Genomic DNA, 72,089 nt, shown 5'->3' with positions numbered 1-72,089 from the left:
TCTCGAGTTCTAGGAGGTGATACCGTGAACCGTTTCAGATTTATTCCTTTCTGGTGGAGTACTATCTATGTGCAAAATTTGAGCATAATAGCCGACATGCACCTTGGGTGCCTCTTATCTTTAGTACAATTTTAACCAGAGATGGTGTGGGTCAATGAAAATTTGATTCACGATCCACCATGACCCACTATCACGCACCACCCAAATGACCCATTGGCCTACTCTGACCCATCATCCATCGTGATCCACTCTGACCCACCACCAACTATGAACCACTCTGAACCATTGCGACCAACTCCGACCCACCAAAACCCATCGACATCAACTCTGACCCATGATCCACGTCCTCCTCTCCATTGACTAAAGAGGTTACACTTGTAATAAAACAAGACTGTGAAATTATCACTTATCGGAGTTTGAATTTCTAATGCCAGTGGCTCAAGCACCTCTCTGTTACAATACTGGTGGCTCTGACCTTTACGATATATAATGGCAAAGTGTTACTCATCTTCCGAATTTAAATGAATTTAAATTTATCATATATAATTATTTCTTTGTTGCCTTACAGACACATTTCAGTAGAAAATAGGGTGAAATTTCGAAGTCTCAAATCAAGGAAAGTAGACCAACGTAAAAAAAGAAAGAAAAACTAATTTGCTATATAAATAAGTATGCCGTACTAATTGAAAATGCCCATGTAATTAAGTTTAGAATACAAATTTTATTGCAATTTTTTCTTTCAACTTTATGGCTTGATTGTCTTATGCTCTGAACGCTCCATATATTAAACACCAGCTTCAGCAATTATAAATAGAAAGCAGTTTGTATAAAATTCGAAGAACTGTAGTTTGCATTACTCAATAGTTTCTCAACTAATATCAATCGTTTTCGATTATTTTTACAAATCAACCCACTACCAATTTCCAATATATAGAAAATGCACCCCCCGCTCATAAAAGACAATTTTCAAAAATGCCAGGACATATTGGGCTTTATGCAGAGTCGTTTTGATGCGTGATTAGTGCCATACCAAAGCGTTCAACTAACATATGTTTACTGCAGTAGTCAGACCTTTAGTATGACAGTAATCATACGTCAAAACGACTCTGCATAAGGAGGATTCTGTTTATTTTTAATAAAGAGTTATATGCTGAATTTCAGCTCTCAGTTGAACGGCTTGTGAGATACACAATTATTCGCAAAAATCCGGACTTCTACTCCCCCTATGGATATGCATTATAACGAAATTGATACGCGTATGATAACTTCCCAGTTGAGATTGGGGCCTGATTATATAGCAAACGTCATTTCATTTGATTTTGCAGTTTGACCGTGATGGTTACGCAGACATAGTTACTTTCATTTTTTTTATAATACATATCCTTATTTCATATGTTACATGTGATTCAATAATATTTTTTCAAGCAGTTAGCTCCTCTAGAAGCTCACAGGCTGCATCCCAAAATCCAACTCCTACTATCCTATGAAAATTCAAAAGTGACTGAACTTTTTTCATTAGAAACAAATGACAAAAAAAGGAGATCTTGAAAGTAAAATGTAGAAAAGCTCGGCGCCCCCAATAACTATATATTTCTCCGCCCCTTCATCCCTAACTTAAACATAAAACTTAATTCGAATATGCTTAATTAGTGAATTTATTACAGTTAAGTACCACTCACTACATGCTACAGCTACAACTACGTAACAAAAAATAACAAATGTGAAACATGTTCTGAATTACTTTTACATTTCTTACGCTATTATTAAACATATTAGAATAGTAAAAGTGGATTGCTCATGAAATAGTATATTTGCTCTTGATTTTTAACTTTTTCATAGGGGCAAAAATAAAATATTGTTCAAGTTTTAAGCTTTGCACTCTGCAAATATGTTGCCCTCTAGGCAATGGGACTAATGTGAAATGTGGACTACTGTAGACTAATGGGAAATGCGGCACTGTTAGAGCCGCTAAAAACTTAAATATCGGTTGATTTCGATATCTTTATGTCGCTACGTAACCACCCTGGGTGCTAATGGGAGCTTAATTGGACTTGAATTGAAAGTAGAACTATTCACCTAAGCGAATACGAAACTATGGATTCGATACTATTTTCGACCCGTTTCTAGCATTTTTTATATGTATCCCGACAGTACTCTTTTCCGGACTGTAAGAAATATAGTTAAAATTGCTCTAGATATATCAAAATTATTTTGAAACAAACACATATATCCACTTTTATATTCTGTATAAAGAGAGAGTGAGCGAGCGAGCAAGAGAGAGAGATTCAAGGCATCACCACTTCCACATTGCAAAAGCATATATCAGGAATTGAATTGAAAATCTATGTAAAGACTTTCTGCTGTGGCAAGCTTCATAAGGACAATTCTAGTCTGCTCACGTGACCTTTGGGGTTCATGAATCTTTTGCGAGCGTTGCGACTTTGGATTCTCTGTTAATACCCTCTGTTTATGCACCAAATAATTTTTCAAGAACATAAATGACATTCTGTATTATGAATGTTGAGAATTATCCTCTATATGACAAATAGCTGCAAATAAATACACTACATGATATATTTATTGGTATTGAACGAGTTTCCAAACTTGTATTTAACATTCCCATATATAATACCGACCTACTGGGAACACCTACCTATTTCAGATGTTATATTTTAAACATAATAATTACTATGTTCTGCAATGATTATGTTACATATATACAATTTATGTATTTTAATGTAATTATTTTATATAATTTTTCATGCATTGCGGAAAATATAATTAAAAAACATTGACCCAGATGGGAATCGAACTCACAATCTTATGATTTAAAATCCGACAGCTTACCAGTGAACTAACACAAGGACTTCTGGAAAGTTGCTTCTAGCGATGTATAACGGTTCTCAAGAAAATTATGACATTCATATCCACTACAAACTCTGTTTTTGTTCTACTTTGACTTTTATTTTAGTAATCAGGCGATAATTATGTTCTATGTCTTAACTTGGAGCATTCTTTTACATATGGAAAGATTCGTTTACATATCTAATGTTCCATCACGTATGACAAACAAGCATGTGCTGACATTAATACAGGGTTTCGAAATATTGTATCATTAAGTTTTTCATTCAATTTTGCTTTCTTTCAACACTTGACAACAAGTCTTATTATATTTAAAAGAGGAAAAACATATCTGCAAACTTTTTCCCGATTGCAAAGGCTGGCTTGGAGGTTCGAACCTGGTTTACTTTTTTCCGAAGATACCCGAAGTTGGACTTAGAAAATTTTTGCCTCAAAACACCAATAAAGAATGCGCTCAACCTTTTTGAGACAAGGTGTACATTCGGTTCGGCGATTCATATGCCTGGCAACCATGAATTAACCATGTAGGGGTGAGAAGCAAGGTTTTGACGCTCGCACTACAATTGTTGTTTGTAAACAATTTTCCATCCTAGAGTGAACGGACAATAGCAGAAGATGCTTGGGTGGGGGTGAGAACGAAAATACATTGTTTTTGTTATTATGTAAACAAAAGGAATAGTAGAAGATGGTTGGGGTGGGGGTGAGAACGCGTATAGAGTGCTTTTGGAGGGGGACGGTTTATTACTGCATAAATTGCTGCTTTTGAGATGACTGAGATATTAACGTTATGACAAATCGAGTTAGTTATTATGTAATACAATCTTACATATAATGCACACTCAATTTTGTACAAGTGTTCTTGTTCGAAAGTGTGCGAAAACCTTGTACGCCTGGCAATATTGGAAGCATGCAGTTTGTATTGTAAACAATAAACAGAGATCGCAAAGACCGTTAGGTTCGCTGGACAACGTTGTTTTCATGATAAGGCGACAGAAACATATTATACTGATTATAAACGAGGGCTGGGAATTTCGTTGCGTGTATAGGTGGAAATATTCTCGCCACATATTGCCTGTTGGTGAAGGTTTGCAATGTTACAAACTGCTAAGTCTAGAATTTAATACTAATTGAACGAGCTTTAAGAAGGATTAGTATGATGCAATAATTATAAATACAGTGAAACCTGTCTTCAGCGGAATCGAGCGGGACCCGCAAAAAATTCCGTTAAAGTCAGGTTTCCGCCTAATGGAGGTAGACCTTTCCTTCAAAAAAATTTGCTTATAACGGACATACTGAGAATATATATGGGTGTACGTAACTTGTTCAATTACAGTACTTCTTCTTTCTACGGATTAATACACAAAAAAACGTCTTGTTTATTTGTCCCAGTAGTCAAGCAGGATTTTCTGTATATATTGCTGCTTGGCTGCGGTATAGTTCAGGATACAGAAAAGCTTTCTCTGAAATTTTGAAAGTCCTCTGAACTCTTTCCTACTTGCTTTTACGACACGTGATAGGGATATGTAATTCCTGCTTTGTTGCGTCAATTCCTATTTTCCAGAACCTTGTTTTATCAATTTTCTCCTCGTTTTTGTTGGCTGTCGCTAGTCGCTACACAAGCGGAACTCAAGTACGCTGACACAAAGAAGACTGACAGCTGACATGCTCCGAAGGACCAGCCGAAACTTGTGGGGGGTGAAATCTCGGTGAATATAAGTAGTGGTTGACAAAGGTCAACATTGTCCATAAAGATTTAAGAAAAGAACGAAGAATTTATCGCAGACAGTTTAATGTATATGTTAGCCCTCTCACATGATGTCTAAAAATTTTTCTAATCCGTGTAGTCTGAAACTCAGAATTTTCCGTTAAAGTTTTATTTTGCTTTCCGTTGTCCGCATAACACAGTTTCCGCTTAATGAAGGGCCTTTTACACGTTTTTTACTCCAAAATTCATGGGACCGTGAAATATTTCCGTTTAAGACAGTTTTCCGTTTAATAAAGTGTCTGTTGAAGGCAGGTTTTACTGTATTAACAACCATAGACTTAAAGTATTAGGAAATAAACCATGCTGATGTAAGAAGAATATAATACACATTGAATTACGTGTTAAAAGTACATCGAGCGTGGGTATGAATCCGGCTCTGGCCTTTATTCCTTATTAAGGTTTTTCTCAGTCCCACGAGGTGAATGCCTGGATGGTAGCTTCTGCAAGGCTGGGGCGGATCCAGGACGGACTTCTAGGGCGGCAGTGGGTTTTAATACTTCTACTTAGAGCTACTTTTAAGAGCTCCAAACTCTGGAATTGGGTTTTACTTAAATGTATAAAATAAGAAAGTTTCCTTTCCTGGGGGTAGGGGGCAATCGCCACGGTCGCTCCCTGGATCCGCCACTGCTGTAAGGCCAGAATTGGGCCAAACACTGAGGCCCCAGAATTGGCGGGAAATATATTCCTTCAATATATTATGTTGCCAACACTTCCACAAATATTATGGTGGTGGGTTCCGATATCCCTTTTTCGTTTATATGTGCTTAAATTCATTATGAAGTAAATGTAGAAGTGTTTCTTACATTCTCTTTCTTTATTTCTTCTTATCTTTCTCATCCTCGCTCTCCTTTCCCCACCTTCTTAAAATTTGAATACTGTTCTCCTGTAAGATTGTTTCTCTCCACGGTCCAAAGTTTAAAGAGACCAACCTGATATAGCTAACTATTGGCAGAACTGAACCAATAAATTCACATTAGAGTAGAGATGCAAGGGCTCGAAAAAAAAAAAAAAACGGCTTTTTTGAAAAAAAACTCGGTTTTTTCTGCTTTGCTTTTTTGCTTCGGAAATTTTGGGCTTTTTTCAAAATACTGCTTTAAATTGATAAAACAGACTTTGTATCGCTTCTCTATATCACAAAAAATCATTTAATTAGTGTTTGATGCTGATAATAATATAAAACATCGAAAATAAACTATGAATTTCGAAAAAATATTTCAAACAATTTTTCTTCAACATATTTACATTATGAATTCCACAGGATTAACCAATGTATATAATAAGAATTTTTTAACCTCCTATATACAAAAGTAAGCAGAGTTGGCAAGAACCGTGGTTGTTTTTGAATATGCCAAAAACCCGTTTTTTGGGGGATGTTTAAACCAGGCTTTTTTGGTTTAAACCAGGCTTTTTTGACTTAGATTTTTTGCTTTATGTATTTATATTACATATTCACAGAAATAGCCTAAGTTTGTTTCGCCTTGATGTTATTATGCAACAGCGGGGTTATGACGGAAGAACTCCCATAAGCTTAAAGAAGTGCGGTCAGTAAATTTCTTAAGTTGAGAATCTCCCGCCCTAGCCATTGGGAAAATCCCGTCATTACTTGAAATGTAAGACAATAACGGGAAAATCCTGTTATTGCTTTGCATGTAAAATTTAAAGGTCAACGTACCATAATCAGTACGCTAAAACTGAGGTATTAAATTACAAATTTAGTACCGGTACGTAGATATCATTGAAAGTCCAATCCAAGCTAATGTTGGAAGCTACGTAGGCAATCGATAAATTTTACCAATTTCTATCAATATATTTAAGCAATATTGGCTTCTTTATAAAACAACACGCATTTAGGCATGTAGAAATATACAATTTGGTTTGTTTCGTATATTTAGGCTTAACATCCTTACGAAATACCGAGGTTATCAAGAAGAAGACTTTCGCTTAAACTGACATCCGAACCGCTACTTGGGTTACGCATGAAAAAAGGATTGTGGCTCGACCGAGAATTGAACATGGGACACCTTGATTAAAAGGTGAAAGGGAAATAAAACTATTGCAGGTGGTTTGATATCTGGAAACGTTACCATGAAGTTCACACGATTCGCATTTTTCATTCTTTTTATTTTTGTGGTTTAAACCAGTTATTAAAAAAAAGTTGGTGTAAATCAGCCAACCCTAAAAGTAAACACTTCTTTTTAAAGAATACACAAATAACTAGCAAAATAGTATGTAGTATTTTTACTTCAAAATATTCCATACCCTCTTTTTGAAACAAAATAAAATTAAAATAAAACATAAGAGAAATACTTAGATTTATATGATACACTTAAAGGCTGCACATCTAGAGCTTTTGGTTCTGTATATTCTTGAAATTCTACATTTAAGTTTTATAGAACCACCATCACAGTTTACCCAATCCTCAAGTTTTCTGAATTTTTAACAAGAGGGATTCAACATATCATTACGGAACTCCCCCCCCCAAAAAAAAAGACTACGGAATATATTTAAGTTAAGCTAAATACAACTGCACAACAAACATGACTGAGTGATTAGCTTTTGCGCTTCTATGGGGAAGTCCGGGATTCAACCAGCATTCGACCATTCTGACAAAGCTTTTCTTCATTCCATCTGTGAATGTAGAAATAGTGCGTGTACTGTGAGTTGGGCGACTTCCTTTTTTATTGTTTTTAAATCGTTATTATTACTAATTACCAGCAGTGACGGTTTTGCGAAGGTTAGGGGAGCGGTCTTTCGGACTAAAGCCCGTTCCCCAAAGTTACGGAATGTCTGCATTAAACGAAATATCTATTATTTATGCCTTTACTCATAAACTTTAAGCTCCCGTCAAATAAAAATTACGAATGTTTAAAAAAACTAAATATTAGTAAGAAACCCTTCCCAAAATACTTTTCTAAATCCGCTACTGATTATTTGTATAAATTAGTATTCAAGGTTGTGTCCGGAAAATTATTGCTAAATCACTTCACAGCTACAGTATAACAGAAATGTGGAAGTACGGTTTGACGGATATATTGAAAAACGTACGCTTTGACGGATAAATAGAAAAACGGGCAAGTTTAACTTTTGCGCTAGAAGCTAGAGTACTAAAAGCTCTTATAAATGAAACACGGATGACAAACTAGAGAAGAAAAAAGATGTCGATAACTCAAAAGTTAAAATAAAGTTAAATAGCCTCTAAAATTACCCTCAAATACTACATTCTTCATGTTAGCTTTAATTCGTAAAACATGTGCTCCATCCATCTTGATGGTGAATTTCAGAGCGAAATATCACATTCAGGTCATGGAATTTTTATCTAATTATAGAATATACTATAAGAAAGCTATTTAGATAGAAAAATCATGAAGTTGATAAAAGCCAAAATTTCCAAAATTCTCGTTTTTTTCCCAAAAAAGCCGGCTTTTTATGTGCAAAAAACCATCGATTCAAAAAAGCCGGCTTTTTTGCATCTCTACATTAGAGACAGCGCCGTAACTTAGATTTTTTGTGGGTGCAAGCATTAATACGTGCATTTGGGCCTCCTAGAAAAAGTTGTTTTTTTTTCATTCTTGCCCCCCCTTTTCCATCTTTCTCTTAGTATTTATGCCCCCGGAGCCTGTGGGTCCTCCCTCACGGCAAGATCTGCGGGGCCGTTACTTACGCCTCTGGGCCCGTTCCATACATGACAAATTAATTAAGATTACAATATTGACAAATCTCAAAGCCATACGAATAAATGTTATTTCTAGGGCCCCTAATAATAGACGTTTCTTACTGAAGTGGGCCCATGGTTCACTTTTGTTTTATTTACCTTTTGTGCGCGCTTTATGTAATGTAGTGAAACTGTTTGATGCTTCATTTATAATTTCATGTTCGTATTGTATATGGATTAAGAAAATTTTGTCCCCAAATGGGCCCCTTCGAACGGCGGGGAACCTCCCTGGGGGGCAGTTGCCCCTCCCCTGCCCAACACAAGTGACGGTCCTGATTAGAGAAAAAGTAAACTCTTTCGAAATTTACGCAACTTGTAAATACCAAAGCCTACTAGTGCTAAAATTGATGAGTTAGTGCCACCGTTACTACTGTTATAAGGGGAAAGTAGGGGAAGGACTGCTAAGATTCGCTGGCTAGGTTTAGTGTCAAAACACAGCGCCAAGCTACAGTAAACGGACAATACTATTCTTTTGTTTACATTCCGATAGGAACAATGTATATCCGTTCTCACCCCCACCCAATCATCTTCTACTACTATTCTTTTGTTTACATTCCGACAGAAACAATGTATATCCGTTCTCACCCCCACCCCATCTTCTACTACTATTCCTTTCGTTTACATACCGACAAAGGATATCATCTCTCCATTAACAATAGGATTTATGATACCCTATTATTCTACACGAAAGAAAACAATGCCTCTGGTATGCCCATTAGGATTACATTAGTTTACATCATTAGTCTAAGTTACTCTGTACTCAAGGTAAAAACGTGTTACAAAGTGGTGTATTTACCAACACATGTAGGTAATTATACCAAGTCTAGTATACCACTAGAAACAATAATAAATCTTGCTACTGCTTTCATCGTCTTTATTATACGAACTCAAAGATTACTACACAACATGGTTGAAGTAAAAAATAGAATAAGTAAAGTGCAAGATGAAGATAGCAAAAATAAAATGTAAAAAGATAATCTCCAAATTTGAAGTGAAGTTCCAAACTGAAAACGTTTAGTCCATAAGAAGATAAACAAACAGTGTTACCGTACTATGAATTAAAAAAAGCTACACCGATATTAAATGGAATATGCGGGACAAATGAAAACATCTTTGTCTTCTGCAGTCAGTCCTGTACAAGCCCTGGCGTATTTCGCAGCACTATGCTTGGTATTGATTTAGTAGCCATGGAATCACAAATACTGAAGTTACACTTACAAAAGAAAATATTCCTAGACGGACACGAAATAAGGCATAAATTGCTGTAATCAATCGGCAATGTTCTGAGTTAGTGTGGTACGAATAACGGATTCTTACCTCTATTGAAATAATAACGTCCTTCCACAGAATCTTCCCGAAACAAAAACAAAAACAAAAACAAAACAAAAAAAAACTGCACGGTGTGGCGGTCTCAGCGCTGTCTACCGGAGTATTCGTCAAATCGGACTTGTTCAAGTCCGTGGCACATATTGGAAGCGCATTATACCGAATTTCGTAGGAAACGTCCCAGCACTGAACACTTGGATATTTAGCTGCACTGGCGTATATACCTGCAATTACCTTATATTTGGACGACATGGAGGTACTTGTTTCTCTTGATTTGGTATCGTTGAATAGTGTAATTTGGGTGGTGGCTAAAATTATTTAATATTTTTGATATTTTTTCGTGATAAGGATATATTACAAATCATTATAGTGATATGAGTTTTGATATATATGTCGAAAACATAGAGGGGCCTATTTCGGTTGAATTTTGTGTGGTTTGCCGTTTTTATTTCGCTGATGGCGAAATTTTGTATAATTTGTAATACTTTCTCCTAATACACATTTATTAAATATCATGATATTGATATAATTTTCGGTATATGTCTCTATTTCATGGAGTTTCTTATTTGTCTTGAATTTGATTTTAGTACTCATCACAATTTTGGTGTAGGCAAATTTAAATTATATTATCGATAGTTTCTCGTGATAAAAATATATTAAATATCATGATATTGATATTACTAGGGTAAAATCTCTCACAAACAAGGCTTCAAAAAGCAATCCGTAGGCTTTTCGTTGCTACAAGTGGTAACTATTATTTTTCTATTCTTCACAACCTATGTAAGTAGAAAATCATGTTTGCCACCCATAAATTTCATGGAGTCACCAAAAATCCAAGACGGCGGACAATATGGCGGTCCGAAAACAAAAACAAATTTAGTTGTCATGTAGTATCAAGTTTACCAGCGATTTCTATGTTTTCATAGTCGTAGAATTATAAAATAATATCAGAAATAGCGCCAGATGCACACAGAAATAGGGATGCACGCGAGGCGAGACGAGACGAGAAATGGAAAAGTCTCGTGTCGTCTCGCAGCCTCAAATGTTGGTCTCGTCTCGCGTCTCGCATAAAATTTGGGTCTCATCTCGCGTCTCGCGCGAGACTTTCTCGCATGGTCTCGCAGTCTCACATATATTCTGAGTCAAAATTTTGCAATGTGTTATTCTATGGCTGTTAATGAATAATGATGTGATATTCTGTCCGAAGGCAGGTATTTGACCTAAAAGTCCCTTGGCAAGGTGAATCCATGGTGGTTTGCCATTGCTTTCCATGGAATGAATATTCATAACATCCTAAGGAGACGGAACCTAGAGTTCAACATGGTATCCGAACTTGTATCCCCTCCGCTTCAAATTAAAAGAAAAGTTGTGCTGGAATTTGATTGCTGGACCATTAATTTTCGTCAAATTAATAGCATAATTTACAGCAAAACCGGCATAAATTGTTGCTGGATCCAACATTGTTTTCCAGCTTAGAGGTCTCCAAGCAATATTTGGCTCTTCTAAAATATCGTCGCCACTATCAACATTTACAAGTTTTGGTCGTTTCCTTAAAGGGTGATTTTCCATTATAAAGATGTTTTTATACCACCAAAAGCGCTCGTAGACAACAAAAGAACTCCTCACAACACAATACGACCCAATTCTTTCGGTTCGTTCGCGCTTGTAGCAATGTTGCATTATCGCATTTTATCAACTTTTGCTTTCAACTTATATAGTGTTGCCAGATCTAGAAAATAAAATTACCGACAGATATAGGGCCATTCCTACCATCTCCCACCAAACCTATAGGGCCATCCTACCAAACCAGTGTTTGAATTAAACTTCCGAACTAGAGGAAGATGTTTTTTTATAAATATATAGAAAGAAAATACTTATTCCATGTAAAATATCATGTTATTTCTGCGAGCCGGGCAAGGGATAAACTTTGACGAGAGGAGATTTCCCCGCCATCCCCCAATATTACTCGCTAGTAGTAATGTGAAAAGACAGAAACAACAGAAATATCACATTTCGCAGCAATGTCTTATTCGCTTTTCAGACCAAAAACAGAAGTTCATGTATTCGTGCGCACGCGCTTGTGTGTGTTTGTGTCGCAAAATAAAGTCCTAAATCGATGCTGTAATAAATTTCCAATTTACAAAGATTTTCTTTTTTAGAAACTAAAGAAGACTTTAATTCTGAAAATCAACCTTGAATAATAATAAATCTCACAAAATGTCTATTGCCCCAATCACTTTTTTGTTCCTGGAGGCATTAACGCTCAACTTAGAAAACTCAATAAATGTAAAATCACTAAATATACAATTAAATGTAATTCGTAAATGTTGCGAGACTGCGAGAAGTCTCGCGAGACTTCTCGTGCGAGACTTAACCGAGTCTCGTCTAGCGTCTCGTCTCGCGTCTCGCATAAAATTTTTACTCTCGTCTCGCAAATGTGAGACGAGACAAGACTTCTCGCGTCTCGCGTGCATCCCTACACAGAAAGACATACAGAAATTTGACAAACAATAAAATTACTGTAAGCTTAAGGAACATTAAGTTTAAATTGTATATTGCCATTTAAGATGGCTGGAGTTCTGTTTGTGGAAAAGTTCACATTTATATATAGATTTATGTTAAAAAGTATCAGTTCCCCATAATTTAAAATTTCTAACTCTTTCTTATATTTTTAAAAATAGGTTTTGAATTTTCTTAGGATGGTAATTAGATTGGAACTATTATAAAACCTACATAATGGAGTCTGTGGTAACAATTCATCATCCTTCCAAGAAACTTCGTTTTGAAGAAGATATTCCTGTATTGTGCCTTATATGTGACAGTAGTGACAACAAATGAGTTAATGAAAGCAACGTTAAATGGTGTAAATAGAGTGAAGAAATGTTTAGAGAAAAGAAAAATGTTATCCGTCATCTGTTGACACTGAATTTAAAGACTGTATTGTGCACCTAGAAAGATGCATTGTTCGATTGCCTTGATATGAGAACACATTTTGGCATAAAAAAATGCTACAGTCAGTTCACATACCAAGGCCATATTCATCGGTTGATGAAAAAACAAGAAAGATGAACACAAGAAAGGCGGAAGTAGTGAATCAAGATAATAGTGTTCCAACTACAGGTGAAAAGTTTTTCAGCCTTCGAAAGCTTCTATGCGGTCATTAGTCCGTAACGTTAATTGCAGCTTTGTATTTTCTGTCAAAAAAGAGAAGGTGGCAAAAGACTATCTCAAGATGTAACATTTGAATGTGCTTCTACTCTTCGCAGAAATAAAGACTCCAATTAAACACTTTGATATCGAATAGGTACAGAAGACCTGATTGCAGTGGAGGCACACTATCATTCAACTTCTCGAAGAAATGAAGAGAGGGCATTTAAATTGAAAAGTACTGTTGAAACCACTGATACTTCACAGATGGTACTCACTGGTACTCCTACAAACCTTATATTATCTGATGTAGCTACTGAGCTGAAATGAGGACTTTATGTTTGAAACATTTACAGAATAAAAGAAATATCATAACGACATAACAAAAGAAAAAAAAACACTGGAGTTTATGTGACAGTTAGTAACAAAGATATGAAGAAAAATGCTTTCCGAATATTATGGAAACAATATGCAATTTCAAAAACAAATATGCAGAAATCTTCTTTGCTTGTATCCCCAATAAAATTAAGTACAGTCGAAGCTGTAGAAGGTGGCATGGCACAAGATGGATCAAGCATAAATTTTCAAGAGATTATTTCTGATACTAAGAACATATCCTATACTGCAAAGAAAATCATTTCTACATTAAAACGAAACTTCTGCAAAGAATATCATGTATATATTTCTCCGGATTCTTCTATCTAATAAAGATTACGATGAGGATAAAATTCTTGAAGATGAACCTCCCACAACCAAAATTAAGAGACAGATTGCTTAACTAGATCAAGGTATTCTTTATGCATCTTCGAAAAAGTAAAAATTAACTGCAGAACATATTAGAACATGCCTACTTGTTCATCAAGCAAGCAGATCAAAGAAGATAATTGACACATTACATGCTGCTGAAAGTTGTGTTACTTATGATGTGATTCGTCGTATTGACACTACTATTCCAGAAAAAAACTGTGAACAGGCTTTTAGAAAATAATGTAGGGGTTCTTCAAAATCTTGTACCAAATCGGTTTATCTATTATGCAGCAGATAATATTGACATTTTAGAGGACACATTAGATGGAAGAGAAACATTTCATGCCACACAAATTGTTGCATATCAAGAAGGTTCACCTAATGTTGTCTCTTTGTCTTTGCCATTGGGAAAAAGGAGCACTTTGAAAAGTGTGTCTGGAGACATTAACAAACATTTTCAAAATCAAAGCACACAATTCCGAAGAAAAAAAAAAAAAACTTTTCTGTTAAAGACTATGGGCTTATGCAGAGTCGTTTTGACGCGTGATTAGTGCCATAATAAAGAGTTCGACTAACATATGTTTCCTGCTGTAGTCAGGCCTTTAGTATGACTATAATCATACGTCAAAACGACTCTGCATAAGGCGGTGTATATCAGTGTTTCCACCAAATCAGGATTTGGTTTGGCTATTTAGTCAATCACGCAGAGAAAATGATGTAAAGGATGTAATGCCATCATGGACAGTATTTAACCAGTGTATTGCAGAAGCTGAACATCCCAGAATTATTATAGGGTAGTACCCAATAATTTCTAATCAAGCTCACAATATGACACATTATGGACTGTCGTTACCAGGTCGATGATCTCTAAGAAACTAAACCAAAATGAAGTGATAACCTTTGATGAAGCTCTTTACTCAAAATTAAAAATGTTGATGTGGCTCCGACCAGAAGAAACAAAAATGTTATTCCTTTATTAGGTAGCTTTCATTCGATACTGGATTATTTGACCGCCCTTAAGGAACACTATGCCAGCTCAGGTTTTGAAGACTGCTGGGTAGAGGATGGTATAGTGTCAGAAACAACATCTGCTTCTGAATTGATGGGAAAGCATTACAATCGTTGATTGCAACTGCATAAAATAACTTTTGAAGCTGTATTAGGACCTTTAATGACATCATTCAAAAATTGGCTTTCCTTTAAAAATCACGAAGATAGGCAGTATATAATTGATGACAATGTAAAACATAACTATAAAGACTTTGAGAGTACTATATATTTTATGCAAGCTCGAATTGATGTTGAGAGATTCCCTTCCTTTCTACAAGATATTAAGCACTTGCTCCTTGAATTCATTCAGGAAAAGTCTTCAAATTATACTTTCAACTATTGGATTTTTTTTTACATAGAGCTCGTTGGCATCCTACTCGTTAAGATTGACATTCAGACGATTTGAATACAATTATATTGTCAAAATAACTGAAGTGAAGTAAACCTTTCCTTTCTTTTAAATAAAGGAAATTATATTATTAAGTTCGTTATGATTCAGGAATACCGGAGCTCGACGGTCTAATTATATAGGCAGATTGTGTTATCGTATTGAATAAATATTTTTGTGGATACGTATTCTTATGTATAATCTGTTGGATCTTAGAGTTAATGACTTGCTTACTTACATAACTATTCATGCGATTGAGAGTCAGAAGTCGGATGCTCTTCAATAACTGCACAGCACATAACTGCATTTAAAGTATGAACCCAAGAACTCAAAATGTAACAAAACACTTATTACATCAGTTCGTATAATATATGTATATACAGAATGTTTCAAAACAACACCGACAACATGTAGAAGGTGATTCCTGACACCAAAATAAGACAAAAAGTTTAGACCAACCTGGGTGCACAAATGCTTCCTTTCGGAGTTATAGGCCGCCGAAAATATAAAAAAAAAAGAACTTTAAAGATCCACAGCTCCAAAAAAATGAGATCTACTGAAGTCGGCTCAAGACTTCACTTAGGAACTAACATTTGCACTATCCAAAAGTACATGTTTCAGAATCCTGCTGTAGTCACACAACAATTTTTATAGAGGGAGTTTGCCAACGGGCATATAATTTGAAATACAAACTACCTCTATAAAAATTTTTGTGGAAGTACCGCAAAATTCTGAAACATGGATATTTGGATAGAGCACATACTAGTTCCTAAATAAAGTCTTGACCCGACTACGGTAGGTCCCACAGTATTTGAGCTATGGACTTTTAAAGTTTTTTTTTTATGTTTTCGGCAGCCTACAACTCCGAAAGGAAGCATTTGTGCACCCCAGGTTGGTCATACCTTTTGTATTATCTTGATTTAAGGAATCACCTCCCAAACGTTGTCAGTGTTGTTTTGAAACACACTGTATATTGGAAATTTAAAACTGAAACATTGTTAAGATTAAACAACATAGTTATAATATTTCTTGTACTAAAAAAAAATTGTAATACTGTATTTGGATTACATGCTATTGCCGAGATTTCATGTTTTTAAATACATTAAACTTACTTTACTGAAATGTAATCACATTTTTCGCTTGTTTATATGTTAATTTCCTTGATGTCCTTTCCAATCATGTAAATACCTTACATTGTGTATGCCTCATAACCATGGGCGGCGATTAGGGGGGGCAAGAGGGGGCAGTTGCCTCCCCAGTTTTTTGAAGTGACGCCCTAATTTATATAGTTTCATTTGGAAATCTAAACAGGGTGTCCACACCATTCAATTTGGAGAAAAAAATCTCCGATTTTTTCATGACGAAAGTTTCAGATTTCCCTGACCCCTGAATAACTTTAACATATAGAAAAAAGAAAGAAACCCCAGCCTCCACATTCCCCATAGTTGGCCTTGTTTTCTGCCGCGTCTGTTTCTTTCTTTTTTCAATTTTCTTCCCAAAGGTAAGTACATTTATAAACATGTGCATTAGGCCAATATTGATTAGGCCTACATGTTGCACAAAATGTAAAGTTACAAACGAAAGTATGCAGTATACAGAGTACTTAAGATATGAAAAAAATACACATTATATGCTTACACATTATAATACCAATTACACAGCATTATAATATTGCCTATAGTAATAAACAGTTCATACATGATTTTACTGATTATAAAAACACATCCACACACACTATGTGACACATACTTTTGCTGGTTCAGTTGTTAAATGCAACCCATTTAGAAATTTGTTTTCATCCTTTCTCGCATAGTTTTCTTCTCATTGATCTGAATATCGTTCCTGTTGTCTCCGCAGTTTAATTTTATTATCTTCTTCCTCCAGCTCCTTTAGTTGTTGCTGAATCTTCCGTTTCTCCCTCCTCCTCTTTTTCTCCAGCATTTATTTCTCTTTTCTTTTCCAAATACACCTGATACTGTCTGATTGAACTCCTCACTGAATTTATCGTAACTCTTGTAATTATTAATCCTGATGATCCACCTATTATCATCACAGAATCATATATGATCCGTTGAGCCACCAGAGATTCTTCTTGTAAAGTCTCAACAGTGAGAATTTTATTTATTGTGAAACCACTTTCCAAAAATGCGTTTCCGTGAAAGAAGATAAAACACAATTTCATAACTGACCATTTCATAACTTCCCATTTCCTAAGACTAAATAAAAAAAAATCATCAAGTCCAATACCATCTCTGTCATTGGCTATGAATTCATTCGAGTGTTCCTTAAATTCTTCAGCCTGAGCTTTCACTGTGTGCTGGAGATACTATTTCTTCGCGTTCTCAGCCACTTGTCCAGATATCCTCTTGGCACCATGCAATTCTTCTAGAACAGCGTCTATCCTTTTGAGCAGATATGCCAGGATGCAGCTAGATATGCTTCTAACAGAAAATTAATTTCAACAACTATATCAGAGAACACTGACTCCCTCAATATCATCATTGAGAACACCACATTTTGTGTCCAGTAATAGTAAAGAAATCAACCCTATTTCATAAATTCAGTAATTGAACAATGGACCTAAGTCGATTTTTCCCTGACTTTCCCTGACCAATCCGCCATTTCCGTTACTTCACCTGATACACTTTTACTTCCCTGACCTTTTCCCAACTTTCACTTATTTTCCAGAATGTGGACACCCTGGTAAAGATTTTGTATGTGTTACTTTTTCATAGAAAACATGGTGCCATACGATATTTGCCGTTGCGTGAGTACGTATTGGTTATTTTTCTTTCCGTGAAGAAAAGAAAGCTACAGGAATTGCGTTTTATTTGCAATTCAAAGCAATTAATATTGCAATTGCATATTTCTTTAAATGTCATAGCATATGCTTGCAGTATTTACTGTGTATAAGTTGTTCATGAATTCCCAGTTTCAATATAACTTCTGCAAAACAACCGTCATTATTCATTACTATGATTAATATTATCCCTTCTATTTATTTGTTTTGCAAATTTATTAACTAATCTGATCACACAAGTTTAAGAATTTTAAGATGTTCATGAGCAGGAACTCAAATATCTTCTTGCACTTTCGTTGTTTAAGAGTATAAAGGGCTAGTACCTACCTGTATTGCTCTTATGAATCTGCTTAGTAAAATAGAAATACGATATACGGTATTTTTAGTGAGAAAAGATAGTATCCTCTTAGTTATACAACCTTTCATCAAACAGTGTTAGAAACAACCAGGAAATCTAACATTGATATACAATTGTTCAGATCATGTCTTGCCCCCCCACTTTTAACGTCCAACCGTCGCCACTGCTCATAACATTTTCAACATATTTTTTTGAAATTCAAAAGCCATAAAAGTATGAAAATCGACACCACGTTTGATGCCATATGCCACTTTTGACTTACTTCCCTTTTGGGCGGCCATCTTGAATTTCTGGTGACTCTAAGGAATTGGCGGGTGACAAACGCAATTTTCTGTTAAAATCAGTTTTTAAAATCATTAAAACAATGATTGGCACTTGTAGCAAAGAAAAACCTACGGGTTGCAACTTCTCACTTATTCATTCCTCTACTATATAACTTGCAGCATATATGTTGAAGACGTGAAGGTTCTTATTTATGTAGATTTTGCTGTTGGTGATCATTAGTTTTTTTTTTTTTTTTTTGGTAGTGGCCAATTCATGTGATATTTTAAGTAGTTTTTAGTGTTAGAATGTATTAAATTGCATGATATTGATATGGTTTCGAAATATTTCAGTGTCCTAGAAGTTCTTATCTGTGTTAATTTTGCTGTCGTTGGTCATTACAATTTCGGTAATTGCCAAATTTATGTAATGTTTTTGACAAATTTTCTGGATGCAGAGGGAACAAGGTGGCTCAGTGGTAGAGCGCCTACCTCTGGTGTGTAGGCTCCCAAGTGAGATCTTTGGCCAAGTAAGTTTGTGGTGGACATAATCATGTCCGTGGATTTTCTCAAGATACTATCGTTTCCTTCCATCCACATTCTCATTTCAATAACGATTCTACCATCATTCACTCACCATTCATTATCCGTCCCCCTTAGCTTAATGACCATAATCGTTAGACGTTAAAGTGGCATATTTGATTTTACTTAATTTCATTTATGTGATAAGGATATATTAAACACCATGGTATTGATATTAGTTTTGGCATACTTATCGACGTCATTGAGGTTCTTGTTGGTGTTAGCTTCTTGTCTACGCCGTATATAGTTTCAGAGCTGGCTAAATTTAAAATATTTTTATAGTTTCTCCTCATAAGATATAATATCACGGTATTGATTATTCTTATATAAGTTGGCGTCTTGGATGATTTTTTTGTGTTGAGTCTGATTACGACAGTCAACAAAATTACGGGGGTAGCCAAATGTATATCAATTTTGATAGTATTTCGTGATAGTCTTTCATATTTCTATTTTTTTGCGATACACATTCATTAAATATCACGATATTCATGTGATGGTTGACATGTGTGTCTGGACCAAACAGACTCTTATTTGCGTTGCGTTTGATTTAGTTGGCCATTATAGTTTCGGTGGTGGTCGAATTTATATAATATTTTTTACAAAGTTTTCGTGATAGAGATATTTTAAATATCATGATATGCGGATAAATTTTTGTCATATATACAGGTATACTGACTACGTAAAGATTCTTTTTTGTGTTGTGTGTTTTGTCTGTGGACATTATAGTTTCGATTGTATGAAAATTTTTATATTTTGATAGTTTTTCATGAAGAAGATATATTAAATATAACGATGATATGAAATTTAGCATATGTGTTTACTACATATCAATTCTTATTTGTGTTGAATTTAGTGAAGGTGGACATTATGCTTACGGTGGTGACCAAAACTATATAATGTTTTAATAGTTTCTCGTGATAAACTTATATTAAAAATTTTGATATTCATATATTCTTTAGCTTAAGAGTCCCTATCCAAATAGTATGTGCCGTATACAAATATCTAAGCTTCAGAATACTGTGGTACTTCCGCAACAGTTTTTATAGACGTAGCTGGAGAATGCTTCAAATTATATGCTCGTAGCCCTCTATAAGAATTGCTTCGTGAGTATCTTAGGATTCTGAAACATTTATTTATAGATAGCCCACGTATTAGTTCCTAAGTGAAGTATTGACCTGATTACGGTAGTCCCATAGTTTTATAGCTGTGGACTTGTAAAGTTCATTTTTTCATGTTTTCGACAACCTTTAACTCCGAAAGAAAGCATTTGTTCACCCAAATTGGTCTATACTTGTTTCTTATCTCGGTGTCAGGAATCACCTCTCAAACGTTGTTGTTGGTGTTGTTTTGAAACACCTTGTATAATGTTTTGACAGTTTTTGTTTTACATATATATATATATATATATATATATATATATATATATATATATATATATATATATATATATATATATATATATATATATATATATAACTGATATATATCAGTTTTTGTTATATAATTATATAATATCAATATATTAATACTTGATACTTTTAATTTAGTTCGATATCATTGAAGATTTTATGCCTATTGAAACCCATGGCGGTGACAATTATAGTTCCTGTGGTGCTAAAACTTATATTTTATTCTGGATAGTTTTCAGTCATAAAGTTGTAATAAATATCATGATATTCGTATTATTTTTGCACACTTTTTTTGAAAACAGTCGAAGATAACGATATTCTAGATTTCGGTAAAAATGACTGAGACCATGATACGTTGTGGATATTGTGATCCTGAGAAAATGTTTTTATGTGCATAATCACCAATCACTGATCGTTTGACCATTACGATACCACTTTTTTTTAAAGCAGTCGAACATAGTGATATTCTGGATTTCGATGAAAATAACTGAAACTGTGATATACATTGCAGATATTGTGATCCTGAGAAAAAGTCGAAATAGGCACAACCAGCAATCACTGACCATTTGGCCACTACAAGGCCACTTTTTGAAAACAGTTGAAGGTAACGGTATACTGGATTTGAGTGTAATTGCTTGAAACCGCGATATGTGGTAGATATTGAAATCCTGAGAAAATTCTCAATTTGCACAACAATTCATCAGTGATCGTTTGGCCACTACAGGACCATTTTTTAAAAGAAGAGCTGAAGGTAACGGCATTCAAAATTTCGGTGAAATTGCTTGAAACCGTGATATCTTGTATATATTGTCACCCTGAGAAAGAGTCTCAACAGGCACAGTCACCAATCAATGACCGTTTGACCAGTACAGGAACACTTTTTCTGAAAAGAGCAGAAGGTAATGATATTCTGGATTTCGGTCTAATTACTTGAAACCGTGAAGTTGTAGATATTGTCACCCTGAGAAAATGTCCCGATGGACACAACCACAAATCAGTAATCGTTTGGTCACTACAAGGCTACTTTCTTGAAAACAGACGAGTATAACGATGTTCTGGATTTCGATGAGAACGAGTAAAACTGTGAATGTTGTAGATCTCATCGTTAAGAAAAGTCTTGATGGACACAAACGACAATTACTGATCGTTTGGCCACCATGCGTATGTCGTGATCCTGAGGAAAATTGTCTAGGACTTTCCAGGATTTTCCTTTGTCCCGCAAGAAGAACATCATAATGTTATCTATGCTTAAATGATGTTGGACGCTACTGTCTCAACTCTTTTCCATCTGTGGGATAGGACTTTTCAATGTTTCATATAATTCCACTAAATTTCCAGAATATCCTTAAATTATGCTTTTTTTATTAAAAAATGTGGCCCCGTAGTTGCCAAATGGTGTAATTGGTGGTTGTGCCTACTTCCACTTTTTTTCAGGATCACAATATCTACAACATATCACAGTTTCAGTTATTTTCATCGAAATCCAGAATATTATCATGTTCGACTACTTTCAAAAAAATGGTCTCGTAGTGGCCAAACGATCAGTGATTGGTGATTATGCCTACTAAGACTTTTTCTCAGGATCGCAATATCTACAACGTTTTACGGTTTCAGTCACTTTTACCGAAATCCAGAATATCGTTATCTTCGGCTGTTTTCAAAAAAGTGGCCCTGTAGTGGCCAAAAGGTCAGTGATTTGTGGTTGTGCCGATTGAGAATTTTTCTAAGCAACACAATATCTACCACATTTCACGGTTTCAATTAATTCCACCGAAATCCAATTTCAGTAAGGATTGTGCGTGGTCCTTTGTTATTTCGAAGGGGCATTGCCCCCTGCAACTCGTTTCTCGCAAAAACGACAAAACACTTATTTCCTACGATGAAGTCATATTTGCATCGGCAGAGTTTCGCTTCTTAAATGTGGCCCTTTTAATCAAGGAGACCCTTTTTGGAAGAGGGTCCCTTTGCCCCCTCAACCTATTTTCAGAAGGAAACAAAAAATACGTGTCGACTTATTTTCGGAGTAGTATATATGTGCCAAGTTTGAGGAAAATCGGATGACGAGAAAACTTTGGACTTGACGGGTTTTTGCCCCAAAGTCTTCAATTGCTGTGTTGGTAAAATTTCTATGGTATCTTTGATAATTTTTCGTGAAAAATGTATATTAAATATATTAATATGAGTTTTGACATATATCCTAACTATCTTTTGATTACTTCGACAGTGGCAATTATTATTTCGGTGGTGGCCGAATTTATATAATATTTTCGATAGTTTTTATTGGTAAAATTATGTTAAGTATTATTATATTGATATTCTTGGCATGTATATCGACGATTTGTATAAACTCCTTTCTATTTTATTTGGTATCGGTTACCCTTATAACTTCAATTGTGGTCTAATTTACGTCATATTTTTCATAGTTTCAACTTATAAATTTATATTAAATGTAATAATTTTGATATTTGTTTTGTCATATATATCGACAACCTTCAGTTCCTTTTTTCTTTTTTTGCTTAATCCTGTCACTGACTGTGAAGGTTTCAGTTGTGGTCGAATTTATATACAAGTTAACCAAAAAGTTCCTGCCGTTTTAGACGTTCTATTAATCATGCGGTCACAGCGAGGAAACGAAATGACGCACGTGTCTGCCAAGCGATCGGGAATTATTCTGATTATCGACTATCAGTAATACAGACACGTTGCGCACATTAGCTCCTCTTCTAACCTGACTAGGAGACAATGTGCCCCGTATCGTATTCACCTAACCTTGTGCCAAAAGATTACCACCTGTTTTATTCCGTCGACAACCACCTCCGTGGTAGATCCTTTGCAAATGAGGAAAGCCTACGAAATGCATCTACGGACTTCTTTGCATCCACGACTGCCGAATTTTATCACAAGTGCATTGCGAAGTTGCAGGAACGTTGGCAAAAGATTTTGGATGCTGATGGAGGTTACCTCGATACCTAAAAGTACATACCTTCCACTCTATTGATTTTCGTTTATCACCGGTCTAGAACGGCAATAAGTTTTTTTTATTACCTTGTAATATTTTTGATAGTTCTTGTTATAGAAATATTTTAAATATCATGATATTGATATAATTTTTGACATGCATATCCACGACATAGGTATTTTTATTTCTGTTAAGTTTGTTTCGGTGGCAATTATAGGTTTGTTAATCACCAAATCTGTATCAGGTTTTTGACAGTTTTTCTTGATAAAGATGTAATCAATGTCATGGCATTTATAGAGGGTTTGTAATACATTTCGACTGTTTTTACTTATTATTTTATTTGAATTTGGAGTAAGTGGCCATTATCTTTTCCGTGGTGGACGATTTCATGTATTTTTGAAAGGTTTTCGTGATAAACGTATATTAAATTTCAGGATATTCATACGATTTCTTGCATATATATCACTGACATTAAAATTCTTCCTTTAGTTGAAACTTGTGTTAAAGGGCATTTTGGATGCGGTGGTACCCAAATTTATATATTTTTTTATAGTTTTTCGTGACAAAGGTATATAAAATGTCACGATATCGAAAAAAAAATCTCGTTTTGTTCACGACACGGAGATTCTTATTTCTGCTGAGTTTGGTATTGGCGACCATTATAGTTTCGGTGTTTGCCAAATTTTATTGTATGCTTGTTAGTTCTTCGTCAGAAAGTTACGTTAACTATAATATTGATGTGATTTCTACCATATGACGACATGAAAATTATTAATTTTGTTGAATTCGGCGTCATTGCAAGTTATAGTATCGGCCAAATTTATACAATATTTTCATAGTTGTGCGTGATAAACTAAATATCTTTATTTTATATGATTTTTGACATATGTGTCAATGAAGTAAAGGATCCTGTTTATTGTAAAGCTGACGCTGGCAAATATAATTTCGGTTGTGGCAATATTTGTCATATATTTGATAATTTTTCGTGATAAAGGTATATTAAATATCATTATGTTGAGTAAATTTTTGACATATATATTTCGACAAAAAGGAAGTTTTGATTTATTTTGTCAGTATTATGTATTTAAGTCAATATCAATTTTTGTTATTTCAGTATTAGGGGTTTATATAATACTTTTGATAGTTTTTCGTGAACATGATATATTACATACGTATTACGGTACTGATATAATCTTTTCGTAAAATTGATGCAAAATGATTTGATATGATTTTTTGGCATATATGGAGAAAGCATTGTGGTTCTTATTTCTTTGAATTTGAATTTGGTTGCCATTGTTGTTTAAGTGGTGATCAAATTTATGTCAATTTTTACAGTATTTCGTTAAACTTAAACTCCTCATACGTTAACCTCACCAGTATGACCTGTGATCCACGCTGATCCTAGACAATTTTAGTTAGCTGCAGTTTTGTGCATATTGTACTCCCGGTGTTCACGCTCATTGACTTCTCAAATAAAAATGCCTGTAATACACGACGTGCTTTTCGCTGTATTCATGTCAACGAGTGTTATGATTTTTTACCTTAAAATTTCCATGTCATATCTATGTGACCCATTGTACGAGCAGATTCCAGATATATTCAAGGTATAATTTAATTTGTAAAAGTTTTTTTGTGCATGTGCTGAACTTCTAAAATCTTGCTATTTTAATAACAGTTGGCGAGGCAATCTAGGTACACATAATTGCAACATCTGGACCATTGTTAAGGATTGAATACCTTTCCTGCAGTGCTCCTGAGGTGATTTTATTGTTACCGCACATATATTCAAAAAAGAAGAAGAAGAAATTGATTGTTTGTGGTATTTTTCGACTGCAAAATGTCAGAACGCTGCTATAATACAAGTAGCTAGGCGTATATTAGATGAAAAGTGAGGACGATGTAGATTTTGGTAGCTGGGTCAAATCCTCCAAATATGAAAAGAGTGTAAGAGATGAAACTAAAGATTTGAACTATGACTGTGATAGTGAATCTAATAGTGGTAATGAATCTGATAGTGACTTGTCTCTGGACCAACTTTCTACTAGACGTAAACAGACTAGACACGATAACGTTTTGAATCAAGATCATATTTTTGAATCGCTGTCAGGATACAAGTGAACTGCTAAAGAACCTCATTCAACACAAACTGTAACCTAAAAATATTCTGTGGCAAACAAGAGGATTACTAGGTAACATAAAGAATGATTCTGATAAATGTAGTGCACTGAAACTGCTCATAACGCCTGAAATGATCAATCTCATTGTTGAGGAGAAAAATAGAAGGGCTAAATGAGTAAAAACAAAGTGGAATAAATTGCATCTTGCAAATGAGAAGAAATGAAACGAAACAGATGAAACGGAACTGTATGTTTTCATTGTAATATTGCTACTTAGTGGAGTTTATAAATCTGCAAATAAAAGTGTTGAAGAAATGTGGTCAATGGAGAGTAGAAGACCAGTGTTTTGTGTTACAATGTCAATGGAATGTTTGGCTTCATTTCTTTAATTTCGACAATAAAACGACAACAAAACAGAGACTAGAGACAGACAAGCAGGCTGCATGCAGCGATTTCTAAAAAATGTTTCCGGATTATCTGGCGAAATTTTATAGGCCCGAGAGTGACCTGACCATTGACGAACACTTGGTAGCATTTCGAGGACCGTCTACGTTTAGACAATACATTCCTATTAAACCAGTAAAATACGGGATAAAAATATTATTTTGCTGTGATGCCGTTAACCCCTTACCGCATGCCGTGTGCATATATGGCACATACCTTTTTCACTTTAGCTTTTTTGTGATTTATCAAAGGCACCAAATGACTGTTTTGTCTGCTGTATGAGATATTGACGTGTATGAATAAGAGATCTTGGTGTCATCTGGCATGTTCTTTGTGAGTTGTAAGTGTGTCACATATGGCACTTACACGTTTCTCGTCGGAATTAAGAGAAAAATCTAAAATTCAAGTTTTAATTCATTTTTCAAGTTCCCATATGATGATTTCCAATACTGATTATTTTTTTCGCTAAAAGAAAAAAATCATGAAGAAAGGGGTTAATTCATTTCCTTTGACTGCAGCGGACAACCTGGTGCTGCAGTTTGAAGAAACAATAATTCGGATTTTTTTAAAATCGATTGGTTGATCCTTCGAGAAACAATGTCACAGTGGATGAATTCTTCACCAGTGTTGAAGTAGCTTAAGATCTATTGGATGTAAAAACTACAACAGCTGGAACAATTGGGCATAATCGAAAATAAGTTCCAAGAGAGTTCTTGTAAGATCATCAACCTAAAGTATGAAATCTTTTATTTGATCGTGAACTCACCATGCTTAGTTATGTCCCTGAGGAAGGAAAGGAAAGAGTCGTTCTGCTCTTTTCCATGCACCACAACAAAGCGAAAAATCAAGAGAAAAAGAAAAGAAACGAGATTATTATTCATTACAATGCCACGAAATTAGATGTAGAAAGCCTTGACCATTTATTCAGGTTTTATTCATGTAAGTGATACGTCTTATGGTTCAACATGTTGGATTGTAAGCGGTAGACGCATATACAATTTTGATTTTCAAATTACCAGATTAGGAATTTGAAACGGCCGCAAGCATCACTTATTTCTCTAAGAACTTGGAAGGAACTTGGTCAATGACCAGATTCATAGAAGACGAAGAAATATCAAGCCCTGCAGTCAGAAGTTCGTCTATGACTTAAATCTCTGTGAGTGAAATTCCAACACCACAAGCTACATCTGCTGGAGCTGGAAGTCAAGACAGACAGGAAACGTTGCGTTACTGTGTTCACATTTCTGGGATAAGAATGTGAAGCCTAGAATCAAGTGATACCTCATTCCTTGCTGTTCGAAACACCAGCAGACAATATGTGGTAATTGTGCAGGGCACATTTAAAACATATTAACTAAATGATAATGAACTTTGTGAATATTGGTAGTCAATGGGTTAGATTAAGATATGACACATTTAGAACATGCCACCATAAAACTTACATATTAATAATGTTACGAACATCAATTTAATACAATTTGTTATATTTATATGTGTTTTTGTATGTAAATAACAGTAAAATAAACATAAAATGATAAAAGTAAAAATAAATATCAGTAGCAAAAACTTAATAATAACAGAGTACTAGAACAATAAATATAATTAAAGTTTAACGTCTCAAACATGGAATTCATTTGAAATGTGCTCATTGACAAATAGAGTTCGCCCAGGTCATGCTGGGACGTTATAAGAAGACATAGTGATAGGGTTAAATATCATGATAGTGGTAAAATGTTTGGTGTATATTCGGACAATATTGAGATTCTTTGTGTTAAATTTCTTGTCGCAGACATTTACAATTTCGGTGGTGTCCAAATTTAAATCATGTTTTTGATGGTTTTTCGGAATATATATATTACCTAGGTAGATATCATGATACTGATATGCATTTTGTCTTATATGTACGTTGTTTGATGTATTTGGTGTCGCTGATGATTAAAGTTTCAGTAGTGGCAAAACGTATATATGAGATTTTAATACTTTTTATGATAAAGATATATATCATGGTATATAATGATTTTTATCACACATGTCAAAGTAACGACGATCCCTATTTCTGTTGAATTCGTTGTCGGCTGCCACTATACTTTCGATGGTTGCCAATTTTATATTATGCTGTTTGATAGTTTTCGCGATAAGTTTGTATAAAAGATAATGGCATTGATATGATTTTTGTCATTTATGTAGACGACATAGAGGTTCTTACTTAATTCGTATTTTAATTTTAATGACTATTATACATTCGATAGTGGCCAATTTTATATTTTTCATAGTTTTGGTGATCATGATAATGATACGTTTCTAGGCGTATATGTCGATGACACTGAGGTTCCTTTTGATGTATTTCGGGTCGTTAGTGATTTTAGTTTCCGTGGTTACCAAATTTATATACCGTATTTTCATAATTTTCCGTGAAAAAGTTAAAATAAATATCACAATATTGACAAGGTTATCGATATATAGAGATGCAAGGGCTCGGAAAAAAACCGGCTTTTTTGAAAAAAAAAAACTCGGTTTTTTCTGCTTTGCTTTTTTGCTTCGGAAATTTTGGGCTTTTTTCAAAATACTGCTTTAAATTGATAAAACAGACTTTGTATCGCTTCTCTATATCACAAAAAATCATTTAATTAGTGGTTGATGCTGATAATAATATAAAACATCGAAAATAAACTATGAATTTCGAAAAAATATTTCAAACAATTTTTCTTCAACATATTTACATTATGAATTCCACAGGATTAACCAATGTATATAATAAGAATTTTTTAACCTCCTATATACAAAAGTAAGCAGAGTTGGCAAGAACCGTGGTTGTTTTTGAAAATGCCAAAAACCCGTTTTGGGGGGGATGTTTAAACCAGGCTTTTTTGGTTTAAACCAGGCTTTTTGGTTTAAACCAGGCTTTTTTGACTTAGATTTTTTGCTTTATGTATTTTTATTACATATTTACAGAAATAGCCTAAGTTTGTTTCGCCTTGATGTTATTATGCAACAGCGGGGTTATGCCGGAAGAACTCCCATAAGCTTAAAGAAGTGCGGTCAGTAAATTTCTTAAGTTGGGAATCTCCCGCCCTAGCCATTGGGAAAATCCCGTCATTACTTGAAATGTAAGACAATAACGGGAAAATCCTGTTATTGCTTTGCATGTAAAATTTAAAGGTCAACGTACCATAATCAGTACGCTAAAACTGAGGTATTAAATTACAAATTTAGTACCGGTACGTAGATATCATTGAAAGTCCAATCCAAGCTAATGTTGGAAGCTACGTAGGCAATCGATAAATTTTGCCAATTTCTATCAATATATTTAAGCAATATTGGCTTCTTTATAAAACAACATTTAGGCATGTAGAAATATACAATTTGGTTTGTTTCGTATATTTAGGCTTAACATCCTTACGAAATACCGAGGTTATCAAGGAGAAGACTTTCGCTTAAACTGACATCCGAACCGCTACTTGGGTTACGCATGAAAGAAGGATTGTGGTTCGACCGAGGATTGAACATGGGACACCTTGGTTAAAAGGTGAAAGGGAAATAAAACTATTGCAGGTAGTTTGATATCTGGAAACGTTACCATGAAGTTCACACGATTCGCATTTTTCATTCTTTTTATTTTTGTGGTTTAAACCAGTTATTAAAAAAAAAAGTTGGTGTAAATCAGCCAACCCTAAAAATAAACACTTCTTTTTAAAGAATACACAAATAACTAGCAAAATAGTATGTAGTATTTTTACTTCAAAATATTCCATACCCTCTTTTTGAAACAAAATAAAATTAAAATAAAACATAAGAGAAATACTTAGATTTATATGATACACTTAAAGGCTGCACATCTAGAGCTTTTGGTTCTGTATATTCTTGAAATTCTACAGTTAAGTTTTATAGAACCACCATCACAGTTTACCCAATCCTCAAGTTTTCTGAATTTTTAACAAGAGGGATTCAACATATCATTATGGAACTCCCCCCCCCCAAAAAAAAGACTACGGAATATATTTAAGTTAAGCTAAATACAACTGCACAACAAACATGACTGAGTGATTAGCTTTTGCGCTTCTATCAGGAAGTCCGGGATTCAACCAGCAACCAGCATCAACGCGTTACGTTACTTCCCAAGACTGGGTTAGGGGGGCGGTCTTTCGGACTGAAGTCCGTTCCCCAAAGTTACGGAATGTCTGCAACAAACGAAATATCTATTATTTATGCCTTTACTCATAAACTTTAAGCTCCCGTCAAATAAAAATTACGAATGTTTAAAAAAACTAAATATTAGTAAGAAACCCTTCCCAAAATACTTTTCTAAATCCGCCACTGATTCTCAGTATAAAATGATTTTTAAAGTTGTATCCGGAAGATTATTGCTAAACATATAAACGAAACGAAATATTAGTTATGCCTGTACTCATAAACTTCAAACACTTCCCAAATAAAATTAGGACTTTTTAGGAAACGAAACAATCAGAAAAAACCCTCCTAAAGTACTTTTCTAAATCCGCTACTGATTATTTGTATAAATTGGTATTCAAGGTTGTGTAACCCTTTAATGTTCACTATGACTTACAGTTGACCAAAAATTCTCAAACTTGTACAGGATGATATATAGGCACTCTATATCATCTCTACTGATTTTGAAAATTTTCCCGCCAAAACTCTTCGAGTTATGAATTGTTACCATATGATTACATTGTACAATATGCCTGTATTCATAGGTGTAACCATATGGTAACATTGGTCAATATGGTGTGCTTGTTATGTAAAAACCATTTCTACTAGAGCAGTACGATAGTAAATTGAAATAAGAGGCCAGTTACAAAATACTGAATATGTTTTAAACCGTGTTCAATTACAAACACTACTTTTGTGTTACAGCTGGTAAATAGTCATGTTATCAAATATCTGGGGCATATAATTACCACTTACAGCCACTTGTCAAGAAATGATGGTGACTTTTTTGCGTGCAAGTTAGTATAAAAATGACAGTGTATTTATTTGGACTAGATAAATTACAAATAATGGTATTGGATGCTTTCTTGCACTGTAATGTAGTGCTTATGGACATATTTCTATACCATATAATAACATTTTTAGAGCAGTATAGTTAGTTTCTACGAACTGAATACCAGAAAGCAAGTTTTTTTTATGTTTCAGTAAAAGACAACCTTGTATCAAATTTCATGCACGTAATTCGACTAGTACCATATTTCTAAACCGGAACCTTCCTTTAGACGTATGGATAGGCCAGTGGGGTATATTATCTGTTGTAGTATCATCACTCGGGCGAAGTTTTCAGTGGTCGACCTGTCTTTCCTTGCGATTTCATTGTCGATTCTACAGAGGACCATCCTCTCTTTGGTTTCCCAAACGTAGCAAGTGCGTAGGTAATATCAGAATGATATACCTTCAACTGTATATGTAATTCTCTAACCATTTTACGGTCTCTCCTGCATATCAGTCAGCTGTTTACTACAGCCAAGTCGAGGATGTAGCCGAAGATTTTGAGGTACCAATGTTTGGCTTTCATTGTACGATAAATTATAGTTAGCATATTTGATTTATTCACTGCCCCTATATGTTTGTTTTATCGTTTGATAATGGCTAGGCACTAAACATGCATTTTCTCTTTGAAACTTCGGAGTCAGCATCAGAACGGTTATGTCATCCGGTAGAGATGTAAGACCTTTTGGAATGCTATTATTCTGAAAAAAGAAACAAAGGTAAAATTATTCTAAATCAGATATTTTTCGATTGTCTTTTTATGAAGTAAAAACTTCAAACATGAAATAGATTTTGGTAAATATCTGGAATCAAAGAACGTGATTTAGAATTGTATTGTGTTACATAGAATTTACTGAAAATACCAGTAGCAAGTTATAGATATTACGCCAATGGACGAGAATAGTGAAAATGTAGGAAACAAAAAGGGAAGGGTTTTTATCCACTTTCTTTCTACTAGTAGTTTTGAAATGTATATTCAATATCAAGCATATAATATGCTAGAATTTAGCAGCAACACAAAGAAAATTTGCAACAGCAGAATACTTCTACGAGATGCATAAACATATATAGGTGCTAAATGATTCAACATACCTCACTGTCAGGTACATAATCTTTATCAGAATTACAGCAACTTAGGTCTTCATCGGATTCGGACGAATCAATGTCAAGCAACTGAGATGATTCGGATATGACAGCTGTTGCTCCTTAAGACTTTTTCGTAAAACACGTTGACCGAGATACCATCCCCATCCATTTTGAGCGACGACGAACTGAACTTTGAAATGAACAAACTGAAAAATATAATAAGTCACTAAGCTATAAATTTATTTCTCATAGATCAGCGTTCAGGATAGATCTGGGTAAAAGAAAGAAGGGTACACAAATTGTACCTAAAACAGATTTACATTTAACGATATCCTATATAAAAGTATTATTAGAAATGTTGTAATACCAACAAAACCTTTACTGATAACGCCCCTGATCACAGTTCACTAGATTTACGAAAGCCGAAAATGAAAATGGACACGCCTTAAAAAAAAAAAGTGATGAACCAAACTGTAATATGGAAAATTTCACAGAGTAAAGACACATAAAGCATTTCTTTCATGTATGAATATCAACAATTCAGTAAATATACTTGTACATAAAAAAGCGAAGAATACAGCTCAATAAATAATATAATTTTATTTCCTCATTGAACAATGTAACCATATGGCTACGCGAGGTTTAACAACCCTAAACGTACTCATAAATTGATATAATTGATAAAATTAAATTTAAAATCTTTCAATTAGGCTTTATAAACAACTACAAGTCAACAAAACAAAGTTACTGTTACTTACCTAACAACCAGGAATATTTCCTCTTCACCCTCTGTGAATTCTGGCTTCTACTTACAAACACAACACATCTTTCCCGCGTAAAGTTACCCGAACCCACTACAAGGTGTCAGAACGAGTCAGCGTACGAAGCGGAAAGGTGCAGCCATATGGTAACAATAACCAACAACGGAATATTGAATTAGCGTTCACGTTAGACAAGTTCGATTATTTTGTAACCATATGGTAACGAAAAACAGTAAAGGGGTAAGGAAAATTATTGCTAAATCACTTCACAGCTACAGTATAACAGAAATGTGGAAGTACGGTTTGACGGATATATTGAAAAACGTACGTTTTGACGGATAAATAGAAAAACGGGCAAGTTTAACTTTTGCGCTAGAAGCTAGAGTACTAAAAGCTCTTAGAAATGAAACGCGGATGACAAACTAGAGAAGAAAAAAGATGTCGATAACTCAAAAGTTAAAATAAAGTTAAATAGCCTCTAAAATTATCCTCAAATACTACATTCTTCATGTTAGCTTTAATTCGTAAAACATGTGCTCCATCCATCTTGATGGTGAATTTCAGAGCGAAATATCACATTCAGGTCATGGAATTTTTATCTAACTATAGAATATACTATAAGAAAGCTATTTAGATAGAAAAATCATGAAGTTGAAAAAAGCCAAAATTTCCAAAATTCTCGTTTTTTTTCCCAAAAAAGCCGGCTTTTTATGTGAAAAAAACCATCGATTCAAAAAAGCCGGCTTTTTTTTGCACCTCTATCGATATATATATATATATATATATATATATATATATATATATATATATATATATATATATATATATATATAATATTTTTGATAGTTTGTCGTAATGTACATATATTGAGTATCATATGGATACGATTTTTGGCATATATCGAAAAATTATAGGTCCTTATTGCTTCTGAATTTGATATCAATGGGCTTTATTGTTTCGATAGTGGTCAAATTTATATAATAATTTTGATAGTTTTCGTGAAAATTGTATGTTAAATATAATGATATTGATATTAATTGTTTCATGTATGTCGACAACATACTGGTTATTACTTCTGTTTAATTTGTTCTTAGTGGCAGTTATGTCCTATTTTTGGTGTTGTGAAAATTTATATAATATTCTTTGATGATTTTTCAATATATATCTACAATAAATATGAATTGATATGATTCTTGACATAAGCCGATGACCTGTAGGATTATATTTGTGTTGAATTTGCTGTCGGTGGCATAGTTTCAGTCATGACCAAACTTATATAATATCTTTTATATTTTTTCGTAATAAAGTATACCGGAACAAAAACACCACAGATGCAAAAAATGTAGCCAAGTTCATCAGCCTCAAAAAGTGTTAAGATGAGAATGAATGAGTCAAGCTTCTTGGCTACTGTACCTGAAATGAACACTGGAAGTTGGAGCGAGGTGTCTAACATATTGGAATACACCAAGATGTCTGTTCCTTGTTTCATGGCCGGGACATTTCAGCCCTAGGCCTGGCAGTGGTCTACAAATCCACCACGCTCACAAACACCATCCCTAAGGCTCGTCAACATCATTTTCCTTGACACCTCGTGGAGAATTATAAGTTTTCATTGTCTGGATTTCGAACCACCAATCTTACTGCAGTGTACTGTATACGTTCCTTAGCGCATTAGCGAAGTTGATATTCCTAAGGTTGGTGGTGGCCCCAAACCCACCACGCTCGCCATCACTATCCTTAGGGCTCCTTAACATAATTTTCCTTGACACCTCGCGCCAAGTTCCAGTGTTCGTTTCAGATGCAGTGGCCAAGGAACTTTGCTCATTCATCATCATATCAACACTTTTTGAGGCTGACGAACTTGGCTGCAATTTTTGCATTTCTGGTGTTTCTCGTGGTCCCTCCTAGCAGGAGAGATGTACATGAAAAGGGTGTTTTCATGTAAATTAGTAAATTATAATGTGCCGTGTTGTATTATATATATATCGGGTGTTGCAAAATAAGTGTTACAACTCTTGGGAGGTGACTCCTGCCACTGAGACAAGAAAAAAAGTTCTCTTGAACTTTCGGCTATCGGACATAGTTTCGGATCTACAAGGTGCCGAAAGCGTGGGAAAATGACTTTCGGACGCCAATAGTTCGGAAACTATCCAACGTAAAGAGGGCGGGTAAAAAATTCACTGAAAAAGTCATACCTGCTGTATTGAATTTTGCATGTTTCATAATCCTACCATGCACGCGCAAGGGATTCCCCAAAGGAACGTAGGGAGTCCCGGATAATCTGCCAAATGAAAATTGGTCTAAATGGATATGAATTGATAGGGTTTCTACTAGGTAACAATAATTCGTTTGTATTAAGTCGATATCTTTAACAAATACAAAATGGCGGACACCTTCATGCCCGTTGTGTGTGGTTGCATAATCGCCAGGTACGGATGCTGGCCAACAGTGATGTTCTGAGTATTAAGTGTAGCGAATTTGCGCCTAAATGTTCTAGAAAGACATCTGAAGTGTTGGTAGAGCACAACAGATGAAGTAGGGTGATTCACATGTGTGGAAACACTTAACGAAAAATGGCCAGAAATGCACTCATACTCAGTAAACGTGAGTTCAAAGCATCGAAAATGTAAGGAATAGCATCAAGAACATGAAAGCCATTGCCAATTCACCAATAATATTCCATCAATCCGATGCAATATGGTGTGCACGGTTGCATACCAATAAGGATACAACAACTGAGGCCAAGTTGAAATTGTACAAGGGGACTCACTAAGAAACTGGGTAAACTAAAGGAATGTCACTAGTGGGATCGCATGGTCGATATTGAAATGTGGAAAATGTGTGTGTTGATATCGACATGTAGCTAATGGTCAAATGTTAACATGTCCCACTACTGCTGGGACACCGTCCCACGTGCGAAAAATAGGAAATAACTACTCGGGTCTTGAATCTGAGGCCATGGGCTCCCAGTAGGATTGAAAACTGCGACCACGCGAGCGAAAGCGAGCGCTCAAGCCCTGGGGCTCGAGGGAGCCTCATTTTCTCTGTAACCATTTCTTTATGAAGTACCCACTTTGTTTGACAAGCGCTTGTGTAGAGCCTCCCGACATGCTTGTGTGTTTCATTTTGTTACTCCTACTGCACAGTTGTAAACAATCAGAGCTTTAAGACGTGTCTTCCTATTTCTCATATCGTTTTACTTTCCATATGTATGGTGTTCCATCTGTAGTGTTACATGTGGGAAATTGGTTAATTTTCGTATATGTTTGGGCATGTCCACTGTGTGTATGATACGAATTTCTGGAGGTATTTTCCTGTATTTCGAATACGCCATATGTCCCAGAAGACGTGGGACATGATACAAGTTTGTTATTTTCACGCTATATCAGAATTTGAACCATGGATTAAGAGATTTCTTTTCATATGTGTCGACTGTGGGACACTGTCCCAAACAAAGAGGGACATTGATACAATCGTGTTCTAGTTACGTTCTACCGAAAACTGCACCAGATGTAATAGCAGAATGTACAACGTTACTTTCCTAGTTTTCGCACGTGAGACGGTGAAAAAAAATGAAATGAAATCTTGAAGTTTTAAGTCCTACGGTTATGCCGGTTAGGCTAAAGGAGACGGTGATTATAAGAAAGGAATGAAATGGTGGAATGAAGAATGCGGGAGGAAACAGGAGAATCCCGAGAAAACCCACGCACACCACAATGTTTACTTGATGGGAGCAATGTTTGAACCCGGGACCTCATGCACCAGACGTGAACGCTCTACCACTGAGCCACCGCGGCCCCCTAGCAGAAATCCAGTTTCAATATTGTCACTATAGGGTAAAAACAGCCAAAGCGACAGGCGGTGTTCTCCAATGAATTAAAATTCCAATACACTACGTACCTTGTTACCAAATTCCTTCACGTTGTGTACCCGCAAGTTTAGTGTTTTTTTTTTTTTTTTTTTTTTTTAATGAACACTATACGCTCTATACAGAGTCATTTTAAGCGTTGTATTAAGAGTTTGATTAACGTATGAAGTTAACTTCCACATTTAGAAACACGTTATGGAGTTAGGCTGACAACGATTTATATCAAAAAAGATCAGATACACAGGGTTGTCCCAAGACATTAGAAGAAATGAATATAAGAGACAATAGGTCTCTTTCACCTTGTTTTCTCCTAATGTGTTTGGACAACCATGCAAAAAAGTGTCGTCACTGTTTTTTTCTAAATATGAGAGGTTGGCTCAGTGACGTCCTCCCCGCTGGTCTAGTGGCTAGCGTGTGTACCTTTAGTGTATGGGGTCCCAGGTTCGATTCCCGGTGGGAGAACCTTTGGAATTTTAACTATCCACGATGTTTGTATGTTAGTGTCCCTGTCGTTATTAGTTACTGGATATACGAGTTAAATGAAGTTAAAACATAGTAAAAAATGAAATATTTATGTTTTACGTCACATGGTTATGCCGGCTAGGCTAAAAGATACGGTGATGATGAGAAATGAATGAAATGATGCAATGAAGGAAGTGAGAGGAAACGGAAGATGCCAGAGAAAAACCACACTCACGGTGTTTGTGCACCACAAAGTTAGCTTGGCGGGGGCTGGGATTACACCCGGGACCCCAAGCACCAGAGGTGAACGCTCTGCCACTGAGTCATCACGTAAGACGGTGTCCCAGCAGTAGTGAGATATGTTGACATTTGTCCATTAGCTACATGTTGATGTCAACACACACATTGGCCACATTTCAATATCGATCATGCGATCCCATTAGTGGCATTCCTTTAGTTTACCCAGTTTCTTAGTGAGTCCCCTTGCACAATTTCAACTTGGCCTCAGTTGTTGCATCCTTATTGGTATGCAACCGTGCACACCATATTGCATCGGATTGATGGAATATTGTTGATGAATTGGCAATGGCTTTCATGTTCTTGATGCTATTCCTTGCATTTCCGATGCTTTGAACTCACGTTTACTTAGTAATTTCCTTTTTTTCTGGGCATTTTTCCTTAAGTGTTTTCACACATGTAAATCACCCTACTTCTCTGTTGTGCTCTACCGACACTCCAAATGTCTTTCTAGAGCATTTGAGTACAAATTCGCTACACTTAATACTTAGAACGTCACTGTTGGGCAGCATCCTTACCTGGCGATTATGTAACCACACACAACGGGCATGAAGGTGTCCGCCATTTTGTATTTGTTCCAGATATCGACTTAATACAAACGAATTATTGTTACCTAGTAGAAACCCTATCAATTCATATCCATTTAGACCAATTTTCATTTGGCAGATTATCCGGGACTCCCTACGTTCCTTTGGGGAATCCCTTGCGCGTGCATGGTAAGATTGTGAAACATGCAAAATTCAATACAGCAGGTATGACTTTTTCAGTGAATTTTTTACCCGCCCTCTTTACGTTGGATAGTTTCCGAACTATTGGCGTCCGAAAGTCATTTTCCCACGCTTTCGGCACCTTGTAGATCCGAAACTATGTCCGATAGCCGAAAGTTCAAGAGAACTTTTTTTCTTGTCTCAGTGGCAGGAGTCACCTCCCAAGAGTTGTAACACTTATTTTGCAACACCCGATATATATATATATATATATATATATATATATATATATATATATATATATATATATATATATATATAGTTCGTAAGATAAGGAAGCTGTGTGTAACTTGTTACAAAGCACAGTGAATAATATCGTAAGTAGTAACTGATGCCTACCAATAAAAAATCTGGATAAAAACTGTACAGGACGGAGTTTACAAGTTCCGCCACGAGAAGTCAACCTCTCTCAGAGTTGAGAATGAGAAGGGACATTTCTGCTTGGAAATTGTTTTATCAAGTGTGACAAACTTGAAGTGTGAATTCAGTGACATCAAAAGTTACAAAACATAGTGTTAGTAATACCATATGAAAGGTAAGAGTTCAAACTATCATGGTGCACGATTGAAACAGAAAATTATAGTACATTATCGTAATTATTAGTGAAATAACAGAAATAGGTGTAGTTTCCAGACAGGATGGCACCTACTGTAACCCCTTTGCCCCACCTCATCCCTCCGAAAAAACAGTTAGCAAGTTGGAAGCAAGTTTCACAAGGGTTGGGAAAAGAGACTTTTTTAAAAGTGCTTGTGTGAGTGTTTGAGGGATAATTCCTGCTTAGTTTGCCCTTAGGTCTTACATCATGCCGTTGCAGGATGTCTGACATCTAACAGTTTTCCGTATATCACAGTGCATATATTTATGTTACCTTTGTCAGCTATATGTTATATACGTCCATCTGTATATGAGATCCTGACCGTATATATTGTTTCATATGGAAAGTACGTATAAATGGAACACTTATATGGAAAGTATAAAATATGCGTTTTCAGTTATACGTCCCCTGTACGTTGAGTCCAAAATCTACAGGAATTACGCATGTAACCTATCTTTTTAAGTACGCCACCTACAATTTTTCCTCACTGTACATCTCTTCTCCTTCCTTAACTTTTCCATATCCATTTCCATCTACTAAAATCGAAACTCATATAAATCTACTACAAGTTTCGTTTCCGATATTTATCTACATACGAGAATAACGATAAAAAAATATCGTAAACTATTTTCTTGAATTGATTTAGCGTTCTAAGAACAGGTACCACCTTCTATTTTCAAACTCTATTTAATCCAGAAGTGCCAGGAATCAACCGTTTTCGGTTTTAACGTTGATCGCTATAGAGTCAAAACGGTAATATATACTGATACGCTATTTTCTGCAATCAACTAAATATCCCAAAAATATACTTGATCTACACTCCAATCTTTCTATTGAAAGCGGAAGCGGTAGAAGTCTTCTATCATTTTCGGTTTCAATATAATTCGAGAAAATATCACACCACACAAACCAAACTCCTTCACTTGGTGTACACGTGACATTGCTATTTGTTATATTTTAGAGTACCAACCTATACTATTTATACGTTTGGGAAATCTGGTTGAAGGGTTTGTTTGGTGTGGATCTTTTCATTAATCCGTCCGTCTGCCGGCAGGTATACGAAGAAAACAGTAAAATATATCCAGAAATGTCGGTTGGGCTAAAGGAAACGGTAAATGATAAATGAATGAAATGGTGGAATGAAGAAAATGAGATTAAACGAGAGAACCTCGAGAAAAAGCACGCACGCGGTGTTTGTCCACCACAAAGTCCACTTGGAGCGAGCTGCGATCGAACCAAGGACCCCATGTACCAGAGATGAATGCTCTACCATTGACACACTGCGGCCCCCTCTATTGATTTAGTGACGCAACACACTAACGTTTCATATATAACGTTAACTCTCTATTGAAACCTCAAGTTTCCAGTGGGAATACTCGGTCGAAAAATTATGAAAATATTTTCAGCCCAGTCATCTGCAGTGAGGTTTCTCTCATCCACACCAGAGAAATGCCGGGATTTACCTTAACATATAGGTCCCAGGCCGCTTCCTTCCTTTCCTTTCCTGTATAGTGTGATCGCCGAGGGACGGCATTCCGCATGCGTGACATGCTAACATAACCACAGATGCGGAACGCCCAGAAATCAAATTCCTAAATCCTAAACCGGAAGTGGAAGTAATGGGTTTCAACATTGTATCGGACCGAAAATGATACTAACAAGTGACATCACCCAATTGTCCAGCTCCGATTTCAATGAATTTAGTTTTTTTGCTGATAGAGGACATGTATTCATTACTTGTGATGACAGAAATTTTTGCCATGGTGCAAGTTTTCTATTTTTTTTAATATAATTTTTAAATGTTGTGATGTCGTTAATATAGATTACTGCAGAAGTCCCATACTACCCTTTGTAAACGGAGTGTTAATGAAAAAACAATTATGTAGATACGTATAAGGCCTAGGGGGAAGTCGAATGGTGGGTATGACCTTCACCGCAGCCAACCTGAAATCCGCCATTTTGAATTAAGGTGAAGTTTTTAAATGGGAATAGAGTAATATTATACATAATTTCGGGCTAGAATTTATCAGGAAGACAATGGTGAAGTTAGTTTTAAGATCAGCCATTTGGAGAAAAGTTACAGGCATATTAATTGTTTATACTTACTATGTGCGTAGTCCATTACCTCCGCTTCTAACCCGTGTATTAATGATAATATGTGGATAAAGGTTTCGATAATACATATTATGTCTAGAGGGAAGTGATACGATAAGGGTGTCCTTGACGGCAGCCATCTTGAAATCCGCCATTTTGAATTAAAGTGAAGTTTTGAAAAATGAAAACCATAGCATGTGACACCTCATTTTAATAGTAAATATTCCTCAAAAGCCAATGGTATGCTTATTTTTGTTCTATAGTTAACCGGTATGAATTTAGGACTCTTCTAATGTGCACCAAACGTCCATTATTCGATCTTTCAAATTGGCAACACTCCTAATTTTTACCGCATGTTTCTGTCATTCTGTCATCACAAGTAATGAATACATGTCCTCTATCAGAAAAAAAAAATGAAATCTGAGCCCCAGACAATTGGGTGATGTCCTTTGTAAGTGACGGGAAATGGTTTTTCGATACGGGTTCAAAGTCCAAAGAATATATTCCAACTTCCCTCTTGTCTCTACTTAAGCTGCAGATATCTACAGCAACGTCCGGTTTCAATATTTATACGCATAGAGTAAAATAGGCATTAGATAGAAGTTTTATTATATGGATCCAGTATTCCAAGAACAAATTTATCTCAGCGTCTGTACTTCTGTTGAAGCCGGAAGTAGTTTGAACTTTCCGTTTCAATGTTAATTTATGTAGAACAATAACAGAAGTAGATAGTGAGAACCTGCTTTGGTGTGGATTCAGTGTCCAAAAGAACAGGTTTTATATCAAACTTTTTTCTCTCTCTCTACTAAAACTATTAGTAATAAATTTATTGGTATCGCTTTCAATATTGAATTTCATAGTCTGGGAATCTACCGTAGCTTTAGAACATAAAACAAAAGCTAATTGTTTCAGTATCTTATTCTGTTGTTATTGTGCTTCGTCAATGTGTGTAAACACTTTATCTGCTTCTTTCCCATCGCATTAAATGCACACATTCCACATATGATGAATAATGCTGCATCGTTTGTTTATTTCGTTCATAATCTTGCTGCATTCCTTAAAATGACATACAAACAACAATCTCTGTAATGGGTTTAAATGATTTCGTTGGCTGCAATAAATACGATAAATGTTATCACTAAATGTATGCAAATTATTTTGCAAATAAACTAACTATACGTGTATTGTTTAATAATGATGAAAGGAAGAGGAATAGCAAGCTGACGTAATCATGTGGGAAGAATCATACGAAATAATGATAACAACTCAATGCGATCTTTAATCAAGGCGATGTGCATTTGTATACACTGCGTAGGTTTCTTCCACAATAACGCCTGTAAACAAGTTAGTCTCATTTCACATTCGTGAAGCTAGCTTCGACTTTCAAAATATTAAAAAATGAACTCAAATTAAATCTTTTGGTTAAACTTCTCGCGATTAGGCCCGTCAATTTAACGGACACAGATGATTAAGGCAAGAGAACGATGATGGAACAGTTGGTGGAATGAGAATGTGGGAGGAAATAGGAGTATCCCGAGAAAATCCATGGATACGATTTTGTCCGCCATAAACTTACTTAGCCGAGCAACGAACCAGGGACCGCACGCACCAGAGATAAGCGCTCTGCAACTGAGCCACAGTTCCGTACTTCCAAATATTCAACACTGAATGCGACAGTATTACATATACAGGGTGTTTCAAAACAGCACCGACAACGTTTGGGAGATGACTCCTGACACCAAGATAAGACAAAAACTATAGACTAACCTAGGTGCAGAAATCTAATTTATTTAAAAAAAATATTTAATATACAGCACAACAGGCTTAATACCCAATTACAGTGTTGTGTACATACAGCAAATGTTACATATATAAATTTCTTAATTATTTCCATAGAAAATTAATTGTTTCACATGTGATCTGAACTTGTTTTCTGAAAGACTAAATACATCCACTTTATCAAGCTTATTTACAATATAATTGTATAATTTACACAGCCTCTACATAGGGGATTTATATAATACATTGCTCCTGGCTTTTGCACAATAAAATGTCCCTGTATTCTCTATTCTGGTTTTGCAAGTGGGAATCCGCAATGATATTTTCGAGACCAACTCCATACAATCAATCTTATTATTTAATAACTTGTATAAGAATAACGAGTCCAACATCCATCTTCTTTTTTCTAGAGTTTGAAAATTAAAGTTGTTTACTAGATCATTGTAGGAAAAATATTTGGGATAATAATAAGTTTTTGTGTATGTAAGCATTTTCAAGAATTTTGCTTGGATGTTTGCTCGCTATTTCTTGCGAGTATTTTTTATTATTATTGGGGGTCCATATAGTAGAACAATATTCTAATTTTGATCTAACATATGTAAAATAAAGTGTTGTAAACGTTGTCTCACTGAAGAAATCTTGCCCTATTCTGTAAATTATACCTAAGTTTCTATATGCGCTGTTTGTTATCATATCTATGTGTTGATTGAAATTAGTTCAGGATCAAAAATAACGCCTAAATCTTTGACAGTACTTGGTTTAGACAATTTAGTTTTTTTCAGTGTATAGTCAAAGGTGATAGGATTTCTTTTTCTCGTAAAAGACAGAGATTTACATTTGGATACATTTATTACTAATTTGTTGTCATCGCACCATGTTTGAACTCGCTGTAGGTCTTGTTGTAGTTGTATGCAGTCTTCAGTTGAATTAATTCTAGAATATAATTTGAGATCATCAGCGAATAGGAGAATCTCAGAGTTTTCAATAAAAAGTGGAATTTCATTAATAAGTAGGAGAAATAGCAGAGGACCCAGATGAGATCCTTGAGGAACCCCAGACAGAGTAACAAACTTTCCGGTGACGTGCCGTTTCTATAGAATAGATTGTTTCCGGTTACATAAATACGATACAATATATTCTATTACCGACTTTGAAAAGTTTAGGCTTGCTAATTTCGCCATTAGAACATCATGATCCACGATATTGAATGCCTTACTGAAATCGGCATAAATAACGTATACCTGGCCGCCTTTGTCTAACTCTGTTGCTATAAAATTTGTTACAACTGCTAGGTTTGTTGCAGTAGACTTATTGTGTAAGAAACCATGTTGATGTATAGATATAATTGACTTTACGTGATTCAGAATTTGTGTATATAAAATACTCTCAAGAATTTTGGCAAAATGAGATAATATAGCTATAGGTCTGAAGTTTTGTATTTCGCTTTTGTTTCCAGACTTTGGCGCTGGACACACTAAACTTTATTTCCATAAGTCCGGAAAAGTGCCTGTTCTTATGGACATATTGAATATAGTATGGAGCGGATGCTTGAATATATCAATACAGCCTTTGACAACATACGGAGGAATACCATCCGGTCGACATGACGCTTTTGGTTTGAGTGCCTTTATAGTCACTTCAATTTCTCGCAGTTGTATTTCTCCAAGTTGAAAGTTGTCCAACAGGCTAATGCATTCCGTCTTGTTAGATATAAAACTGTCTACGTCATATTTTGCTGAGACATTGTTATAAACAGATTGAAGGTAATGCGCGAAGGCCTGAGCTATCTCACTGTCCTTATTTAGTTCTTTCCCATTGTAAGTAAAGGAAGCTGATGACAAATGCTTGGTTTTGCTTTTGACAAAACTCCAAAGTTGGCCCGGATCATTATGAATAAAAAGTTCAGATTCTAGAATGAATGTTTTATAAGCAATTGATATGTCGGTCTTTATCTGTTTACGTAGCTCATGAAATTTTTCACGATGATATAGGCTTGCAGTTATTCCACTTTTCCATTTTTTATGATGATATGATTTGGATTTTATTTTTTTAAATTATACTATAAGTGAACCAGCTCGGATAATTTCCATTAACATGTTTCTTACGGGGAATACACATGCTAAATACATCATTAATCATGTTGTAAAAGTTGGATAGCACACTATTGATATCATTCATTTGCGAAAGACAGCCCCAGTTTATTTTGTGCAGTTCCACGTATAACTTTTTTAAATCAGCCTTCTTAAAGTTGAAACCAAATACTTTTGCTTCTCTGTTTTCTTTCTTTGTAACGTTTAATGGGATAGAGACACTTTTTGCGGGATGGTATCTGTCTTCCTTAGTAACAAGAGGACAGTCTCTTTCAACGAGAACCTTATCAATATTTGATAATACCAAATCTAAAGTTCGGCCGTTACTGTTACGAATATTATTAAATGACGCTAAATCATATAAGGACATAAAGTTTATAATTTTTTACAATTCATTTTTTTTTACATTACATACTCCGTCATTTCGGAGTTATAGGCTTCCGAAAACATGAAAAAATGAACTTTAAAGGTCCATAGCTCAAAAACTATGGGACCTACCGTAGTCAGGTCAATACTTCACTTAGAAACTAGTATGTGCCCTATGCAAATATCCGTATTTCAGAATCCTGTGGTACTTGCGTAACAATTTTATAGAGGTAGTTGGTGAGTGCCGGTACTTCAAATTATATGCCCGTAGCCAAACTCCTCTATAAAAATTGTTGCGTGAGTACTGCAGGATTCTGAAAAATTCATCTTTGGATAGCGCAAATATTAGTTCCTAAGTGAAGTCTTGACCCGACTACGGTAAGTCCCAAAGTATTGGAGATATGGACCTTTCCAGTTCAGGTACATGCTTTCTCAGGTTGGTCTATACTTCTTGTCTTATCTTAGTAGCAAGAATTACCTCCCAAACATTGGCGGCGTTGTTTTGAAACACCTTGTATAACTTCTGGCTGCAATAGAGGGATAGCGCGGCTGAAGGAACCTGTTCATGTAATACTGAATTCATATTAAAACCAGTTTCTTGATATGTCTTACAATTATTACTATATACGGTATGAATCAATATTGAAACCGGAAAGTTCCACTATTTCTCACTATTTCCGGTTTCAGTTAACGAATAAAACAAATTAAATACATTGTTTGAATCTGAATCGATATTTAAAAAAATAATAATTGGTCGTTGAATATTACCGCTTCTTCCTATAGGAATCAATATTGGAACCACAAGTAATAGTAGATATCTACCATTTCCGTTTGTGATACAGAAGTAAAGTCAGAGATGGAATTTGATTATTGTTTTTCATTAAGACGATCAGCGTTAAAACCCGAAATCGAATATTTCCACCACTTCCGGTTTCAGTAGAGGAACAAAGGTGAGATAGAACTTACTTTTCGAATGGTGATTCCGTATCAAAAAGCCACTACCCACAATATTTTACCGTTTGTACTGTATCATTATCAATATTGAAACTGGAAGTCGTAACACATTTGTACCACTTGCATTTACAAGAGAAGAATGAAGACAGAGATGGAGTCTATTACGGTCTTAACCACATAGACCTATTAGAAAACGGCTTCTCTTTATCTGTTACCGTTTTGCAATCTTGTGATTAGTATTCAAACACCGGTCGCAGATTACCACCACTTTCAGCTGACATACATGGGTTAAGCCTTTCTTAATTCGCTCAACGACTCCGAAAGGTCGCTTCCCCATATATGTGACTCTTTTTGTTCTATGGAGATGAGTATTTGAACTGAAGTAGTAATAAGTTTCTACCACTTCCGGTTGTAGAAGATAGACACAGAAGAAAGTGCAATATTTTCCTAAGACACTAAATCGATTGAATATATATATATATATATATATATATATATATATTACTCTGTCTGTTACTACAAGAAACAGAGTTCAAAGATGCACTCTTCCTCAAATGTTATCGTGTAGATTAACGGACGGACGTAAGCCACCGTTACCCGTTAACATGTTAATGGATTGACTATTGACGAGCCATTCTGAAATAATCATTCTAGAGGAAAATAAAAAATAAAAACTCGCTCTGATTCAAGGATCATTGTGTAGAGCCGTTACTCGTTAAGATTTTAATAGCCTTACTCCGTTAACAAACTAGACGGATATAACCACTCTCATTATCTATTATGAAAATTTAAAAAAAAAGAATAAAAATCGCTTCCGTTCAAGAGTTATCGTGATTAGCGTCATTTGAGGTTTTGTTTGGAAGGACAAGACTTCCCGATATACATACAGTTCATTTTTTCATTATGACATTATTATATTCTAGAGCAGTGGTTCTCAAACTTGTTGTTACTGCGACCCACATCAAATAGCGAAGAGTACTTTGTGGCTCACCTATTATTATTCAAATATACATTGACATTCTAGGTAGTGGTGGTGTATTTGAAAGTAATTATATTTTGTAAACCATATCTCTAATTTATTATTTCCTAAACTAAAAAAGAAAAAAGATAGAAAAGAAAAGAAAAAAATACATGATACACAAAAAATAACTGAAAAGCAAAATCTTTGTACTGCTATTCATAAAGATGTAGGCGATGCCTATCCTTGTTTTCGACATTTGTTAATAACTACATTGGTATCCACGCTGATCCTAGTTCAGATGCAAGGAATTGAGACTTGCAGCCGGTTTCTGTATTTGTCTTGATCCCAACAATCGCTGAAAACCCAGTTTCACATAGGTGCGTGAAGTTGGCAGGACCACTTACAGCTCAAATCTGAAACTCGGTGCAGAATTGAGTAGAATTTGAGCTCTCAGAAAAACGAACTCCCAGAATTTGAGCTTTCAATTTAAAGGCTCTAAGTCCATGTGAAAGGTGGTCCTGCCAACTTCACGCCGCCGGACCACAGAAAGCTCAAATTCTCAGACTGCGTCCAGATATTCACTAGAATTTGAGCTTTCAAAAAAAAAAAAAAAAAAAAAAAAACTCCCGGAATTTATTTGAGCTTTCAATTTAGAGGGTCTAAGTTTACTTCAAAACTGCGCCACTAACAGCTCAAATTCTGAAACCGGTGCAGAATTTGAGTAGAGTTTTAGCTCTCATAAAAACCAACTCCCAGAATTTAATCTTTCAATTTAAAGGCTCTAAGTCCATTTGAAAGATGGTCCTGCCAACTTCACGCTGGAGGACCACCGAAAGCTCAAACTCGGTCCAGATATTCACTAGAATTTGAGCTTTCAAAAAAACCAACTCTAGGAATTTGAGCTTTCAATTTAAAGGGTTTAAGTCCACTTAAAAGCTGCAATTTTGAACACATCGTACCAGGACACCAACAGCTCAAATTCTGAAACTCGGTGCAGATATTGAGTAGAATTTGAGCTCTCAGAAAATCCAACTCCCAGAATTTGAGCTTTCAATTTAAAGGCTCTAAATTCATTTGAAAGGTGGTCCTGCCAACTTCACGTTGCAGGACCACCAAATAATCCACCAACCAAGATAAATGAATCATAGATTATCTTAGAAAGCACTGTTTCCTTCAACATTTCTATTGCATACACATTAGGGTCTAGTAAAACAATCCTATCTGGGACTCATGTTTTATCATCTGAATATTAGGAAAGGAGTTAAAAGGTACTCCGGTGTCAAAATACATGTCTTTGACGCGTCGTTTCGTAGATGTAAGCAGCCGAAAACGATGGAAACTGAACTTGGAGAGATCTATGTTTCAGAAACTATTCAACGCAGGGAGTATGGCTTAATACTTAACCCTCAAATTCCTAGTTGCTTTATTTAGAAAAGCATGTTTCAAATCTCTGCAATGTGTTCGGAATGGATTGCACAAAATGGTTTAACAAACGACAACGAAATTCTTTATCGCCTCGTTATCTCTCTGGGAAATTTCTTCCCTGAATTTTTAAGCCACACTGTGTACGTTGAAAAGTTTCTGAAGTACAGGCTTCTGAAATATGCGACGTTTTGGGCAGCTCATATCTCCAAGATGATGCGTCAAGGACACATGTTAACTATAAGACCTTCGTTCTTTTTTTTTTTTTGATCCTACGTTAATACACTGGAAGTTCGTAACTTTTATTGAACACTTAATAACAAAATAAAATCATTTATTTCATTACAAGCGTGAGGTTAGTAAAGAAATGCATAAATTAACTGAATAAATAAAGCTTTTTCAAATTTGCAGGTAATGTGTCCCACACTGTGTCCGAACATGTGTTTTGAATATGTGTTGATTTTATTTGACTTAAATAAAATGTAATAACATCCAGAGTCAAAGTTTGAGGATGGCCAATCTGGCAGCCGCCCCAGGGCCCGCGCTTTACGGGGCCCCGCGTTTTGAAGACATTTCTTCCTTTTTTATATAAGAAACCGTTGTTCATAAAAAGAAGAAAATATTTAAAAATAAATTTAAGTCTCGAAATTAAAAGTCAAGCATCTGAAGAACTTGCTTACTGCCCAGTCGGCTTGAAAAGTAGCATGTCGGTGCTCGGCGACTTTTATCGGAACTCCTGGCACCGCGCTTACCTAACGTCGCCTCTACAGAGACACCAACAATGCAAACTTGAGTTGCTGTTTTTCTTTTGCACTTAACCGCACCGTCAAAGAACTTTCTTGAACAAAAGGCTTAGAAAGGTTGCGTCTGTTGATATCAACGTAGGATTAAAAAAAGAAAAAGAAAACAAACAAAAGAAAAGAAAAAAAAACAGAAATTATTTTCTGAAGCAAATAAACTAGCCCATATACACAAGGTTTTGACGATTAATTCAGTAATACATAAGACTCTAGTGTGGATGTATCTGCTGTCTGAGTAGTAACAAATATAATCATTATATTCTACAATAATGCAGGATACGGGAGAAGAGAATATACAGAACCAATTAGGTAAGTTCTTAACTTTAATTAAGAAAACAATATAAATTAGAAGTTTTTAGAATAATTTCGACTGCGGCTTCTAAACCAATGACACAAAGATTACATCGTCATATCATTGCATCGATACTAGAAAAAAGTTTGGGATAAGTTCCTGGAAGTAAGCGTAGTTTCCAAGATGTTTAGGTGTCCAGAAGCTTGCGTGTCCTTTTAAATTGAAAGCTCAAACTCCGGGAATTGGTTTTTTTGAAAGCTCAAATTCTACTGAATATCTGGACGGAGTTTGAGAATTTGAGCTTTCGGTGGTCCTGCAGCGTGAAGTTGGCAGAACCACCTTTCACATGGACTTAGAGCCTGTTAATTAAAAGCTCCTGGGAGTTGGATTTTCTGAGAGCTCAAATTCTACTCAATATCTGCACCGAGTTTCAGAATTTGAGCTGTTGGTGTCCTGGTGTGATGTGTTCAAAATTGCAGTTTTTAAGTGGACTTAGACCCTTTAGATTGAAAGCTCAAATTCCTAGAGTTTTCTTTTTTGAAAGCTCAAATTCTAGTGAATATCTGGACTGAGATTGACCTTTCGGTGGTCCTCCAGCGTGAAGTTGGCAGGACCATCTTTCAAATGGATTTAGAGCCTTTAAACTGAAAGCTCAAATTGTGCGAGTTTGTTTTTCTGAGAGCTCAAATTCTACTCAAATTCTGCACCGAGTTTCAGTATTTGAGCTGTTAGTGATCCTGCCAACTTCACGCACCTGTTTCAAATAAATAGGAAGAACTAAATTTGAGTAGCACCTTCAAAGCTTCAGTAAAAAGTTGTGGATAGGTTTGTTGAATGGGAAGCCAAAACATTGATTGATTGATTGATTTTTGGTTTTACGTCCCGTTCAGCAGCGAGGCTATATGAGACGTGGACCTACTGATTAACGTGGAATCCGAACCACATGAGCTCCCGCCGGGAATCGAACCCGGGTCTCCCACGCAAAGGTGCGCATGCTAACCGCTTAGCCACGAAGGAGCTCGGAAGCCACAACATTGCCAGCTTTTTAGGGTTGAAATTCATATGAAGTGAGCTACCTTGAGATATGTCTATTAGTTTCTCATCAGCATTCACTGATTTTCCAGTTGAAATGCTACTGAAAACGAGTTTGCAATCCACTTTTGTTGCTTACACATATCTTCAAGGAAGTAACATTCAAAATTTTCTTTCAGTGCCTCCAAATGTGTGGATATTCCAGAAATTACGGAATCGTCTGCGTTTACTTCATTTTTGATCACGAAAGTTTGAAATGTTTTGAGACAGTCATAATTGTGGTTTCCAACGTTACACTTCCAGAAAACAAGTTTCCTCATGCAACCTTCATCTCATCAACAAACGCTTTCAATTTCCATTTTCTGAATAGTACTTCACAAGATATGTTTCTCCATCTAAATAAAATGTTCATAATTAAAAGAAAAACTTCTCACGACCCACCTAAAATTAGGCCGCGACCCACACTTTGAGGAACACTGCTCTAGAGTAAAATGTATTTGTACATTTCAAACCTTGAGCTCCTTCGTGGCTAAGCGGTTAGCGTAAGTGCCTTTTGCGTGGTCCCGGATTCGATTCCCGGCTGGAGCTCATGTGGTTCGGATTCCACGTTAATCAATAGGTCCCGTCTCATATAGCCTTGCCACTGAAAGGGACGTTAAACTCAAAATAGATTCGACTCGATATCAAACCTTCTGCCCTCCCTAAATGACGCCCCTAGTAATTGTGTGAAGTAACGTACGGGTGGACGGAGTTAGGTACTAAAATTACAATATCAAAGGTCCCGTTTGCATGATATTAATACGGCGTTGATTTTTTACCTTAAATTAAACCGTGTTCCACGGCAACTTCAGTCAGAATTTTCATGAAATATTTTACGTCTTCTTTGATTTTTAAGGATTATAATTTCTACTTACGATTTGGTTGATCAAGGACAAAGAAGATAATTAATCTCTTCCCGCTTTCAACATAAAAGAAGTCGCCCGTCACTATTTTCACTCTCTATTCATAGATTTCTACCACTTCCGGTTTTAGTAGAGGATAAAAACGAAATATTTTAGTTTAACATCCTACGATATAGCCTTTAGGCTAAGGGAGATTTTTCATTAAGGTAACTAAATGCTGATGGAAGAATTGGTGGAATGATAATATGGGAGGAAACAGGAGTACCCGAAAAAACTCACGGTCACGATGTTGTCCAACAGAAGTTTCTTTGGCCGGAGATCGAACCAGGCGCTCCACGCGCTAGAGGTAAGTGCTCCACCACTAAGCCACTGCACCCCAAGTAGAGGGTAGAGGATAAGGATAAAGATGTATATGTAATTAGTCCTTGGTACACTGAAATGATTGCGGAAAACTCCTTCTCGCACTCTATTGATGGTTTTGGTCTACTGTAATCGACGCTAACACAGAAAATTAGTTTATAGCTTCTTCAAAGTGAAACTGATCAAAACTTAGTTGAAAACATCAACTTAGCAAGAATGTTTGAACAGTTTGTTAATTTTGTCCATTGAATCTAAAATTTGCTGGAGTTTGAACTTAAAAAAAAAAACTGCATTAAAAATAAGAAGAAAATAATTTTCTTATAATAAAAAGGAATAATAATATTGTTTAAAATGATTCAAAAATATAATTTGTTTCCAACAGAATACTAAAAATTTTCATTTTTCTGCAAAAAAATAATAATTCTTAAAATAAATAATTTTACAGTGACTGAAACAAGTAGAGAACTGTACTTTTCAGAAGTAATACACAGTTATTCTTAACTACTTGTCGGCTTACATGTATATAATTCATATTAAATTGTTGAATACATTTGTTTCATTTACTCATTTACATGAACTTTTCAAGTATACATCTTGATTGTTTTACAGAGATATAGTCTCGAATATATTTGATGTATATTAAGTCTATTCGAGACCATATCTATGGAAAACAATCAAAATGTATACTTAAAAAGTGCAAGCGTGCAAATAGATAAAACAAATGAATTCCACATTTTAATATGTATTCTTAATCTTATAGACTTTGGTGCAAGTTAAATTGAATTCATTTTAAGGTCGATCATTTTCTTTCTAATTGTGTCCCACACCTCCTACGGACGACCCTGGGTGTACAAAAGTCTGTTGTTTGAGGGATATTCGTTCACGCACACTAGAGTAATGACTAGAGCAACCCATATTATGCTTTATTTTTTTGCTTAATTATGCTTTACATTTTTCCAAATTATGCTTTATTATGTTTTATTGTTAATTTCAATCATTGTTTAACATATATCATGTACAATGTATAATATTTACTATACATTAAATATTCTAAGTATCTTGATCTATTTATTAATATTTTATGCAAGCAGTTTCTTTCATATTTAATGACATTTCTACTTAATGCATTGTAAAGAGATATGCTTTACTCGAGTCGGTTTTTTGTTACTTGTGTGCGCATTAGAGGTGCATATATACAGAAAAGGAAAGTAAAAGATGCCACCAAAGAATACAGAAAGTGCTCAAGTTCAAGGGGTACACATAACAATACAGTGTAGAGTTCTTGTGTACTATTCATTGTTGGCGGAAAGTTTTCTTTTCCTTTTTTCTTTTTCTCTACATCAAAGAACTACATCGAAAAGTTTACAGAAATAAAAATTAGCTTTCAATTGTTGCATTGTTATGTTCTCAATGATTTTTCTTTGTAGTTATTGGTTTTAAAAAATATTAATACAGTATGTTAAACTTGTAGTTAAACAGAATTTTCCAAGAATTGTGCTATATATTTTAAATTATGCTTTATTTTTTAAAATTATGCTTTTAAAATTAGTTTCTTCTGGACCCTTAAACAATCACAACCATGTTCAAGGTACCAACCATATGTCTAAATTGCTATTATGCTTTTTATGTTTTTTATGCTTTTTGGTTGCTCTAGTAATGACAAATCTTAATGAATGAAATGCGTTGTTTGATATGAAGCAGATTTTAGTGTATATAGTGTATTTGCGAAATCCGTTAAAAAGAGACTTTAAGAAGTTAGCACTACTGACTTTTTTCCATTGTAGAAGCCAGATCTTTCCTCTTTATCTTTTCATTTTCCTGTAAATTAGATATTTTCATTACTCTACCCTTCGCTATTTCCAGTCCTAAGAAAGAGAAGTAATTCTTAAACATCATTAATTTTTTTCTTTAACCTAAGGTACCCTGAAATATATTCTTAGTGTTGGAGTGAATTTCTAATAACCAATTTCATCTCTTTGGGAAGCCAGAAGTAAAGCATACGCAATGATCCCTCCTTTCAGATCCTCGGTATTGCATAAGGACACAAAACAATATATATACAGGGCGCGGCACGTAAAACCGGACCGTAAAGTGAACACATAAAACGAAATGTAATGTATTGAATATGATTAACTACAACACATAAATGAAATGTAATGTATTGAATATGACTACTCGCCTTCACAGCAGCCTTCACAGAAGGTGCTGAAAGTGTCCTCCGCCCACTTCAATACACATGTGAGCACGATTGAGGAGATTCATATATACCCTTGTCAGTTCTTGTGTTGTAATGCTATTGGTGACATCCTGGATCCTGGTCTTGAGTTCTTCAATTGTGTGTGGATTTGTTTCGTATACTCTTCCCTTTAACAGTCCCCATAAGTAAAAGTCACACGTGGACAAGTCTGGTGACCGAGGAGGCCACAAGCCTTTGCTGATTGTCCTCTCTGGTGTAAACATCTCATGTCAAGGGACAATGATGCAGCTGATGTGTGGCATGTTGCACCGTCCTGCTGAAAGTAACATAACTGACGCTCCTCTTCGGTCAAGTGTGTATAAAACTCCTCCAGGATTCCCAAATACACGTCACTGTTCACTGTCGTCTCAAAGAATATGGGCCCAATAACGCGTGTGGCGGAAATGGCACACCAAACACCAATCTTCTCATCATGCAAGGGTACCTGGTGGATTGCGTGTGGATTTTCTGTCGACCAATACCGGTTGTTTTGGGAATTTACGTACCCAGACAGGTGGAACCACGCCTCGTCACTCATGATGAGCATTAGTGGATCCAAGAAACCACTGGCAACATTGCTCAACAGCCATGAACAGAAATGCACCCTCTTCTGCAGGTCAGACTCCTTCAGTTCTTGCACAACACTTATCCGGTACGGTTTTAACTTCAGTCCCCTTAAAACACGTCTGCAACTTCTCTCACTCGCATGAACCTGTTGACTCAATCTCCTGGTTGACTTTCGAGGACTTCTTGTCATTATCTCCTCCACCTGCATCTTTAATTCAGGTGTGCAGACAGATGGCCGTCTGTTCCTGGGAGCATTTTGAACCGATCCTGTACGCCGCCATTTTTCAATCAATTCCTGAATGGTGCTTTTTGCTGGCACAGAGCGTCCTGGAAATTTCTCCCGAAACAAATTCTTTGTTTTCACAAAAGATCCAGTGAGAATGAACCCTTCAACAATGGCAACACGCTCGGGTATCGAATACGGCATTATCACACACAGACACGAGGCTTAACAAAACGAGGCCTTTTTCTCAACTGGTTTCGACAAGTTTCACTGGCTGCGGCTGCAAGTGACTGCTGCAGGTCACGTAAGTCGACCCGACCTCGACACGCCATCTCTTGGTAGGAAGGTAGATTATTTAAGTGTTGCCAAAAATACAATATACCAGAATATTACGACGGGCTGGTTTTACGTGCCGCACCCTGTATATATATATTTCTTAAAACAGAAAGAGACATTACTTCAGTTTTGCTAATTCTAAACCTAAGAATTAGGGATGATTAAGAAGCCTTATAGGAGTATATCTCGTATAAAGTAGATAAGTTATATTCCATTAATATCAAATAGGTCTATTTTTTCATGAAAGTTATTGTGAAACAATATCGTTTTAATCGTGCAGGGAGGGGGAACTTATTCATTAGTCATTTTGTAGGAAATTTATCTCTCATTCATGACTGGTTTTTACCCCAATCACTGAGACCATGGAAAACCATCAAAGAAAATACACATAATGTTGAAGCAAAATGAATAATTTTGATTAAAGTTATCGGCGAAAATTATTTTGTCATTGAAAATTCTACCACTCAATTTTATCAGGGTTTGTGTGCCAGACTGTCAGTTTGTCTGTTCCACGATAAGTCTCATAAAATTGGTATTATTTTATTTATCTTTATTCCCCCAATTTTGCTAAATAAGGTGGATGTTTGATATTAAAATCTGTCGAGAAAGAGGTGTAAAATCCACTCTATATTGCATGTCTGTTCATGGATACGAAATATGATATCAAAATGATTTTCTAGTACAACATGAATAAAAAAGTTCTATTCTGAAAAAAAAATAACAAATATTTTCTTGAAGCCTTTGCAATGATTTCTGCTCCTTTTGGTTGAAATCAGTCAAATATATGCAGGTAAATGGAGGTATGATTCCTCGAACTTTTAACTTTCGTATTTATTTAATACATTATATAAAAATAATTTTCACTGACAAATTTAGTAAAAATTCGATTTTGATTAAATATGGTTCATATTTAAATCAATGCTTTCTGATCATCCTGGAACCTTTCCAATGAGTTGCACTGCTTGGAGTTGAAACCTCTCAATAATGAGTGAGATTATTCTGCTCCTTATTTCCTCCCAACTTTTGGGAAATGTTTCGTCAAAATTCTCCGATTTCACTGAAACTTAATGTGAGTTTTTGTTTGAAATTATAGACTTACTCTGAATATTAGAAATTGAAATTAATCAGAGGAAAGATGCTGAACTCACCATATAATCCTATGAAAGGATAAAATTAGGTTTTTTAAATTCTTTATTTTATTTATAAGATTTCCATAATACATTGTATGGGGTATCTTTTGACTTTCACAATAAGGTGAAGATAAAAAATTCTATTGATTTCGCCCGGCATCACTCAAGACCAAGGGATCAAATTCACAAGTAAAGAGTCGTATTTATCCCAAACTTATACTTATGTTTCAGGGTAATTTTCGTAAGATAAAATAATTCTGATTTTCACGAAACAAAGAAGTTTTGTTTCCTCGGAAAATTACAAAAAAAAAAAAAAAACATTGGCTGGTACAAAGAAAACGTGGGCTTGGGCGTATGAGTGATCTCGTCTCGGTTGACAAATTGTAGTCTCGAATTATCTCATATCGACAAACAGATGTCTGTCTCAATCTCGGGCTCAATCTTGAGGGCTAAGTCTCTATCTCGTCTAAAATAATATCGAAATGAATTGTGTGAAATTGAAAATATATAACTAGTATCATCTTATACTACGTATACAGTACTTACATACTACTTACATCATCTTATTCTGTCGTTTGTTCCGTTTATCTATTTACTTCATTCTTTACTGGGTGTATCAAGCCTTGAATAAACCCGATTATAGATCCATATCCAACTTTAACGATAATTTCTTCGAATATATCATATCTGTTAAGATTAAAAACATTTTTAAAATGAAATCAGCCTCTGTAAGCTAATACAGATAAAGGTTTTCCTCGAAGTATATGGAAATGAATCAACTTCGTAATACATGATTTGCGTATTAATATTAAAGTTCTCCTTATTTGCTTCTTGTGTTAAAATAAGCTATTTTCAACACTGGACCATATACGCATTAATATGTAACTGTTTCGTTAAAATAAACAATTAAGTAGGGTAGATTGATTATATAGTATCAAAAATGTTCTTTATTCCGAAACTATATACCTCTCCTTGATAAAATTAATCGGGAAGGTGTCCACCTACTAACAATATTGCCTGGTTTCGATCCTCGATGGGGTGGGGATTGATTTACCCGTTTTACTCTAGCACAACCTGATCCCAATGGAGAGTCTACCTATACCTTCTTACCTTCATAAGAATAAGGTTTTTCATCGTGTTTCCGTTTTGAAGCAGGCCCGTAACCAGGAGGACTAAGGGGCCTGCTCCTCCAGACCACAATGTATAATACGAGGGCCAGTCAAAAACTTCCCGGGATTTTGTTGTAGCTATCTATTACTACACATTTAATGTAAGTACACATTTACTTAATCGCTTTCAAAGTAGGAACCTTCGGAACCTTCTACTGCTCCTGCGATCGCTGGAAACATCGACGAAAGACCTCGTTTGGTATCTTCTGAAATTCAGCCGTCGCATTGGTTTTGATATCTTCTACGCTGACAAAACGGACACCGATGCTGTTTTTCTTAAAACATCGTCACCGTTTACTGACTTTAAGACTATTAAAGTAGGTATCTGAAGCAGATTTTCCCAATTTGTATAAAACCTTGATGTTAGCGTGTTGCTCGAACGGCGATAATGTACCAACTGATCACTAGATACCCCTCCGTTTAGGTATTCTACTCGTAAACTGAGTGTTATGACTTGTTTACATTTCCCATAATCATAATTAATGGACCTAATAACTGCACTATACTTGATTCGTTGTGCTTGCATTACAAATTCCAAAACTACAACAACATTCCGGGAAATTTTTGACTGCCCCTCGTATGTCAACACCAAAAGTACATTTTAGATATTTGTAAGAGACATTTTACTTTAAATTTATTTTAACTCCATTAAGAATGTACGAGATGAAATATAGGAACATGTAACAGATGAAGGGAATACACTTGTTCTTACCGAAATTTTCACACAGATTTCTCGGCAATTTGTAAATACCATCAAAGATGAAATGTAGGTAGTGGAATGACAGTAATGATAGTAAGCGGAATGACGCGAAATATATTTGGATTTAGAAAAGGCAGAAGTCAGGAATGATATAAGAAACTACCAAAATCCGCTAATTCCAACTGAAATGAAGACCTTGTTTTTTTTTCTTTTTCGGTAGATATCTAAGAATTAGTAAGTAAAAATGAGATTGATAACTCAGTGAGAAGCAATAGAAGAGATACATTTAAAAATAGCATTGGTGTAAGTATTTAGATTCTATTAATTTTTAGAGGATAAGGGAATGAGTATTATTGAGTTTTACATTTAATCGGTGCTACCGAGAAATAAAGTAGAAATACTATATACACGGCGAGCTGCGCCGATTTGAGTCTGTCCCTGACCGAGTGCAGCCACTAAATATCGCGATTTTCATTCTACTTGTCCAACGATTTTCGATCAGAACCAACCAGTTGTTACCCAGAAACAAAGTATCACATACAAGGCGAAATAATCCGGGCCAAGTCGAGTCCGTTCCTGCCGAGCACCAACACATAATGCCAGTATACCGAATTTTATTCCTCAGACAATAGGCTATTTGCCCACCAAATTTGGTTTATAACCGACTAACAGTTCTCAAGAAATAAATTACCACATACGCACACGCACACACATACCTGGAGTGAAATTATAAGATCCCGTATGGTTACGCCGCGCCGGGAGTTACAGAATATTTTTGCAGTAAAAAGAACTAAATATCCTTTTACGATAGGTAACCAACAATGCTTTGTTGTTGTCAAGGTTGCATAGATGCTGGACAGATATTAAACGATATAGTACGTTAAAACTAGGGATGGCCAGAACCGGTTCCTGGTGAAACCGGTTTTCGGATCTGAACGGATCCGGTTCTAGAAGATCCGGTTCCGGAACCGGTTCTTTGGATCCAGGTCTAGAACCGGTTCTTCGGATCCAGGTCTGGAACCGGTTCTCCGGATTCAGGTCTGGAACCGGTTCCGCTGGAACCGAAACTTTGTGACCATCCCTACGCTAAACCCGAGCTGCTGGCAGGGTGTGAACAATATGCTAGATGAAATGGTGGAAGCGACAGGCAGGCGCTCAGACGGCTGCAGCTTGTCTCATTTGGCTAAATAAACTGGGTAACTGGCAAACTCATTGGCTAAACAGGCAAACTGGCCAATTCATTTGGCTAAACACCCACTGGTGGACCAAATTTCTTTTCTGGGGGCACAAGTAGGTCTGGGCGGAGAAGGCACAAGCGCATGGTCCTCTTTGCATTTTTTTTGAAGGTAAACATTTCTGCCTCCTTTACGGGTCTTTGGGAGCTTTCGGATCCAGGTCTGGAACCGGTTCCTAAGATCCGGTTCTAGAACCGGGTTTTCAGATCCAGATCTGGAACCGGTTCCTAAGATCCGGTTCTGAAACTGGGTTTTCAGATCCAGATCTGGAACCGGTTCTTAAGATTCGGTTCTGGAACCGGGTTTTCAGATCCAGGTCTGGAACCGGTTCCTAAGATCCGGTTCTGGAACCGGGTTTTCGGATCTAGGCCCGGAACCGGTTCCAGAACCGGTTCTGAAAACCGGATCTCCGAGAACCGGTTTTTCGCGGAACCGGCTCTACCGGAACCGGAACTTTGTGGCCATCCCTAGTTAAAAACACTGTTAGCAGTAAAGATATTAACGGATTGGCTCTATTAACGAACCTGATCGAGATAATATAATAAATAATAGCTATTTATTGCAAAGAACAGAATTCAAAATTCGTGTTCGTTCAAGAGTTGTAGGTAGATTATTTTCGGAACAGTTATGACTTCTGGTCAGCGCTCCGGAATATGGGAAAGGAAATTCTGTCACGTGATAGGTATTGCGCACCGTGAAAGCGCTGTGGTCAGTATGTGTGAGATGTTAGCCACTTGTTTTCGCACTATTGTAAAAATGTCATGCTGTCCGACTCGATTAAGAGGTGCGCGTACGAATGCTCACAGCTGTTCTGAAAATAACCTATCTATATCATCTAAGTTGGCGGATCTTCTGACGTTGTGGAAGTATTAACAATTGGTGACTAACACTTGGGATAGATTTTTTCCGAAAGATTTCCTCAAAACTACTCAGGCGATATACATATTTCCCTACTAGCTGAACTCTCATTCTTAGTATGGGAAAAATAAGTTTATGAGAAGTATTTGAGCCTTTTCCCACTTTAATTTACGTATGAGGAATGAATTTGGACTTAAACTACATCGGGACTCACTATTCCTCTCAAGGACCGCGAAAACTACGGATTAAATACTAATATCGATCTTTCTTTTTATTTTAGATGCCAACGTCTTTCCATCTCACCCATGCTAATAGAGATAAAAGAGTATAGCCGGATAAAGGGGTGAAAACTGAGCTACTGTGATATTATACCAAAGGTACCTCATATACAAAGATGACTTTGGCGAGTTTATCAACTGTAAATTCCTTCGAATTTTGAAGTTATTTTTGAAAATACGAAAATCAAAAATTGTTCATTCTCGGGAGCGACTTGAGTTACGAAGGCGAAACAGACTAGGAGTATACTTTGCTCGAAGGGTCTTACAAGTAACAGGAAACACTGCATTCCCCCTTTAAATTTCTGTCGGAAAAGGCGTCGAAAATATTCCAATTGATACGGATGGTATCGAGACGAGACGAGACGAGACTTTGTACAGTCTCGGTCTCGTCTCGGTTTAAAAATAGCTGTCTCGGTCTCGGTCTCGTCTCGAGTCAAAAATCGCCGTCTCGTCTCGGTCAACAAATGCTTGTCTCGATCTCGGTCTCGATGGCCAAATCTCGGTCTCGTCTCGAAAGTCTCGAAATAAATAGGTGAAATTAAAATTGTAAAAGTATTATTATTGTAAAGTCTGTCGTTTCTGCTTCTTATTTTTGGCCTTATGCTTGACTTAGAATTATAGTATGCTGTACTTCTTCAGAGCTAATTTGCTAGCGCTGATGCCTTCCATGCGTGTGTTCCAGTTTCAATCATCAGTGGGTATATCATATCTAGGATTAAATTCTAATAGTAACCCATATTTCACTTTCAGCAAAAGACTTTCTCATATGGCCTCAGTACTGCCTATACAATTAAACTCGATTAAATTAACTTCAGTACTATACAGTAGTTTATTTCCTTTCTTAGAATAAGAATTGTTCAATACATTCTAACGGATAATGCAACACATAGCAGCATGAATATATTTAATCGTACCGAAATTGAAATTTTACAATTTCTCATTTATTATCCAATACATTCTGTTTTGACTGTCATTTTAAAAACATAATATAACGTTCATTATCTGAACAAATAGGCTAAATTATTACTACAATATATTTTGTTTAAAATTGATCAAATGCTTTATTACCGTTTCACATCTACGTATTTAATTGACACCTTATAACACGAAATTCCAGAACTTTGTGGTGGGAGCTACGGCACTCATCTTTGCTATATGTGGCCTCAGGTGCATCACGAAACAAGTTAGATTCAAAGTCAGATGTTTCGCATAGTTCGCGTCTAAATTTAAGTACATTATATTCTTATACAAGTTCCTAAAGTTGTAATGCATTACATACGCATACGTATACCCACTGCCGTAACATAGATTAAGCTTATTCCTGAGCTCTTAGCGGTGCATGTGTTCTTTATTCGAGAAAACCAATCGTGCGTTCGTTACGTTGAAATTTTATATTGGTCGAAAATTACTTGCGAAACATGAACATATATATTATATAAGTATATAGGTAATTCGAGCTAGCTGTATCTACTTTCTCTCTCTCGCCAAAACAAGTGATTCCTAACTTTCTAGTTTCCTTTTGTATTCATTTTCGTAGTTTTGCAGCAACATGAAGTATTAAATAATCAATATATATATATATATATATATATATATATATATATATATATATATATATATATATATATGAACATTAGTAGTAGACTATGTTAAGTCACTTTTTGGTCAAATTGAGTAAGAATACCTTTTTTTAAATAATAGAGTATGTTCTTTCTAGTGGTGTAATATTTAATAATATAAGTCTAAAGCCATCTTACTACTTTGTAACTACTTAGTATAGTTTGAAAAACAGTATTATATATCTTAGTTAAGGAACCGGTTTTTCGCTTCTCCTGTAAAATTACGAAATTATGACTTGGTTTGGTTTACCTCTGAGGTCTCGATATAAAATCATCACCATCATCATAATCAAGCATTATCAATCCACTGCTGGATGAAGTCTTCCCAAGTTTTCTCTACAATTATCTATCATGGGTAATTCTTTTCCAGGTTACTCCCCAGTGGTTCCTGATTTTGTCACAATTTCTTGTATGCGGACATTTTCTAGGCTGTTTTTGTCACGTGGTACCCAATCTAAAATTGTTTTCATCTATCGATCATAATTTCGTCTTGCAATATGTCCATCACATTTTCCGGTCTATTTTAAACATTATTTCATTAGTACCAGTTATTAGTTGCCAAATAATTCATTTCTATATATTTGGGCTACAAATAGTTCATATCCTCTACTTTTGGAGCACAGACACGCTACTTTTTGATCTTCGGATCTGGCAACAATGACTTAATTATTTAAATCAACACAATGTAAGAGCCCCCATTTGCTGTAATGACTAGTACGCTTGATTTTGGTTCGCATGGTCCCGAGTTCGATTCTCGGTGGCGGTAATGTTCAACGACCGAAATTTTTCGGATTCCACTATGATCTGTAACTCCACGTCTCCTTAGCCGCCTTAGAATAATCGTGAGACGTTAAACTAAAGCAAAACAAACCAAAAATCAACGCAATGTGTATTACTAACTGTAAGTCTTTGAATAATTGCATATAGCTATATGGTATGGATCGAGTTTGTGGTGGTCGATGGTCAAACCATAACAAATGAAATGCAGTTAGGGTGTAATTAAAATTTTAATAAAGCAGTGTTTTAATCTAAAAAATACACCAGGCCTAAGGCTTAGGGAGAACAACTAGTGCTACTGAAAAGTTGTCAGTTACGTTTAATTTCAGTTGCAATTTGCTTTTACATGTATTGCTGGAAAGAAAACTTTGACATTAACATTATAAGTAGCCCAAAGACTCTGAAAAACATCGTGTTTTGAAAACATTCTTGCACCATAAAACAAATTACGAGTAATTTTAAAATATTTTGCACTTTAGCTACGTTATTTGCACTATATTTATAATAATATTTAGCAATTTATTTAAGTTCGCAACACTGCTTAAAATAATGTAACTGCGACTTGTTGTAATTAAAACTACTGAACACTAATGTTATAATGTTCCTGCCATTTGAGTTATTAGAGATCTCCAAAATGTTGATGTTAGTGATATGTATTGTCCTTTGTTACACTGAATAATATATGTGCTTTTGTGGTTTAATTTAATATCTAAATTAGAAATATGTAGAGCTCTTTCGTGGCTAAGCAGTTAGCCTATGGCGTGAGAGACCCGGGTTAGATTCCCGGCGGGAGCTCATGTGGTTCAGATTCAACGTTAATCAGTAGGTTCAGTCTCATATAACCTCGCTGCTGAAAGAGGCGTTAAACTGAATTAAAAAATGAAATGAAATTTTTGAGTTTTACGTCCCACGGTTATGCCGGTTAGGCTAAAGGAGACTGTGATGATGAGAGACGAGTGAAATGGTGGAATAAAGAAAGTGGGAGGAAACGGGAGAACCTCGAGAAAACCCACGCACTAAACTAAATTAACTGAACAGAAATATGTAATATCAAACGTAGTGCAATTTGAGAAATTACAACTTTATGTTGCGTTGGCAACATTGCTTGTTTATCTAGTGGTATTGCAGAGTATCTAGAAGAATTTCCCCTTCCATATTTCACACAGCATGTTAAAAAAAAATTCAGCATTTTAAATATATATGACTATTATATATAACTAGATGAAATACCCATTTTTCGCATGGGACCAGTATTTGGAAGTCAAAGCCTGTGGGAGTATCACTATCTCATCAACCGCGAAAACTATGTATTTGACACTAATATCTATCATTTTGTATTATTTTTACATATCTCGGTACCCCCTCCCCAGCAGGTGAACCCCGGCCCGCATGCACTGGTAGCTGAATTTGAAAGTCATCGCTAATGGAAGTGACACCATTGATCTCAGCGACCACAAAAATTATACATTTGACACTAATATCGGCCATTTTGGATTACTTTTACATGTCTTGGTATCCCTCCTGTGATCTCAGGCCCGCAGCTGAATGGGGTGAATTTGGAGGTTAATGAGATCAGAGTTTCACCATTGATTTCAGCAAACGCCAAAACTATTTGACACAGATATCGGTCATTTTGTATTATTTTTACGTCTCGGTACTCCCCTCACCCGCAAGTGAACCACGACTCGCATGCACTGGTAGCTGACTTTGAAAGTTATCGCTAATGGAAGTATCATCATTGATCTCAGCGACTGCGAAAACTATGTACTCGACACTAATATCGGTCATTTTCTACTACTTTTACATGTCCCGGTAAACGCCCCTCCTGATTCAAAATTAAAAAAAAAACGCTTCTTCTTGGTCTGAGGCCTGGGACATGATACTTGTCACCCAAATTTCATAACTCTTGGACTCTCGTCTGGTCATCAGGCCGCACACAGGCAATCAGAAAGACAGTCACGCAGACACACAGACAAACAAACTCTTCCTTTTACTTATAGTAGACTAGCAGCGTTCACCCCGCTTCGCTGCGGTCACCCCGGAACGCAATAAACTTTGTTACTTAGATAATTTTTACTTTTTCGCTTTCAAATTGCAGTAAATGTTAAAATTATAGCGCCTGTCATTTATGTTAACCCGCCGAGTCACATGGTCATGCGGGTTGCATATAAATACGTTTATTTTTACCTATGATGAACTAATAACAAAGGATTTGTACGTATGGACACTTGAATGGTCAATTATCTCAAGACACTGGTAATTAAAAATTAAAGTGATATGATAAAAACCATCTAGGGTCCAAATCCTAATAACCCCCCAAAAATGAAAGAAATTGGTTCAGCCGTATTAGCGTGATGAGTTCACAAAGGATTTGTGCGTTCTCTTTTATATATATAGATATGATATACAGGCGAGGATCCAAGGGGAGTGTTAAAGGGGTTATACCTCCCCTTGACGCTCAGCTATACACTGTATAAAATGGGCTTCAATCCTACTTCTTTCTTTACACTGGATAAAATGTCCAACTATGGTTTAGCCCCTCCATATATATATGTTGAGAGAGCGAGAGAGAGACAGAGATGACTATACATATCAGCAGTGGATTTTGTTTCGGGAGAGGCTTGAGAACGAGTAAGAAATATTTGTGTTGTACGTGCAATGCGAAAAAAAGATCACAAATCTATTTCGGGAGGGGCTTCAGTCCGATAGCCATCCCCAAAATACGCCACTGAACATTAGTCAACCGTTCCCATATTACCTAATACAGCAACGAAAGAAATTTTGAGTAAAGGTCAATCTTAATAGTTGTCTATATCAATATTCGAGACGAGACCGAGACTTTCGAGACTGACCTAAGTCTCGTCTCGGTCTCGTCTCGATTTATAGAGCTCCGTCTCGGTCTCGGTCTTGTCTCGGTAGATAAAAGGCCGTCTCGGTCTCGGTCTCGTCTCGGTATATAAAAGGCCATCTCGGTCTCGGTCTCGGTACCATCCCTACCAATTGAAGACTTTTTGGCAAAAATCCGTTAAGTCCAAAAAGTGAAAGTGTAAAGTGTAAGATAGCTTCGCAAGAGTTTCTCTTCATCCGATTTTCTTCAAACTTGGCACCTATACACTAGACCAAAGATATATCGACACGTATTTTTTGTGTTTTCCATAAAATAAATTAAGGGGAGGCAAAGGGCCCCTTTTCAAAAAATGGTCCCCTTGTTTAAAAGGGCCACATTTAAGAAATGAAACTTTGCCGATGCAAAGATGACTTCAAAACAGGAAATAGAGATTTTGTAGTTTTTTTGAGAGAGAAAAGGGTTGCAGGGGCAATGCCTCTTCGAAATGACAAAAGACCCCGCACAATCCTTACGGAAATTGGGTTTCGGTGGAATTGCTTAAAACCGTGATATGTTGTAGATATGGTTTGTAGATATGGTGTTTCCAAGAAAAAGTTTCAATGGGCACAACGACAAATCACTAACCGTTTGACCACTACAGGGCCACTTTTTTGAAAACAGCCGAAGATAGTGATATATTGAATTTCGGTAAGAAAAAATGACTGAAACCGTGATATGTTGTAGATATTGTGATCCTGGAAAAAAGTCTTAATGGGCATAACCATCAATCACTGATCGTTTGGCCACTGCAGGACCACTTAAAAAAAAAAAAAAAAAACAGAATGTAACGTTATACTGAATTTCGGTGGAATTGCTTGAAACCGTGATATGTTGTAGATACTGTAATCCTGAAAAAAAAAAACTCAATAGACGCAGCCACCAATCAATGACCGTTTTGCCTTTACAGGGCCACCTTAGAAAAAAAACAGAAGGTAACGGTATTCTGGATTTCGGTGGAATTACTTGAAACTGTGATATGTTGTAGATATTCTGATTCTGAGAAAAAGTGTCAAGCGGCACAGGCACCAATCAGTGACCATTTGACAATTACGGGGTCACAAATTTATAACAGCAGAAGGTAAGGATACTCTGGAATTTTGGTAGAATTGTATGAATCCCTGAAAGGTCCTATCCCACAACCCGGAAAAGTGATGGGGAGAGTAGCGGCCAACGTCATTTAAGCATAGACAACATTCAGGTGTTCATCTTGCGGAACAAATGAAAACTCTGGAAAGCCCTAGACAATTTTTTCTCAAGTTCACGACACCTACAATATATAACAGTTTCATTTATTTACACCAAAATCCAGAATACCGTTGCCTTCAGCTCTTTTCTAAAATGGTCTTGTAGTGGCAAAAAGGTCAGTGATGCACATTGAGACTTTTCTCAGGATCACAATATCCACAACATATCACCGTTTCAAACAATTCCACCGAAATCCAGACTAACGTTATCTTTTTTTTTTGTTTGTTTGCTTAACACTAGAACGGCGGGGTTTTTGATACTCCCTAGAACGGCGGGAGTGGGTCAAAAAAGACCCATTCCATTTTTATTAAATATTTGTATACTAAACCACTAATATTTATTGCATAATAAAACGTAACTTTCATTCAATAAAACAAAAAAACTTCTTTGAACTCTAGCTTAATATTTATTGATAAATGTGTTTTTTTTTGCCAATAATACAAATTTAAGAAACATGCTATTTTTATGAATACAATATTATTAGAATGATAATATTGAATGTATTATATACAATGTCAGTTTATTATATAGTAATGTTATATAGCATTCTAATTCCTAGATAGTTATTATTCTTAGATAATTTGTTCAAGCGCATGACCTAACTGAACTAAACGAACCTAATCTACACACATCTAAACTTGCAGTCTTACACAGAACAAAGTTCAGTCACCTCTCTACAAGGCGAAGTGTCATACAAAAACATTGTTCACAAATAAAAACGTGACGTATTACACAAAAAAATATTTTACTAATATGGTTGTAATAGGCATCTATGCGTTTCTATAACTTTTCCCTTCTATTTAGAATTTGTGGAAACTTAACCTGACATAACCTAAAATAGCATACACAGTCGTAAACTTGCAGTAGTTCAAACCAGGAAAAGTCAGTATAGAGTGATTGTTTTATAAGTAAGATTAGCTAGGTTCTAATCATGAAAGCTCTGACATGAAAAGTTGGTAAACTATCTCTTCTTTCGAAAAACTCCTTTAGAGATTCTACTTCTTTGGTTGAAACATAATTTATCCAAACATAAGAGAAAGTTCGTTGTCTCCCATTTAGACCTCTAAAATTTTTGGTTTCGGTAGCTTTGAAATTTATGATTACTCCACAGGCGAGTAGTCAAAGAATTCTTGGCAGCGCCGGAAATTGGACTGGGGATCCCTCAATCCGTAGTCAGCCACGTTCACCACTAGACCAGCGGGGCGATCATATAGTGGCGATCACAGTGAGAGCTTCGGCTTTCTTCTCCCAACCCGTCTGGTATATAGGAACCTTGTCCCAATCCGTCTGGTCAGTGTGGGCGCAGTAGACCAAGTTCTCCCTCCGGGGAGAGGCCTCATCCAATAGTGGATCGAATATGGCAGTGGGTAATTTATTAGTATTTATTTGTGCTATAAACGTCTTCCCATGAAACATTTCAACATAGTGATACCAGAAAAACAAAGACACTAGCTATATATTTTCACAATACCATGCAAATTGTTTGCCAATTTTTTGTTAAAATGATTGAAAATATTATGAATATTTTGTTACAATGTAAGACATATAATTTGTGTTTAATAATAATAATAATAATAATAATAATAATAATAATAATAATAATAATAATAATAATAATAATAATAATAATAATAATAATAATAATAATCTTACCAACAGAAAACCATACTTATTTGCAGAAGTATGGTTTTCTGTGCTTATTTCTTCCTCTTTCAATATTTCATCCGAATCATCATATTCGTTATTATTCGGCAGGTACTCTTCATCTGAAGAAATATCAAGGCATTCAGCGTCAGACCCGGCCTCACTTATGTCATTGAAACTTGCAAGTATTTCATCCAGTGTCATCAGATTCTTGCTCATAATGAGTATTTGAAATAGCACATCAGTCCGAAAATAATGAGATTTTCCTAATCAACAGACTTTCTAAAGTAATACTAACTCCAGCTAAACTGACAAAATTGCTGAGAAGCTGGTCTTGAACACGAGGTAGAATGGGAGAGTATTATGAGAAAGGACGGTCGCAAAATAAAGACGCTAGCCAGCAGTGTTGCTACAATTCAACAAAATATCACTAACAAAAGAGGTGGGTCAAAATTGACCCACGCCGCCGTTCTAGTATAATTGTTTGTTATTTCAAAAGGCAAAGTGTGGATAAGAGTGATACTTAGTACAAATATTTCTTCAAGAGAATGAGTAAAAGTCACAAAAGTTCGATGCGATTCGTAAGAAAATAGAAAAGTTGTTAACACACAAAGTTTGAAATGGGTCAAAAATGACCCAGCCGCCGTTCTAGTGTTAAATGGCTCTGTAGTGGCAAACAGTCAGTGACTGGCGGTTGTGCTCAGTGAGACTTTTTCTCAGGATGACAATATCTACAACATATCACGGTTTTAGTCATTTTTAAACCGAAATTCAGAATATTACTATGTTCAAAAAAGTGGTCTTGCAGTGGCCAAACGATAAGTGATTGATGGTTATGCCCAATAAGAGTTTTTCTCAGGATCACAATATGTAAAACATATCACGGGTTCAGTCATTTTTTTTTTACCGAAACTCAGAATATCACTATCTTCGGCTTTCAAAAGAGCGGCCCTGTAGTGGCCAAATGATAAGTGATTGTTGGTTATGCCCATTAAGACTTTTTCTCACTATCACAATATGTACAACATGTCACGGTTTCAGTCATTTTTTTTTTTTACCGAAATTCAGAATATCACTATCTTCGGCTGTTTTCAAAAAGTGACCCTGTAGTGGCCAAACGATCAGTGATTTTTGGTTGTGCCCATCGAGACCCTTTCTCAGGAACACCATGTTTACAACATATCACGGTTTTAAGCAATTCCACCGAAATCCAATTTCCGTAAGAATTGTGCGCGATCCTTTGTCATTTCGAAGGGGGCATTGCCCCTGAAACCCTTTTCTCGCAAAAACGACAAAACCCGTATTTCCAATTTCGAAGTCATCTTTGCATCGCCAGAGTTTTGTTTCTTTAAAGTGGCCCTTTTAAACAAGGGACCATTTTTGTAAAAGGTGCCCTTTGCGCCCTTAACTTATTTTACAAAAGAAACAAAAAATACGTGTCGATTTATTTTTGGTCTAGTATATAGGTGCCAAGTTTGAAGAAAATCAGATAAAGAGAAACCCTTGTGAAGCTATCTCCTTTACACTTTCACTTTTTGGACTTGACGGGTTTTTGCCCCAAAGTCTTCAATTGAAATCTGTTTGTTTTATTTTTGGATGACCACGTTTTATTTTCCATCATAGAAGCAGCACCAAACCACCCATAATATATTTTGACTACGAATTGATATCATAGGTGCAACTTAGTGCAAAATGGGGAAAACCAAAATCGGGACGCTGTATTTTGCTTGTAAATAAGCAACCCACGTTACGTCATAATTGTTTTGGCCGGCACGAATACAGTTAGACGTCAAAGATGGTCGATTTTGAGTATATCATTTGCCACAAATGACGCTACAAGGAAATATAACTCTCATAATCGTATCTTTTCCAGAAAGGTGATTTCTGGAAATCAAGCTTAAAAATATTGGTACTCTACTAAGACAAACTGAAAACCACTAGTGCTCTTACACGGTTTCTGGAATAGGTATTATTATGAGACTTATATTGCAATGTAGAGCCAATGTCGACTGAAAATCGACCGTCTTTGACTTCTAACGGTATTCGTGCCGCCTAAAATATTATGGTGTAAGGTGGGTTGCCTATCTTGCAGGCAAAATACAGCATCCTGATTTTGGTTTTTCTCATTTTACACCAAGTTCCACCTAAGAAATCAATGCATAGTCAAAATATATTATAGGTTGGTTGTTGCTGCCTCTATGGTGGAAAACAGAAGGTGATCACTCAAACATAAAACAAAAATATGTGAATTCGATTACTTTCGATGCGTTTTTCAATAGGAATTTGAAGGACCAAGTACAGTGTTTCTTGTTTTCTGTGAGATCCTTCTAGCAAAGTATATTCATGTTTTGTTTCATCTTTGTAACCAGGACCGTAACTTGTGGGGACAGGAGGGAAAACTATCCCCGGGAAGCCCCCGCCGTTCGAATGGGGCCCACTTTAAGACATTTTTTTTTTTTACTCCATATGCGACACGAACATGAAATTATAAATGAAGCAGCAAACATGTTCACTACATTACATAAACAATACAGCATACAAAAGATAAATAAAACAAAAATGAGTCATGGGGCCATTTCAGTAAAATATGTCTACTATATCCTATACCTAGGAATAATATCTATTTGTATGGCTTTGAGATTTGTCAATATTGTCCCCTTAATTAAGTTTTTATGTATGTAACGGGCCCAAGGGCGTGCGTGAGGGCCCAGAGACTCGGAGGGGCCCACAAAGAGTAAGAAAAAGACGAAGGAAGGCTGTTCGAATTTTGTGGGAGGGCCCAAAACAATTTTTCCAAGGGGGAACAAATATTAATGCTTGCTTCTCCAGAAAAAATCTAAGTTACGGCGCTGTTCGTAACTAATGTTGTTTCCGAGATATGAACAATTTTTGATTTTTTAATTTTCAACAACATCTCAGGAATTCGAAGGAATTTGAACTGGATTTTCTGGCCGAAGTTATCTTTGGATATGAGGTAATATTGGTATAAATAGAATAGCAATCCATGTGAGGGCACTTTCCACCCACTTATTCAGCTGTACCCTTTCATATTTCTCCTCTTCCGAGCGAGACGAAGATACGGATATTTTACTGTAATAATAGTCATTCCTATCCTACTTTCCTCGTCAAATTTCCAAAAAGTTCTTCTTTAGTGGTACCTTATGTTACAAATTCTATGCACTAGAATTCTAGTTTTCCCTTTAAGCGATTTGCAACGGTCTTTGATCAGTGAGTCAGGACTTATATATATATATATATATATATATATATATATATATATATATATATATATATATATATATATATATATATATATACTGTACATCAAAAAATAGGTCACCTTCAGATATTCAAAAATTTCTTCCGACCTCTG

This window comes from Thermobia domestica, chromosome 17 (assembly GCF_964235325.1).
Source record: "Thermobia domestica chromosome 17, izTheDome1.hap1.1, whole genome shotgun sequence".
In the NCBI taxonomy this organism is placed as follows: Eukaryota; Metazoa; Arthropoda; class Insecta; order Zygentoma; family Lepismatidae; genus Thermobia; species Thermobia domestica.
Note: the sequence above shows the minus strand (reverse complement) of the source record.